This window comes from Neovison vison, chromosome 2 (genome assembly GCF_020171115.1).
Source record: "Neovison vison isolate M4711 chromosome 2, ASM_NN_V1, whole genome shotgun sequence".
Classification (NCBI taxonomy): Eukaryota; Metazoa; Chordata; class Mammalia; order Carnivora; family Mustelidae; genus Neogale; species Neogale vison.
Genome location: NC_058092.1, coordinates 78014259 through 78086347, shown reverse-complemented (window position 1 = coordinate 78086347; position 72089 = coordinate 78014259). Strand labels below are relative to the sequence as shown.

At 40.4% G+C, this 72089-nt stretch overlaps 1 protein-coding gene across 4 annotated transcripts; it reads right to left on the bottom strand.

The window, feature by feature from the left end:
• Positions 1-34394: 34394 nt before the first annotated feature.
• CDC7 (cell division cycle 7) lies at positions 34395-61460 on the bottom strand. 4 transcript variants are annotated; one of them, XM_044238670.1, is made up of 12 exons: positions 61361-61460; positions 60454-60648; positions 51878-51961; positions 49431-49566; positions 46036-46129; positions 45808-45950; positions 44679-44931; positions 43969-44064; positions 43014-43192; positions 42119-42201; positions 39092-39241; positions 34395-36154 (listed from the first exon to the last, which is right to left on the bottom strand). In XM_044238670.1, exons 2-12 carry the CDS (start codon positions 60566-60568, stop codon positions 35763-35765), a joined length of 1725 nt encoding a protein of 574 aa, XP_044094605.1. In that variant the 5' UTR covers positions 60569-60648; positions 61361-61460; the 3' UTR covers positions 34395-35762. The 4 variants fall into 4 exon arrangements, with proteins under 4 accessions (XP_044094605.1, XP_044094607.1, XP_044094606.1 ...); XM_044238672.1 differs by having other exon boundaries at positions 60454-60631; XM_044238671.1 differs by lacking the exon at positions 61361-61460 and adding an exon at positions 60995-61212.
• Positions 61461-72089: the final 10629 nt, after the last annotated feature.

Genomic DNA, 72089 nt, shown 5'->3' with positions numbered 1-72089 from the left:
AGAAAGAAATAAAAAGTGGGTTCACCAGCCTCCTTCAAGTATGACCGCACCACTGGTTATCTCTTAGAATCAATGTGAACTCATGAATTTAAACACATCTGATGCGTGTTAGTCTATTGCAGTTACTATTACTGTTCATTTTCAGACTGCCCCATTTTTGGTCTGTGGGACCCCCTTAAAGTTGGCTTTTTTTTTTTTTCTTTTTTAATTTGAACACAGTTGACACACAACGTTGCATGAGTTTCAGGTCTACGACATAGTGATTCAGCTTCTCTACCTGTTATCGCTGTGCTCACCACGAGCGTAGCTACCATTCATCACCAGACAACACTATTCCTTTTTTTTTTTTCTTGAAGATTTTATTTATTTATTTAATAGAGAGAGACACAGGGAGAGAGGGAACACAAGCAGGGAGAGTGGGAGAGGGAGAAGTAAGCTTCCCGCCGAGCAGGGAGCACGATGCGGGCCTCTATCCCAGGACCCTGGGATCATGACCTGAGCCAAAGGCAGATGCTTAACCCACTGAGCCACCCAGACACCCCAAGACAACACTATTCCAGTAACTCAGACTCTATTCCCTATGCTATGCCTTTTACTGCTGTGACTTCTTCTTTCCATAACTGGAAGCTTTTATGTCCCACTCCCCTTTACCCGTTTCGTCCATCCCACACGCCCTTCCCTCTGGCGACCGTCAGTTTTTCTCTGTATTTATGGATCAATTCTGGTTTTGTTTGTTTATTCATTTGTCTTGTTTTTTTTTTTAGATTCCACACGTGCATGAAATCATATGGTATCTGTCTTTCCCAGGCTGACTGACTTCATTTGGCTTAAGACCCTATAGATCTATCCATAAAGTATAATTTTTAGTTCCTTCATGCAATCCTAGTAGTTTTCGATAACTTTCTATCTGGAGTGACAAGATGTTCCAGGCATATTTTGTGCATTTCCTGCTTTAAATCCGAAATCACCTGTTTCTTCAAAGAGCCATATGCCTCTTAGTGGGAAATGGTGCTGCTGGAGCTCACTCTGGACATCAGGGTGCTCTGTGCTGACTGGTCACTCATTGCTTCCAGGCCTTTCTAGTAGAATGAACCAGGAAATATAGTCATTTCTTAAAATAAAAATATCATGAGTTCATACTGATACTTCCAATTTTTAAAATCAGGATCACAGGGATTCTGCTTAACATCTTCACTCGCACATCTCTTTCTCCTCAAGTTGAGAATCTTAGTTTTCAAAGACAATCCTTGTTTTCAAAAATCACGTAATTATGCTTTTGTTCTATCATACAACATACGACACACACACACGGGAGCACACACACACACGTGCACACACACACACCCATCAGAAAAATGACCAACATTGTCACCAATGATAGGATTCCTGAAAAGAGTTTAAGCGGGTTCTCTTCTTGCTCTTGTAGTTCTCACTGTTCCTAAAGCATGCCCCACCCCCCAGGGATCTGGAGCAAACTGAAGTTTTGGAAATCCCATGGAATAATTCCTCGGTGAGAGGTTATGCAAACCGTATTCACATTTAGGAATGTTTGTTTCATTTTCTTTTCCAGGATTACCATTTTAATAATGTAATTTAATAAAATATGTACATGGTTCCAAAGTCAAATCTATAAAACACATATTTAAAGTAGTCAAACTTTTATTCCCTATTTCCTTCACCCAGTTTTCTCCTATATCTTAAAGGCAATCATTTATTTTTAAAATTTTGTGATTTATTCCTCTATTTTTTTAAAGATTTAATTTATTTATTTGACAGACGGAGCTCACAAGTAGGCAGAGAGGCAGGCAGAAAGAGAGGAAGGGAGGCAGGTTCCCTGCTGAGCAGAGAGCCAGATGTGGGGCTTGATCCCAGGATCCTGGGATCATGACCTGAGCTGAATGCAGAAGCTTTAACACACTGAGCCACCCAGGCGCCCCTTATTATTCTATTATTTTTTGAGTGTTATGCATACACACACACACACCCAGATACACAGATCCTCAGATACAGACAGCTCTGCTTTTTTTGTTGACTGTAGCTCAAAGACCCCTCTATAGGGGCATATAGAGACGTTTCTCACTCCTTCCTTCTTTTAGTAATGGGTATTTGAGTTGTTTCATCTTCAGTGGCAAAACTAATAATAATCTTGTGCTCTTTCTTCTTTCTTTCACTTTCCTTCTGTATCTTCAACAGTATATCTTTGGAACAGATTCCTAAAAATGGGATTGCTGGATACAAAGTAGTTTAAACAAAGTTGTTTAACAATCTCAAACTTAAAGAAAATTTGCAAATAGAATACAAAGAACATTTTTTCACTGTACCATTTGAGGGTAAGTGACCCATTTCCCATTTGCCCACGTAACAATAATATAGTGATCAAAATCAGGAAATTGACATTAGCCTAATACTACCATCTAATCCTTGGAGCCATTCAATCTTTGGCTTTTTACACTTTTTTTAAAGTGCCAGGATCTAATGTGGAATCCCACATTGCATGCAGGTGTCCCATGTCTCTGTTTCTCATCTGGGGGCACTTCTCTCTTTCCTTACCTTTTGTGACCTCACTATGTTTGATGATGACAAGTCATTTATTCTGTTGTCTGTTTCCCCATTTGGGCTCATAGTATTGTGAGGTTTTTTAAAAAGATGTATTGAATTAACAATCTTGTTCTTAGGTAGCATCAGGACCTGGGGGAGATGGTAGAGAAAGATGAAGGGAGAGAAATATCTCTGGAATATCCCTTTGAAAATGTGCTTATCTCACTGTACACAAAGGATGAAGGCCTCTTTTAGCGAAGGGTGCGGGTAGGGGAAAAGGAACTGATTCCCCAGGAAGCTCTGCCAGATAAGAAATCTGTGACTCTGAACTCGTCTGCTTCTGTGTTTTTGTATTGTCCCTCCTTAGCTTCCTCCTTAGTTCCAGTAAAATTATTTGTGGGTGGAAAAAAAATCCCAGCTTTGTTTCCGCTGAACTAAGGGGGAAAAGGATCGGTTGAAAGAGCCGGTCAAGAAGGAGAGCTGGGGGCACCTGGGTGGCTCAGTGGGTTAAAGCCTCTGCCTCTGGCTTGGGTCATGATCCCAGGGTCCTGGGATCGAGCCCTGCATCGGGTTCTCTGCTCGGCAGGGAGCCTGCTTCCTCCTCTCTCTCTCTCTCTGCCTGCCTCTCTGCCTACTTGTGATCTCTAGCTGTCAAATAAAATAAATAAAATCTTTAAAAAAAAAAAAAGGAGAGCTGGATAGGATGGGTTTACTTTCTTCAGGAGTCAGACTCAGCAGCTGGCACTTAAATACAGATAGAATGAAATCATGTGTGAGAGTATGCCTGAACACAGGATGTGTTCAGAGGCCTGAAGCACAGGATGGAGAGCTACGAGGTAGACAGGAGCTCCTCCTTCCTTCTGCCTGGGCTCTGCTCATCCCTGCTCTATAGGCCCTACCCTGTTGGAACTGTCAGCGCTCCTTCTCCATGGGCCTGGAGATGCCTGTGATGCCTCCATGGGGCCTGTGAAGTCTTATCAGAGCTGAGCAAGGGGAAGGGCCAGTGCTGAATGGCATCCTATTAATGTGACTCTCGGCCGCTCAACCCGTTAGTAACCCTACTCAGGAGGGCTTCCTTCGGACAGCAGGAATCGTTCCCAGAAAGAAGCTGGGTAAGGGCACAAATTAATATGGGAGATGAAAGATGGATCAGGTAACCATCTACTTGATGATCCTTTTGGGTCCATCAGGCAGAGTAATTTCATTTAAATTGAACTTAAGATGAGAAGGAAGAGAGGGGAAATTGGAAGGTTAAAGAATTTGTGATTGGTTTCTTTTCATATCCAGGATGTGGGAACCGTCAGAAAGGGCCCAGGTTGGCTAATGCTCCCAGGTGCCCCTGCAGCTGGAATCCAGCTGGGCCCAGCCCTGAAACTCCAAAACCTGAGCCCTCCTGAGAGCAGGGCCAGGCAGGGAGCAACTTGCCATAGTAGCATATGTAAAGCCATGGGCATTTTTTTTGTTGTTGTTGTTGTTGTTGTTTTGTTTTGTTTTTCTTCAGGTAACAAACAAAAAAACTGAAAAAGGAAACAATAAAAGGGAAAACCTTAGTGCAGCCTAAGTGTTTGCCCTGCTTGCTGAAGTTAGAACAGACACAATTTCCCCTTCGGAGGGATGGTGTCTGTGTGAGCATTTAATCGGGTAGATTCCCCAAAATTGAATAGAGCCCCTCCAGCCTGAGTCCTTTTGTTACTTAAACTCCAACCCATTCATCAAGGGAAATCAAAGAACACCTTTAAACAGCTTTGAGATAAAGTCAGAGACTTAAAAGCCAATATCTGCTTATAGAGACTCTGTGTATATTCCACACATTTCATACATTGGTCTTTTAAAATTCCCTGTTTCTGATGAAGCATAGTTTGCGGATCACCGCTCCTCAGAAGGTCTCCATTTCCCTCTCCTCCCCCACTTTTTCTCGACGAAGCATTGTTTTTAAACTCTCTAGTGATTGGTATTTGGCAATAGTAGGAGTTCTCAGTAAGAGGAGTTTTGGCATGTTTTTGTCTCTGTGTATATCATTTTATGAATTGGGGAAAGACAGCACAAATTGACAGTGGAGCTTCTAGAGAGAAAAGATTTTGTTAAAACACTTGGAATTTGAAAGCTCTTTTTGCCTTGTAATGAGTCCTTTGAAATATAATCTCTTTGAGGCCCTATGGGGTTTCGGAGGAAACATGCAGCTTTGAGGGGAAATGCTCTCTCTCTCCCCCCCTTGGTCCCACAAGCACACATTTCTCAACCCAGCACTCTGGCTGGATTGCTCTGCTTCCTGATGCAGTAATCAGATATTTTGGTGAAGGAAATGTTAAAGCCTAAACATGCTGTAGTGAAGAAGGTGGGATTTCTTTCCTCGCATGTAACTCAAGGGCACATTTTTCTCAAAAACCAGGTATTACCTTTTGGCTTCTCACGAGATGTCCAACCCATAACTGTGAAAGAGCCCACAGTCTCTACCCTTGGGAGAGGTTACCATCCAGAGTGAAGGAGAGGCAGTCAGCCAAATAATTTACACATGTGGCAATTACAGTAAACTTTTATTACCGTTGTCAGTACATTCGACACATTTATTGCATTTGCTGAGCCCAGTGCCTGGGGACATAAAGGCAAATACTAAAATTTATCAAATCTATGCCATATAAATACAGTCACACCATTACTCTCCCCTATATGGGGACTCACCAAGAAAGAACAAAACACTGCCAATTGTAATATAAATGCATCTTGATTCCAGAGATGCTAAGAAGTTGAAAATCTACATTTCAGAATGAATGAGATGCAGGAATCCCTTCCAGATTCACTCAGTAGACAGCTTAGAAAACAATCTCAAGGCAAGGAAAGAAGTACCATCAGGTTGGAACAATTTGCTAAGTTAGTCCAGAGCCAGGAACTGAGAGGCAAGGTAGGTAGGCTTCACAGAGGAGGTGACATTTGAACAAAGTCTTAATGAAAGAGTAAGGATTTGCAAGTATAGAAGACAGGCCTGTTTAGACTGAGGAAACTGTGTGTGGATTGCAAATATATGTCTCAATTTAAGGCTCACAGGAGGGGCACCTGGGTGGCTCAGTGGGTTAAGCCGCTGCCTTCGGCTCAGGTCATGATCTCAGGGTCCTGGGATCGAGTCCCACGTCGGGTTCTCTGCTCAGCGTGGAGCCTGCTTCTCTCTCTCTCTCTCTCTCTGCCTGCCTCTCCACCTACTCGTGATCTCTCTCTGTCAAATAAATAAATAAAAATCTTTTAAAAAAAATAAGGCTCACAGGAATATGTTAGGTTTTATTGTTACTTTTATGGAGGTGGAAACAGACACAGGTTTAATAATTTGCCCATTTCTCAGCTGGTGATCAAGAAATGCGTTATTGCTCTTATTTTTTTGTTTATTTGACAGAGAGAGCAAGAAGGAGAGAGAAAGAGAGAGAGAGCACAAGCAGGGAGAGCAGCAGTCAGAGGGAGAGGTAGTCTCCCTGCTGAGCAAGGAATCTGATGTGGGGCTCAATCCCAGGACCCTGGGGCTATGACCTCAGCTGAGGGTAGACGTTTAACTGATTGAGCCACCCAGGTTCTGCACTAGCTGTTGCTCTTATTTTGTTCCAGTCATGTAGGGATAGCTGTGCTATCCAATATGGTAACAACTAGCCATATGGTCTATTGAACCACATGTGGTCACATGAATTGTGGCTGGTCCACATCGAGATGTACTATAAATATAAAATACATGCCAGATTTTAAAGACTTATATACCAAAAAAGATGTAAAATATCTCAGTAATATTTTTATATTAATTACATGTTAAAAATGACAACATTTGGGGATATTTGGTTAGTGAATATTAGTATCAACTGTTTTCACTTTTTTTTTTTTAAAGATTTTATTTATTTATTTGACAAAGAGAGATCACAAGTAGGCAGAGAGGCAGGCAGAGAGAGAGGGGGAAGCAGGCTCCCCACTGAGCAGAGAGCCTGACTGGGGCTCAATCCCAGGACCCTGAGATCATGATTTGAGCCAAAGGCAGAGGCTTAACCCACTGAACCACCCAGGCGCCCCATATTTTCACTTTCTTGAAATCAGCTTCTCAGAAAAAATTTTGAAATTCTATGTGTAGATCATATTACAGTTCTGTCAGTCAACACTGTTCTAGAGCAGTCTGCTCAAAGCGGTGTGGTGAGCAAAGGAACACAGCTGTGCCATGTTCATGACCCACCCACTGCCGGATTCTGCTCCCCATGCCTCACATACTGGTCAGGCAGCCGGTCCCGGGCTCCACAGCTGTAATGGCCGACCTGGGCTTTGAATCCAAACAGCTATACCCAGAGCCTGCTTTTGAGCTTCAGAAATGTGAGCTGTTGGTGACTTTGAATGCAAGGGGGTGGGGTGGGATTGTTACTGTGTGAGTGTGACTCTCTTGGGGGAGCAGGTACATGCGTGTTTCTAAAAGGCCTCTGAGGATCGGGAGGAATGCTGGGAATTTCTGGCACCAGCCACAGGGTCTCCAGGAAACAGCTTCAGGTCTCCAGGAAACAGGCCTGACCCAGGCTTCTGGAAGAGCTGGACACCTAGTAAGACCTGGGTCTTACCTGGAGGGCAACCAGGCTTTGGCCAGTACTTGCGAGCCTCCGCCTGAAGGCTAAGTCCTGAGCAAGGATCCCAGCTCCACACCTAGGACCCTCACATCTCCATAGCCGTGGCCCTGCTCGGCCATCTCCCGACCTGGCAATGGCAGCATCCTACTTGTCCTGTCCGCCAACCCCCTTCCTAGGGTCAAGACAGTGTTGCACACATGCTCAGTGCCTTCTTGGAATGGAACAGAATCAAATCACGTTCATCCAACAGAAGGAGACCGGTGACGACCTCCTCACAGTCCAACTCTCCTCTGCAGGTCCCCAGGGAGGCTGGTGGCTGCTTCTCTTGGCCTGTCTGTTAAAAGGCAGGACTACAAGAGGAAACAGGCAGCACTTACTGTTTAAACTCTGAAGTGATTGTTAAAGAAGCAAATCATGCAAGGAAAAAAACAACAACAACAAAAACCTCAGCAGCATGATTCAGTGACGGGGCCCATTCCAAGGGACACACACACACCGGTTTTACTCACAGGCTCTTAATCACTGAAACTCAATCCCTCTCCCTCACAGGTGTCGCAGGCTCTGATGTCCTGGGGTCGGAGGCCCCATTAGGGGACCATTTCTGTGACACTGGGAGGCTTCTCTGCTTTATTTCTCCACCTGATTCATTTGCTTCTTACAGTAGCCTCTTAGAGTGAAGCAAGTGTGGGGATATTTTCACTGGTCCTAAAGTCTTGTCTCATGAACTAACCATGTGTGACAACTTTTCCCACTTCAGCGTGGTTTGATGTTTTTCCTTCAGACCAACTACTGATGGTCAGTACTTTGGATTAGACCTTGTAGTCAGTTCTTGGGCCTCCCCTATGGCTGCCAGAAGCTGACAGCAATGGCCCAGTGCCAGGGGACACTTTAAGATGCAGTAGGGCCTGCCCCTGGCCCTGAAAAGGAGCCCTGAGTCAAGCCTGAGAGCTGGGGTGTGCTGCTGCATCTGTGGAATTGTCCAACGCCATTGTTCTTGCAACAGCCAAGTAATATTGACCCTTATTCCAAAAAGGAAAAATTTGACCCTCAGGACCCCAAGCACCCTGTCCACCCCAGGAGCCTAATCCCATCCATCACCTGAAAGATTGTTTTGCATTAGAATTTCAGTTCTTTTACTACAATGTCTGGCCAAGATTCAGCACCTTGAAGCCAGACAACTCAATGGGGGTGAATCTCTCCATTTTCTTCCTGATTGTAAAGTTGGGCACGAAATTCTGGAGTATGTGCCATTTCAAGAAGGGAGTCTGTCTTCTGCTCAAGAAAAGCAGGGGATCTGCCCGTGCCATCCGTGTGGAAGAGCTGCGTAGTAGAATGACTTGCTTCTCTGGTAGTGTTCTCTTTCCTCTCCTTCCTCCCCTCCTCTGGAGAAAATGTATCATAAGGTCAGGGAGGGTTCGGTGTCCTGCGGAGCTGCCGTGGCTCCTTCCTTCTGAGGGCAATAAGGCCCCCTGGAGACCCTCACCATGACCAATCTAAGAGATGTTGGGTAGCCCTGGATGCTGGACATGAGGAATGCCGAGGACCTTCTGTGTTGCAAACGTGGGCAAGGAAAATTTGCTAGACCTACAGTGGCGTGGTCTCTGGGGATGGAACGTTGACTGAAGTTTGGGGTCCGCAGGACTGGACAGGCTGATACAATCTAACACAGCCCTTTGTTTGACTGGATCTTTGAGGAAAGTTCCATAAAGGACTGAAGGTTGGCAGTTAAGAGCTGCGATTCTGGGAACTTATGCTAAGTTGAGCACGAGACAGAGAATCATCTTCCCCACTCTCTTCAGTGGCCCTTGTAAAGCCCTAGCCCAGCTTCACCTGAAGGCTCTGAGTGGGCATCTCATCATCTCACACAGGCAGGTGGCAGTGACCAAGAACCATCCCCCACTGGGCTGGAGCAGTCCGGCGGACCCTTCTGTTGGGATTCTGTGAGCCTTTGTGATTTTGGACAAGTCATGGGGTAGGAGACAGCCTCGAGACGGAGATGCTAGACTTTCTACTCATTCCACAGTCTGTTAAACCACGGGAATTTAAGCATCTTGCTTTGTATGAAAAACTAACCATGACAGTATTTGCCCCTGGGTTTGTAAGCAGTCCTCTGGTCTTCGCACGGAGGGTATATGTACTCATGAACAGAGTGGAAGCAAAGAGGCTTTCAGCCCCAGCTCCAGATTGAAAGGTGGTGAACAGGCTGACCCCAAGCTTCTGTCTTGATGGTTCTGAGACTCACTGAGTCAAATGCAAAAGGCAGAAGTCAGTTAATATATAGTTTGTGTTTATAATGAGAAGGGGAAATGATCAGTCTGGGGAAGATGGTGCTAAAACAAAACAAAATGAGAGCCCAAGTGCTGAGACAGGTTTGCCCGTAGTCATTCTGCATTTAGTAAAGATTGCCATCGTATCTATTCTTTGCCATGCCCTGTGCTAGGTACTAGAAAACAAAGTGATAAAGCAGCCATTGTCCTTGCCTTCTGGTGCAGAGGTGGAGAAATACAGTAATCCGATAATCAACTTAAATAAGTAGCAATAGTTAGCACTGCGGATGAATTATTGTCTATTTCCAGGCTGATTTATTTTCAGCTAAGAGATGGGATAGATGAAATTCTATATACACAGCTGGAGACTGGAAAGAGTTAAGCCCTACATGGGGCCTTGCTGAAGCTCTCCCAGGAGAAAAGAGGGCCCCATTTATCAGTCCTTGGGCAATGGGTTGGTTCTTCCTCTACTGTCATTTAAGAGAATGTGTGTTCCCTCCAGCATCCTGGCTGGCCTGGAAGGTCACTGCAGCCTCAGGGTGCCACAAATGCAGGATTGTTCACTCTCTTTGGCTGGGGAACTGGGCTGGGGACCAAACTGGCCTGCAAACTCAGGTTTTCCCATTTCATTTCAAGAGTGGCCAACTTCAGGGCCTTAAAAACAGGTTTATGGTAATACTAGGAGTGATGGTGAAGGGAGCCAAAGTCAAAGCCATCACCAGGCCATGATGCCTTCAGAATAATTTCCCAATTTTGAAACAACTAGAGTGATTGCCAGAGTAATTCAGACGGGAGGAGAGATGGAATGATTTTGGCTAGCGAGGTTGTATGTTGAAATAATATGAAATAGTAAAAAGAATTTTCTAAGGTCCCCTAAAACTACTCTATTTTTGAATAGTGTGGTTTTGGTTTCTTGTTATAATTCTTGAGCATACTGTGAATTAATTTTCTATTAATTAGGTAATCGATTCAACAAATATTCATTGTAGTTCATTCTTTCACTAGCTATGAGACCTTAGGTTACAATCTATCCATCCCTTCTTCCATCCAACCAACAAATATTTATTTAGTGCCTGTTGCAAGTCAGACTTCATGTTACCCTCAAAGAGGGGAACCTAACCTAACCTACCTCTTGGGAGAGGAGCTGGGTACAGTAGGGGAGACTTCGCTATAGCAAAGGTAATGTTCACAGTTCACAAATCTCACGCCATTCACCTCTCCCCAAGCACTCAGGAAAACTACACTTCCCAGACATCCTTAAGTAGTCCTTATTAGGTTAGGTCCATGTGACTAGATTCTACCTATTAAGAAAGAGTAGAAATGATGTATGCTGCTCTTGGCACAGTTCCTTGTACAACTGTCCAGGGTCTCACATTCCCTTCTGTGGTAAATCTAGATGGCATCTGTGTAAGATGCAAGGGGTGTGGAACCCTGAGTCACCACATGGAGGAGAGCCACAAAGGACTGTAGTGTGGAATTTATTTGTTATAACCCAGCCTCACCCTTCTTTTTCCTTTTTTTTTTTTTTTTAAGATTTTATTTTTATTTATGACCAAGATAGAGAGAGAGGGAGCACAAGCATGGGAGAGTTGGAGAGGGAGAAGCAGGCAGGCAGCTGGCTATGGGGCTTGATCTCAGGACGCCGGGATCATGACCTGAGCCAAAGGCAGACGCTGAACCAACTGAGCCACCCAGGAGCCCCCAGCCTCACTTTTCTTAACTTATGCCTACTCTCTAAGTGTAAGGATGTCTAAGTTCAACACTGAAAGAAAAGGAGAAAATATCTTGGCTATGTCAGGTAACGTGACCACTTTTAATCATCTTTTCTAGCTAGAAAAAAAGAACATTTAAAAAAGCCCACTTACCATATAAAATATCTTGATCTTCATAGCAAAGACTTTTTTTTGTTTGTTTTTTGTTTTTAAAGATTTTATTTATCAGAGAGAGAGAGGGAGAGCGAGCGAGCACAGGCAGACAGAATGGCAGGCAGAGGCAGAGGGAGAAGCAGGCTCCCCGCTGAGAAAGGAGCCCGATGCAGGACTCAATCCCAGGACGCCAGGATCATGACCTGAGCCGAAGGCAGCTGCTTAACCAACTGAGCCACCCAGGCATCCCATAGCAAAGTCTTGAATGAAGCCCAGGTTTCCTTTTTTTTTTTTTTTTTTTAATTTTTTATTTTTTATAAACATTTAATATATTTTTATCCCCAGGGGTACAGGTCTGTGAATCGCCAGGTTTACACACTTCACAGCACTCACCAAAGCACATACCCTCCCCAATGTCCATAACCCCACCCTGCTTTTCCCAACGAAGCCCAGATTTCTAATTGAAAAACTGGGTATAGTAGTTGCATTCATTAAGATTATAGAAATTTCCTGAAAAATTCTAATTCACTCTTAAAAGAGTTTTAATACAACTGAACAAGGTAACATGTTAGCTTGAAGAATCACTTCCTCATCATAAAAATGGATCATCGAGGTCTTGGCCATTTGGAGTTTACAATTTAATGAGGTAGAATGGAGGAGAGCAGAGAGAGAATACCAAGTTCATTTAAGTGCTAGAGGCTGAACCTGGATTTCTTTCCCCTTCCAGAAAGCCTGTTCTTGTCACTTGCTTCCTCCTGACAGCTTGATAGAAAGCAGTCACCCAGTTGTTCTCTACTGAATCCCCCATTCTAATTCTCTCTGTAGAGCTCCTTACCATCTGACAGTTTTCTTGTTTATGAATTTTGTCTATTATCGGCTGTCTCGGCTCATTAGAATGGGGAAAAAATACATTGTTCAATCTTATCTCCAGCATGGTAAACAATGATTAGCACATAGTAGGAGCTCCATACACATTTAATGAATAAGTGAACGACATGTGGCCAAACAGGAATAAACAAGCAAATGTTTTGTTTTAAAACAGATTTGCAAATGGACTCAATGGCCAAGTTTGGAACATGTCCCCAGTGAGAACCGTGAGGTGGCCTAATTTATCATTTTGTAGCAAAGAAAAGCCAATGTCAAGTGACATCAATATCTTATCCCTTTTGAAATTAAATCTTCTTAGAAGATGCTCAGGAACAACTCCATTCCTGAGAATTCCTTATTGACAAAGTCTCAGAGATGTAAATAGCTTTGAATTTAATGTTATTTCTATACATTAAACCTCTTTTTTGCAACATGTCTTAGATAATTCAATGCCTAAGACACAATCTTCTTTGCCGTAGATGCTGAAAGAAGTAAGAACTTGCTTTCAAAAGAGGCATGCATTCTTGAATGTGGGTCTCCTCTATCTGACCTAACTGCTTGGGACCCTGAGGTATGGGCATTTCAGATTTGAGTTATCAGGAAATCATAAGAACACGTAACAGATCTGTTCTATGACCTAATATTGTCTTCTGACAATCAACTAAAATCTGTTTTGAAAGTCATGTCCAATGAGTGTAAAGACTAAAAGGATGTGGTTGCAATCTTGAAGCTAGAAGCTATAGTCAGAAAATGGGTCAAGAAAAACAATTGCCCAACCAAACCTGCATGGAACTGGGCCTCCAAGGACTAGCTTCGCTGGTTCACCAAACAAGGTAGACTCCTCAGGAAGCCGCATAGGTGGGCTCATCTCAAACCAAGCTAACCAACCAAGCAGTAAAGAGGAGTCTGCATAGTAACAGCTTTAGTAACAGAACAACTAACTTTTACTGAGTGCTTACTGTGTGGCAGGCACTCCACAAGTGCTTTACCTACAGTATTCCATTTAATTCCTCATGATGTATGCCAGTGAGGGAGGGGTTAGTAATGTCTATTTATAGGCCCAGAAACAGATTAATTAACTTGTCCAAGTACAGACAGATTTTCCTGACTCTCAAATTCAAGATTTTACCAATAACCTCTCCAAATCTCCAACCTCAGCATTCACCGTAATTGTCATAAAAGATAGAACACTTCTATAGTGGCAGAAAACAAAAATGAAAACAAAAAGTTAGCAAGCAAACATGGGCTCTGAAAACATCTAGATATTTTCATTTCAGTCTTCTTGTAACAAAGAGGATCAAATGTGCAACTCAGGAGACAGTTTGTGGTGTGGTAGAAAGAGAAAAGTAGGTCAAAGCCTCTGTGTCCTGCCTCATTCCCATGTGAGCCATTGGTATGACTCCAGATCCCCACTATTCTGCTCTCTGTCTCTGTTTCCTAGTCTGTAAGACAGGACTAATCTGTACCCTGCATTTCCCAGTCCTGAGAAGCTTTCTGAGAGGCCTAACAAAGGGAAGGATTCTCATTTAGTTTGTCTAAACAGTTTCGATCTATTTTAGTCTCCAGAATTTTTTTTTCACTATCCACTAACTAGATGGGAAAAAAAAATGTCATCTTCACTACAGGGAACTTAATTCATTCTTTGTGGCCTATCCTATGCCTTTTCCCTTTAGAGGAACAGAAAAGGGAGGGTCTTTTGCTCTCCTGAGTAGGCAGCAGGAGGTAGCGTGTAAGAGGAGGTGGACACTGCTACTCACTTCAGAGCCATCTTGGGGAGGAAGCCAGCAGAGTGTGGCAGCCTGTGGAACACCAGCGGAGTGGGGATTGTGCCATATCCATTTACTTACATTCTTTCAACATTTTTATTATCTGCTGTGTAAATTAGGAAGCTTCAGGCAGATATTTCTTTGGCCTTTTCTCAGGCAGAAGTCTTGAACCAACTCCATATACACGATACTCAGACAAGATGGAAAGGACCTTGGTCTAGCTGTCCATCCTTAAGAGGCTGAGGTAAGGCCCGCTGGGGGGCTGGGGATGGGGAGAAGGATCTGTGAATGAGGGAGACTGCAATCCCTAGAGGTGCTGAGGGACCTCAGAGCTGAACCTGAGGGAGCTCTGTGGTTGAAGGGTAGAGCCCAACAGATGCTCAAAACAACATTTTCCTTCCCTCCCTGAATGTTGACTGTGTGATCCATGCCCAAGCACTGTCCTGAGCCTGGGAGAAACAGGGATGAGAGGACAGTCTTTTTTAGTCCAGGTTAAGCAACCAGACCTCTGAAGCAATCAGACTTGGGCTTGAATCTTGCCTGTGCCACTGATTAGCTGAGACTGTGGGGGTTCCTTGACTCTGAGCTCAGCTTCTTCAGCTAGAAACTGGGGACAACCTCACAGTTATGACTGTGAGAATTGTTAGATTATTGCAGTGAAGCATTTAGCCCAGTCCCTGACACACAGTAAGGGCATCCATGCAAGGCTGTGAGCCCCATGAGACAGGGATTGTGTCTGGGATTCATGCTGAAACCTCAGCACTTACCAAGGTTTTACAGAAGGTACTGAAAGAATTATCTGTTGAAGGTTTAAAGGTTAATGAGGGAGTCAGATTGGAGGCCAGGAAGCAAGCTAAGGTTCTAGAACAGGATTAAAAAGTCAAGAACTAGAAAAAACAGAAACACGATGTAGGAAGTGAACATTCATAGTAACTGGTTCCTGGGGGAGGCCTCTGCAGGAGGTAGTGGGTACATGGGTGGGCATGGAATAAAGGCTTGTGGGAGATCCTGGGATCCCCTCTCAGACCAGCCCCATAGGCTGTTAACAGTCTTCCTTGTTCCCTCAAACACACTCTGACTCTCTTCTAGCAACCATAGACGTGCTTTGAAGTAATTAGCTCCCCTTCAGGAGTTCCCACTTGCCTTTTCCACCAGACCCTTTCTTTGGGTTAAGGGGGTACAAAAAGAAAACCAACTATCAACCTAACGAACATACCTTGGTCTCCATGCAGGGGGAAGCATGGGGAGACCTGACAGTTCTGAGATTTGGGTGGGGGAGGGCTTGGGAGGCCAGTAGCTCTACCATGTCTGAGTAATCACTGGAGTTTTCCTTCAGGTGTCCTGGGTTTGGTCGTGAAGACTATGTGAGGCTTTGTGGGGGTTGGTCAGCATTCTCTGGGCAGGAAGGGAATGGGACACTATGCAGGATGGAGAAAAACAATCTCTGACTTTGGATGAAGAGGTACGATTTCAGATCCTTTTAAAGCCCTGACACGCGAAGGAAATCAAACATGTAGGGAAACTGCACTGGATGGCGTGAGAAGAGAGAGACTCGCAGGTAGAAGTGAAGTCCACACTGAGGTTTGCAGGAGATAATCCAGAGGGATTCGTGGAAATGGATGAAGGAGGCTGCTGAGTTGACGGACTCAGAGGTGGGGGTACAGAGCAGGGAGGAACAAGCTCTAGGAATAATCCCTCCAAAAAGCCATCAAGTTGGAAAGAAATATGTCAATCTGTCAAGGACCCACAGGGTACTCTTCTCTGTTAGTTCCGAGGGCGAGCCCTGGGGCAGCAACCAGCCCACATCCTGCCTTCCGTACTATGACGGTCCAAAGGCACACGGTGCCTGGGCTTTTGGAGACCTTCCCACGGGTGTCATTTTGATCACTCGTGCCCAGCAGTAAAATAACACCCGATTAATGAGCTGCCAACTGCAAACTGTTTCCACCAACTTCCTCCCTCCTCCCAATTCCCACCTATCCCGGAGTGGCTCAGTGCCTTGATTTTCCACACACTTCAGAGAGGGTTAAGTGAAAGGCACATCCAGGGCTTCTGGGGAGATAGGAAGGGCTGGGAAAGTGTTGCCTTGCAGCAAGGCAAAGCTGGATGAACAACTGAGTCTTTGCCTCGTTGACAAAGGAGAATGAGGGACTAGTGCCAGACTAGCTTGAACTGACTGAAGAAAAGTAACTTTTGTAATTCACGGCCCTCTGCGTGCTATGAAAACGCTGGCAAGCCGGTGAGACAGGCATGTAGTTTGTAGGCAGAAAGAGCATGAACCATGAGACAATTCTGCATTCCAGGGTCAAGGCTGGGGTTGCCCACGGGCATCAGGAGAGCCTCTGGGAGGCAGGGACTGCAGGGGGATGGGCTTGGCTACCCCTGCTGGCCTCAGGGTCAGTAGCTCCCAGCACCACCTGCTGGGCTGTAAAGGCGGCACCACCCACTGCTATGTTCATAGCATAGTGATCCAGGATGGCCATTGAAAGGTTCTGGGGGGAGTCAAGGAGAGTTGGAAGGTTGTTTTGGAGGGAGGGAAGGCACAAAGAACAAGTCAGGGGTAGTAGGAGGGGGAATCCAGTTAGTCTCTATTAGTCTCTCTATTGTTAGTCAATATGGCATTACTGGACTTAGCATGACAATAGGATTTTGCTCCCCTGCTTAACTAACTGATGAACTTTAAGGTATAGATGGTGAATAACTTAGCAGTGACAAAGTATATACTGAATACTTGCCCCCACAGCCACTACAAGAACCTCAAAGAGGAGGCTGGTGGCCAAAATTGAATTTCTCATCAGTTTTGGTGGTTGGATCTAAGCTAGAGATCATGGTTTAGAACAAACAAATGTAAAGTTTCTTACATCAAAGTGGTCTGGGGAAAATCCATACTGATTACACAGCACAAACTTGCTGTGAATTGGGTGGGCAGTTGAGTACACCTGTGGAGAGGTTAAGAGCTCCCCAGGGGCCAGTGCCACCAGGACAACTTTTGTGGAAGAGGGAGAAAGAACTGGAGTTAAGTGCTGATGGAGAGGCAGGCTGTGGACAGACAGAGGAAAGTGGGAAGGCATTCCAGGAGGGAGGGGAGCAAAACCGAAGACCAGGAGATAAACATGGTGAGTTTATGGTGCTTTAGAGGGATTAGGCTGTTTGGATTTAGCAGGTGTTCTCAAGAGCATGAGAGAGAAGAAAGTGCAGGCAGTTGGAGTTTAGAGAGCTCATTGCAGGACCTCACAGTGACTAGAATGGTCTCAGCTGTTAGGGCCTTCTCCTAAGGCTCATCCTTAGCTCCTTTCGGGGTTTTGGGGATCTTTCATCAGAATTCCAAGCACTTCAGTTGATTTTTAATTCCCTTTTGCTGAACCCCATGGAAGAGGGCCAAGAAAGCAGGTGCTACACAGAGGTACTAAAACTGGTGCTGAGAGGAAACTTTGAGAGAGAAATAGGAGTGTTTTGTGAGTTTCAAAGTCTTTTAGGCATGGAGCCAATAAGGCAGGAGGAGATGCTGAGGGGACACCCTAAGAAAGCAGAAAAGCTTTGGGCACAGGACTGGTTGTGAGGCAGAAATCTGGACTTTAATATAAGGGGGCAGGGGTTGAGGAGAAGAGAAATGACAAGAGTCTCAGGCAACTACTAGAAAGTTGCTGTACTGAGATGCTGGGTATCTGCAGTACCTCCTCGTTTTTTGGAAGAGCCATCGGGGAGTCCCTTCAAAAAGAGATCATCCAGGATCTGTAAAAAGGGCAGGACAGAAAAAGGCAAGAATGATTGTGGTCACTACTTCAAGTCAACTTTAAGCAAGAGATCCTAGTCAGTACAACTGAGCAAGAAAAAGACATTAAGAACTGTACATACAGATTGGAGAAGAAGAAGTAAAACTGTTCTTACTTGCAGGTGACATGCTTTTGTATGTAGAAAGGCTTAAAGAATCTACAAAGTCTACTAGAACTAATAAGCAAGTTTAATAGAATTGCAGGATACACTATTGACAAATGACCAAATGATGAAAATTTTAAAATTCCATTCACAATAGAATACAGAGAAAAAAGTATTTAGCAACAACTTTAATAAAAGCATAAGATCTATACACTAAGAACCTCAAAATATTGCAGAAAGTAAAGAAGACTGAGGCAAATGTAGAGATATACTATGTTCATGAATTGAAAGATTCAATGTTGTTCAGATATCGTCCCCAAAACTGTTCCAGACATGATGTATAGTTTCAACACAGTCCCATATCAAAATCTTAGCAGCTTTTTTTTCCCTGTAGATTTTGACAAGCTGATCCTAAAATTTATATGAAAATGCAGAGGATTTAGAGAAATCAAAATAATGTTGAAAAAGAAGGACAAAGTTGGAGGTTTATTTTAAATCAAGACAGTGTAGTATTGACCTAAAGATAGGCGTATAATCAATGGGACAGAATAGAGTTCAGAAGAAAACCCTTACATTTATGGTCAGGTGATTTTGATCTAAAGAAGTCAAGGCAATTCAATAGTTTTTTCAATAAGTGATGCTGAAACAATTAGATATTCATAACAAGAACTTAAATCTTTGCCCCACACCATATGCAAAAATTAACTCAAAATAAATCATAAAGCTGAATGTAAAACTCTAAAACCTGTAGCAGAAAACATAAGAGAAAGCCTTTGTGAACATGGATTAGGGGTTAGATGATCCTTAAAGGAAAAATATGGATGAATTAGACTTCATCAAAATTAAAAACTTCAGCTTTTCAGGAGATACCATTGAAAAAAATGAAAAGACAAGTCAGACAATAGGAGAAAACATTTGCAAAACATGTATCTGATAAAGGACTTTTGTGCAAAACACAGAAATAATGCTTACAATAAGAAGATAAATAGATTTTTTTTTTAATGTGCAAAAGATTTGAACAGGCACTTCACCAAAGCAGATTTACAAATGGTCAATAAACATATGAAAACATGCTCAATGAAATAAGTCAATCAGAGAAAGACAATTATCATATGATTTCCCTGATATAAGGAAGTTGAGAGGCAAAGTGGGATGTGTGGGGGTTTGGGAAGGAAAAAATGAAACAAGATGGGATCAGGAAGGAGACAAACCATAAGAGACTCCTAATCTCACAAAAAAACAGGGTTGGGGGGGTGACTAGGGAGAGGGTAGTTGGGTTATGGACATTGGGGAGGGTATGTGCTATGGTGAATGCTGTGAAGTGTGTAAACCTGGCGATTCACAGACCTGTACCCCTGGGGCTAATAATTAGCTAATAACATATAATACATTATATGTTAATTAAAAAAAAAAAACATGCTCAACATCAGTCACAAAGAAATGCAAATTGAAAGTGCAATAAGGCTCTTACCTGCACTAGAATGGCTAAGGTATCAGATAGACAGTATCAGTTAAATTGACAAGGATGTGGAGAAACTGGAACTCTCATACATGGCTTTGGAAGCATAAAATAGTACAGCTAATTTGGATAACAGTTTCTAAAATGTTTCTATGTTTCTAAACATTTCTAAAATGTTTCTAAAATGTTAAATTTTCTAAATTGTTTCTAAGTTGTTTCTAAAATGTTAAATATGTTTCCCAGATAACCCAGCCATTCCACTCCTAAGTATCTACCCAAGAGAAATGAAGACATATATCCACACAAACACATGAAAAAATATCATAGCTACATCATAACAACCCCTGAAGGATAGCAGAATATGCCACCCCAAAATATACTTCTTTAGCATAAGGATTATTTTAAGAAACATCAGACACAGAAAAAGCTCTAAAAGCAGAAAATTTACCCTTTTGTAAGGGAGATTTACATTTTTGAAAGAAATCTCCATTTGTAAGGATGTCTCCTCTTCTTTACAGGAAGGGAAGGATGATCATAAATCATAAGAGAACCTTATCAAAAAAGAAGGCACTGACCTAAAAATGCATAATAAACCTTACCCTGTTCCACCATGCTTTTTCTAATAACCTCCCCTAACTGGCCTCCACCCTCACACTCTTTCCCCACACACAATTTTCCTCTTACTTTAACCAAAAAAATGGTATTCCAGCTGGAGGTTTAGCCCACCTCCAGGAATTACCCATTATTCCCTGGGTGTCTCCCATGTATACTTGAGGTATACATGTTAAATAAATTTGTTTGTTTTTTTCATTTTTTAAAAGATTTTATTTATTTATTTGACAGAGAGAGAGAGAGCATGAGTATGTAGAGCAGCAGGCAGAGGGAGAGGGAGAAGCAGACTCCCCCCTGAGCAGAGAGCCCTGAGGTGGACTCAATCCCAGGACCCTGGGGTCATGACCTGAGCCAAAGGCAGATGCTCAGTCAACTGAGCCAACCAGGTGCCCTCTTTGGCTTTTTTCTTGTTAATCTGTTTTTTATTACAGGGGTCTTGGCCAAGTAGTCAGAAAAGAAGAGGGAAAATGGTTTTTCCTTTCTTACAATCCAAACTGGAAATAATCAAATGTCCATCGACTAGTATGTAAATAAACAAAACCTGGTTTATCCATATGAGGGGATAAATAAAAAGGAATGAACTATTGATGCATGCAAAACCTGGATGAACTACAAAGACATGCATAGTAGAAAAAGTCACTCAGAAGCCTACATTTTTGTATGATTTTGTTTATGTGGAATTTTTAGAAAGGGAAAATGTGAGTAGAGTCAGAGATGACAATGAACTGGTGGGATGGAAGCATTCTAAAACTGGGTTATTATGATCACACAACTGTTTAAATTTACTTAAATAATCAAGCTGTATGCATGTGATGGGTGATTTTTAGAGTATGTAAATTATACTTCATTAAAGCTGTTAAAACAGGGGCACCTGGGTGGCTCAGTTGATTAAGCCACCGACTCTTGATTTTGGCTTAGGTTGTGATTTCAGCGTCGTGAGATTGGGGGTCATGAACCCCACATTGGGCTCCACACTCAGTAGGGAGTCTGCTTGAGTTACTCTCTCCCTATGTGTGTGTGTGTGTGTGTGTGTGCGTGCACACACACACATTTTCTCTCTCTCTCTCACACACACACACAAAATAAATAAATCTTTTTAAAAAATCCCACACTTAGGCAAATTCTTCTGCACCTTGTTTTTGTACCTATTAAATTGAGTGGGGGGGAGGGGGAGTTGTTAAACCAAAGGACAGGGAGGCTCCTAGAGAGGTCTTTGGGAAGGGTGTGTGTGTGTGTGTGTGTGTGTGTGTGTGTGTGTTAGTTACAGGAAAAAAGCAAACACCTATGGGAGGTAGTTATGCAGTGAAGTGCAGTGGAAAACACAGGCTCTGGAACCTGACTGCTGGGTCTGAATCTGGCATCTACCACTCACTACCTGGACGGACTTGAGCCAAATTTTGTAACCTGTGAGCTTCCGTGAAGAGGGGCTAATAGTAAATACTAAGGTAGTTGTGAGCATTGAAGGCAATGGTTGTAAAGTGCTTAGGCCAGAGTCTGATGACATAGTAGGTACTCACTGAGAGAAATTTCTTTCTTTCTTTCTTTCTTTTCTGAGAGAAATTTCAAAACCAATTAGTTCTACAGAAAATTCAGGGCTTTGTTGGAACTGTGAAATTATGGGCTCTCCGGGCACATTATAGCAGAATTACAAGCCTCTCACTGACCTGATTTAGCAGCCTTATTAATGGAGAAGCCTGGGACCTGGGCCCAAAAGCCTTGGTTTCCAGTACTGTTTCAACCACAATCACACCATATAACTATAAGGGGGTTTCTTAAACTCTCTAAGTTCCTAAGACATGCTCACTTACCAAAGAGGGTTGCTAGGATGCTCCGAAGTCAGAGCTTACTGCCAGCATTGAAGGTATTCTGTGTAAAGTAATGATAGCACAGAGCACAGAGTTGGGGCCGGGGCTGGAGATCAGTGCGAAAGGAACACAGTCTGGCCAAGGTCACTGTGCCTGTGCACTGGGATATGTGAACATCAGCCTAGCAGGAGGCCATGGAAATTTTCACAAACCAAAATTGGCATTTGGAGCTGAACTGAAAAGCTGTGAACACAGGATGTTGCTGAAAATGGTGCTGGGCAGGGCCGCTACCTGAGGTTTTGGCAGGCTTCACCCCCTGCCAGTTGATTGCAGAAGGATGTTGGACCATCAGGAAATAGGGCTTTGAAATGATCCCACAGGAAGTGTGAATAACAACACAAGCAACAAACAAAGTCAGCTAGGCCAGGTCTGAGGGGGTGGGGGGTATTGGGTTGGGAGACAAGTGAGGTCTCACTTTCTTCAATACCGGAGGAACTTTTAAGGAGGAGCCCATCTGGAATTCAAAGATGGCTTTGTGACAGATTCCTTCACTCCCTGTCCCCTCCTTCATTCACTCTAAGTGAATGCGACAGATTCCTCCACTCCCTCTCCCTTCCTCCATTCACTCTGCTCTGGAGGAGCAGAGGGAAATGTAGCCGCTTGAGGGGGCAACTCATTTCTGGCTCAGGATCCTGGAGGTCCTCCATGTAACAGTTTGTAAAGGACACCTGCTGTATTTTTGGATGCCCAGCACTCACTCCTATTCTTTTTTGGTAAGATCATGTGGGTTCTTTTTTGGGGAATTTCCTCTCCCTATTATGTACAATCTTGGCGGAACTATCAATACAGGTATGCTGCCCTCCTCTGGCCATTTAAAGTCTCCCTTGTGGATTCTAAATTAAGCTGAGTTAGGATAAGAAGGGAACCAAGTCTGTTGGAGAGGATCTGACTTCGGGCTCTTACTCAACTTTTATTTATACCTGCCTCTGCCCCGGTTTGTTAATTTTTCTCCCATTTTGTGAGCCCCTGAGATCATCCCAATAAATTCTGTTTTGCTTAGCTGTGGTCTATTTCCATTTCTGAGAATAGACATAGAGCATTGTGGTGGCTCTTGCTTGGGGCATTCTTCATGGAGGACATGCCCAGGAAAAGAAAGAGCCCACTCCTGGTCATCTGCCATTAGCCATCCCAATCCAACTCTAACCATGTGGCCACAGGCAAGCTACTAAATCCATCTGAACCTTAGCTTCTTCTGTAGAATGGAAGTACTATTACTTTGTAGAACTATTAGGATTAAATGTAAATGCATTCATTCATTTAGTATTTATTTATAGCCGCCATTTTCCTTACGCTCTGTGAGTATCCAGAATAGAGAAGTGAACAAGACAGACATAATACAGTCCTCATCTTCAGGGAACACACACTTCTAATGGGAAGAGAGACAGTGAACTTGGGTTTACAAGTCTGATAATAATATATATGGTACAAGGCACTACTGAAGTGGTTGATAAGGGGATTCAAAGAATCCAGTAGAGGCCACATATGGAAGGGCCTTAGTAAATGTGACTTCCTTTCCCCTTTCTCTCTCCCGTTTTCTTCTTCATCACCATAACTTCACCACTGAGTGATCTTCACCATGTTCTCACAGTGGAATTAGGACACTCCAGAGAAGTCATGATTGGATTCTGCCTGTAGACACTTCCGTGTCTGTAGCAGAAGCTGGAAGCCACTCAACCCAAAAGATGGGCTTACCCAGGCATAAATGGAGGCTGAGGTTAGAAAAATGGGGAGGTGGGCACCTGGGTGGCTCAGTGGGTTAAACCTCTGCCTTCAGCTCAGGTCATGATCTCAGGGTCCTGGGATGGAGCCCCGCATCGGGCTCTCTGCTCAGCAGTGAGCCTGCTTCCCTCCCTCTTTCTCTCTCTGCCTGCCTCTCTGCCTACTTGTGATCTCTTTCTGTCAAAAAAATAAATTAAAAAATCCTAAAAAAAAAAAAAAAAAAAAAAAAGAAAAGAAAAATGGGGGAGGGAATCGGAAGGCACTTACTTACATCATTAGGATTGACTGTTTGAGGCCAACAAGATCTGGTAGGAGTCAAGGTGGAAGAGACCTGTGCCTAATGGTGACACGGACAAGACAAGAGCAGGCAACTGCCCTGTTGTACTAGGTACCTACTTTCCAGAATCACAAAGTCTCAAATTCATACATTTGTTAGAAATGATTCATGAAATATTAGCATGAGGAAAGACCTTAAGGAATATCTAGAAAAGCCCTTCTTTGTCAAATGAGGAAGCCGGTGCTCACAGATATTTAATCTGTTATCTCTGTCCGGAGTGTGTAACCTTGTGACACCTTTGCTAAGCAGGGAAACATACTGGCTCCGTGTTCATGCAGACAAGTCTGGCGGATGTAACTTCTGACAAATAGTCTAGGTTAACCTCCCAAAGGGCAGGGGCCAAGGGAACGAGGTCCTGGGCTATGGGTTGGGGAAGCACAAAGACAATTAAGACACACGTCCATGAAGGTTCTTCTGACATAGCTGGGGAGTTGAGATACCCACAGTGTCAAATAATCACACAAAGCAACAATACATGGGGACTGCCTGCTGGCTATAGTCACACGGATGTTCTGGAACCATTCTCCTCTCGACATCTGTGAAACCCTTCTCAACATTTCTCCCCATTTTTCTCCCACGTCTCCTACTGAGATTGCCTTCTCCTCAGACACCCGTATCTATTAATAGTGATACTATCCTCCAATCACAAAGGCTTGAAATACTGGAGTTAGCTTTTCCTCCTTCTTTCTCCTCCTCCCAACATCCGGTAAGTCACCAGGTTCTGTTGATCTGATCCTTAAATTCTACCTCGTCCTGTCCAAAGACATCAAAATAGTATTTCTAATAACTATGCCCCAGCTCAAAGTCCTTTAGAGTGCTGCAGAAGAATTTGTAGAATGAAACCCAACCTCCTTCGCTTATAATGTCTGTGGTGCCTCATGATCGAGTCCCACCTCCCATTTCCTCTCTCAAATCTCCTATAGGGAGGTACCAGCCATGGCTTTTTGCTTTTGGGGTGTTTTTTGTATTGTGATTCTTTGACTTCTGGGCCTTGCTGACCCTGGAGGGACTGCCCCTCCTAGGGCTAGCCAATTCCTAGAGATAGGAAGCAACTAGCCCCAGAGGGCACCTTTCAAAGTCCAGCGAGGGGCACCTGGCTGGCTCAGTTGGTGGAGCGTGAGACTCTTGATGTTCGAATCCCACACTGGGTGTAGCGGTTACTTCAAAATAAAGAAAAACAAAGCAGGGTACTTGGCTGGCTCAGTCACTAGAGCATGCAATGCTAGATTTTGGGTCCTGAGTTCAAGCTCCACATCAGGCATAGAACTTACTTAAAAAAATAAATAAATAAAATAAAGGCGAACAACCAATCCAGAGCCCACACCCCAACTAGCTCCTCTCTCTGTCTGTCACCCTCAAGGCCACTATTCCCCAACCTGAAACACCCCGGGGCCAGCCCCTAGACCCCTGAGCCTATTAAAATGATTCCAACTAGCCCGCTCTAAACTTGCTCACCCTGTCTTGCACATTCCTTCCCAAGGAAACCACAGTAAAGGCTCTAGCCCACGTTTTGGCCCTCTCCTCCTGCTTGCTGACCGACCTCGGCCTCGAGGGGTCCCCACATGGCCCCCTGTGGTGTGGTGTGCCCTAGCTCCTGGGATTGTGAGTTTAACTATCTTTTCAAAGGCAGTCTTCTCCTAATTTTAGGTTGTCCTTGCCATATCTAAATAATAATAATAATAAAAAACTTATACTTTAACACAAGGATTCTGAAACTCCAGGGGAGCTCTCTGCTTCCCAAACAGACTCCTCCTGCTTTCCTACCTACCCGTGTTTGCCTGTACTAGTTGTCGCTCTCAGAATGAGAACTACTGAGACTCTCGCCAGCTCACCTGGCGGTGAAGGGCAGCTATTCCTGCTCCTGCCATTCCTCTGCCATTCCTGCAGCTTACAGCTCCCTCCATACTTGAGTGTGTTCTCCCCAGCGGTGGCCTGATCACTGGGGAGATAAAGCTGAAGGTGTGACTTGTTCTATAACACACAGCAAGTAGAAGACAGTGGCAGGCCTCAGAGCCCAGCAGGCTTTCTCTGTGCCCTTTTCCATCACTGCATTGGCTCAGGTCCTTTGAATATGTGTCACAGGAACTAACCGCGGCCTACACGTGCACAAAAGGGACTTCCTGGAAGGATGCTGGGGCAGCTTGTATAACAGAAGGAGCTGAAGGACCAGATGCCAGATGAAGTGTGGACACGAGTGGTCCTGGGGATAGAAGTCTGAATCTTCTCGCAAGATCCCAGTCCTCAGTAGGACTTAGCTCAATCCCTTACAGTTTCAAATGTTTGGAAGTAAAAACTTGAGGGACCCTACATGGTCAGGTATAAACCCTGGATTCAATGTGGGGTGTTTGGGAGGGGGTGGGGTAACAACACTGATATGATCACTGGGGAACCACTCCTACGTATTGGAGAGTTCCCCAAAGGAAAAGGGAGCTGTTGAGATTTGAGCATATACCCCAACCTGAGTCTCTTACAGCCATTTTTCTAGTATTTTAAACGCGAAGTCTCTCAAATCAGAGTGGGTAATGGAAAACTTGGATGAAAACAGCTCCAAATCCAGTTCACAGTCCTCACCTGCTCAGTGTAAAGCACTATGTGAGACCCTGCTAGGCAGGGGAAGGATGAGGTTGGCTGTAAAAATCAGTAAGATGTGGCTCAAGGATAAGATTGGCATATAAATCAGGACAATGCCAAGCAGGATAAAGCCGTGACAATACCAGGCTCTAAAAGAGGGAGAAAGTCCTGGAAGATTTTACAATATGGAGAGATTCCCTAAAATTTATATCCAGAGGAAAGCCAGAAAACTCAAGTTCAGATTTTCCTTCCTATTGCAACTTTATCACCTGCTGGAGAAACTGTACATGACTCCACGTGGAAAGAAACAGTGTTCTTATTTCCCCCTACTTCAGTCCAGCCGCCAATCCAAACATCTGCCACCCCTGAGACGGGCACTTGGGGAAGGGTCAGGTTCGGGGGGCTCATGTGCCTCTGCCAAGCCTCGCTCTGATGGCCTGGATAAACATGGTGTCTGGGAAGGAGAAGGGATCGCCAGAGAAGTCCTGCCTAGACTCCTAGGAGGATTTCAGATGTTTGTTCCATCAGGGAGACACCTCAGAAAACCTGTGGGCACAGATAGGGAGAAAGCCCTCTAGCATTCTTACTGCTAAGGTTCAGGACAGAGTCCTCTGATGGTAACATCTCTGTACAAGGAGACTTTGCCACAACACTTCATAACTCAAGACCCACGGGCCTAAGGCCACGCTGTTGCAACATATTTGGATCCCTCGCACGTTATGGTGGTGAGAGAGTGAGAAGAATGTAAACATCTTGGTCCCATCGGGTTCATCCAAACAACCTGGCTTTATTGAGAGCACCAGGTGCCCCTCATCACTCCCCGGGGTCAGGGGAAATCAGTTGAGGACCTGCTGCGGGGTGGGGAGCGCCCTGGCTTCCTGGCTCACTCCCAGGCCGTTGGCTTGTCTTCAGTCGGTGGCTGTAGGAGGAGGCCGGGCCGTGGGGACGCCCAGGAAGGGAAGGCCCGAGAAGCAGGTGAATGGGGAGCCCGAGGCGGAAGAGGGGTGCCTGTTTGGGGGCAGGGGGCATTGTTTAGTGCACCTATCATGCTGATGCTGATGTGGGGGAGAGGAGGCGAAACAGAATGGGTAAGGTGAGCTGGGGAGTGTCTTGGGGTGTCTGCAGGCACCGCTGCATTTTCTTCCACTTGGGGACTGACTTAGGGACAGAGAAGCCTCCAGCACTGGTCCTTGGGAGACTTACAGAAATATATCCGACATCTCCTCACCCTTAATCCACACATAAGCTTCATCTCTCCAACATGGCTTTCTTTCAGCCAGGTGTTCGGTCTCCCCCGCCTCCCCAGGGGTCAGAGGCCTTAGAACACCCCTTTGTTCAGAGGCTGACAATAAACATACAGAGGACCTCCTGGGGGGAAAAAGTCTCATATAAATAGTAGCCCAGCTATCATGTCTCCTCGGCTTCACGAAGTTCCTCAAAAAACAATTTGCTTCACTGTAGCATACTGGGTACATATGTGTATATTGAAGTTATGTACGCTCATTTTCCAAAAAACACTGATTGAGGCCTCACTAGATGTAGGCACTGAAGATACAGTGGTGCATAAAATCGGCAGTTCTTGTCACGAAGTTTATAATCTAGTAGATAACACAAGAGATTGATGATCTATGCTGTAAGTGCCACAAAGAAATGACCAGAGGCTACGGGTGCTGTGGGAGAAGTCATTCCTTACCATAGGTGGGTTTTGTTTTTGTTTTTGTTTTTAGCACTTTTGAAAACTTAATATATAGTGTGTGTGTGTGTATATATATATATTTCGAAGGTAGAAATATGTGACTCATCAGTTGCATATAACACCCAGTGCTCGTAGCCATCACCCAGTTACCCCATCCCCCCACCACCCTCACCTCCAGCAACCCTGTTCGTTTCCTATGATTCAGAGTCTCTTAAGGTTTGTCTTCTGCTCTGGTTTTGTCTTTTAGTTTTTCCTCTCTTCCCCGATGACCCTGTTTTGTTTCTTAAATTCCACACGTGAGTGAGTACCATACCGTTTTGACAGTCTCCTTGTCCAAAGCACTACTGTAGAGGAAGAAATGATAAGTAAATTGGGAGGCCTGTTCGAGGAGGCAATATTGGAACAGGATACAAACGATGAGGAGGGTCAGAGGATCAAGGAGGAAGGGTTGGAGGCACTGAACTCAAAAAGAGAGGTCAAGGCTTCCTAAAGGTAGTGATGTCTGAGCTGAGCCCTAAAGGATGAACAGGAGATACTCAGGTGACCAAGGCCAGGGTTTAGTGAAGTAGTCCAAACAAAGGAAGGAGGGTATGAAAAAGCCCAGGAGAGAAAGAGTACAACATATGAGAAATTTGTGCCTGGAAAAGGTGAGGGTATGGTAGGTGATTACTAGCCAACCATCCCCCATCCCCTCAACCTCATTCCCCTTTGCCTGGCAGAATTTTTTTATTATTATTATATAAGGGCCATTATTTTTGTGTATGTTCTTTTCTGTTTTAATAGCCTTACTGATACACAAGTCCAAACATGTCTGGACAGCTGTTAGAACATGCCAAACAAACTCCTGCCATCTGGTGGATAGAACATCATTACGTACAGAAAATAGGTTTTACTGGTGTCAGGCTTACAGCATTCCAGATTATGACAATTTTCCACTCAGTGGTTTAAAAGTCCTAACAGGAGATTTAAAAAAATGGTTGAGGAAGAAATACTTAAAAATATTCTTAGGCCAGAGCCCCATGTGGTGTGGCAAATGTAAGAGGAAGGAGGGAAGGGAAACCACTATGTACTGTGTCAACATTACACTTAGAGAGCATGCTCTCACTTACTCCATCAAATGATGAGGTAGGTATATAAACCCCATTTTATAGCTAAGCAAACCAAGGCTCAAAGTACAGGGAAGAGCCAGCCTTGGCTGACTCCTTTGTTATGCTGTCTCTAGACATGGTATTTCTTTTTTTTTTTTTTAATTTTTAACTGGTAACAGGTGAGTAAAGGGGCTTTGGTTCCCAGTTGTTACATCTATGCTTCTAACCTCAATGAAAATAGTTAAGGCCCTATTTGGTGTTTAAAAGATGTTGGAAGATGGTCCATTTTACTCAGTAATATATTCATCAGTTGGTTCACAAAGCAGAAAAGAGGCTCAAATGCCATGTTAATGCAGACATGTTTTTAAAGCTAAAAAACCAGAATGCATGTCTAACATTTTCACATTATTCTAGTTGAGAGACATTCTTAAAAATGCAATTTAGATGCAGAAATTTTGGAATTCACAGAACACATTCAAGGACTGACGTTTTTGGACCTGAAGTGGTCTTGGGAAAATCTGAGATGAACAGGGTCCTACAAGTATGAAAACGAATCACTTTAGCAAAGTATAATCAAGTGCATATATAATGCTTTTACATAGTACTTGATGCATACTTACAAGTCCTTAAAACAAATTGATTTGATTGTTACAGCACCTGGTACATTGTAGGAGTAAAAACACAACTGTAATAATTATGAAATTTTTCTCACTTTCCTCTTATACAAGGATGTGAAAGGTTATTATAGACAGAATGTCCACCAGCTGTTCTGTCTCCACTGAGGTCAAAGCAATGGGAATGGAACATCAGCAAAGTGGAGTGGAGGGAAATTAGAATTGATACAGCTAGGACAGGGTGGGAAGTTGGGAAATCAGTACAATCTTGTAGATGTTTAAAAATAAAAGGGCTGGGGCACCTGGGTGGCTCAGTGGGTTAAGTCTCTGCCTTCAGCTCAGGTCATGATCTCAGGGTCCTGGGATCAAGCCCCACATCGGGTGCTCTGCTCAGCAGGGAGCCTGCTTCTCCCTCTCCCACTACCTGCCTCTCTGCCTACTTGTGATCTGTCAAATAAGGTCTTAAAAATAAAAAAAATAAAGATTAGAAAAAATAAATAAGAATAAAAATAAAAGGGCTGGGTGCCCATGTGGCTCAGTCAGTTAAGCATCTGACTCTTAATTTTGGCTCAGGTCATGATCTTGGGGTCCTGGGATTCCAGCCCTGTATGGGGCTCAGCAGGGTATCTCTTTCCCCCCTTTCTTCTCCCCCTGCTAATGCTCTCTCTGTGTCTCCCTCAAATAAATAAGAAAAATCTTTTTTTTTGTTTTTAAAGATTTTATTATTTATTTGACAGAGACACAGAGAGAGGGTACACAAGCAGGGGGAGTGGGAGAGGGAGAAGCAGGCTTCCCACTGAGCAGGGAGCCTGATGTGGGGCCCAATCCCACGACCCAGGGATCATGACCTGAGCCAAAGGTAGACCCTTAATGGCTGAGCCACCCAGGTGCCCCTAAGTAAGTAAAATCTTTTAAAAAGAACAAAAGGGGCTGTCCTTAGGCTGGGACTGGTGGGTTTGGAAATACCTCCTGGTGTCAGGTTCCTAGTCGACTCAAAAGTTTTGCCGGTGTACTTGATTCCTTAATGTGTTAAGAAATGTGGGAGAGGACATAAAGCAGTCTACCTTCCAGAAATTTGTCATCTGGGTATAGGAAGTCAAGGAAATGATCATTTGGATTGCTCAGGAGAGGTTTTGTAGAGGGAGGAATGTAACTTCAGACAGCCTACTAAGAATGCATTTGGGATACACAGAGAGGAGGGAGAGGCATTGCACATTATGGCAACTAAAAATTCAAAGACCCCTTGAGGGCCCTTTGGAACCTAAAACCTGACATCAAAATATTGCTTTCATTCAAATTACATATTTGTTGGGGTTGGGCACAGTCTACTGAAAAGAGATTATGTAAAAAGGAATGAGGCATTTCATTTTTATATAATTCCCTATCAAATAAATTGTACCAAATTTAGGAAAATAGGCACCTGTATTAAGAGAGGTTTTTGGCTTCCTATCTTGCCAGAAAAGCAAATTAAATATAACTTGAATATATTCAATTAACAAATATTTATTGAACACTTGCTCAATAAATGCCAGGCCTGGTTGTCACACTGGACGGGGACAAATAAGAAATACTTCCTGAAAACACACAACTTAGAGATGTAAGATGTTGGTGTTTACACATAAAAGTGATGAGTTTTGATTTCATATTGATTCAACATCACCTTATAAAAGCTATGGACACACATTTCATAGGGCCATTTATCTGTGGAGTTTCAAAATAAGAAATTAAAATGAGAGGACACTCACAGAACACCATTTCACAATTTTACCTTGGGGCAAAAGTGTAAAGGAGCATTGCTAATACTTGTCCAAAGATAGTCGTGTGTATACACACACACACACACACACACACAGGGGTTGGTTTTGTTTTTAATCAGAATAGGATGTAGGAAGACCAGCAACATGCCAGAAGAAATAAACTTCTACTGGGTAAAAAAGTAATAAAGCATCCAGAAAAACTTGGAGGTGGCTAGATTCCTCACCCCCCCTGCTCCTTTTGCTTATGGACAGAGCTAAAATAACAAAGTGAGGCTACACAGCCATACATCTGCTTCTGATTTACTGTCTTAATCTTGTCTGAGTTGGAGTCATTTCTAATCTTCAGAGATGTTACAAAAGGAATTTATATAAACGATGAATACATAATTCAATAAACACCTATAAAAACACATCATCAGTAGAATGTAGGTAAGGAATATATGCAAAAATTCTGATGAGAAAGAAATTACCAGGTGCTGGGTCGCCTGGGTGGCTCAGACAGTTGAGCGACCAACTTCTATTTTGACTTAGGTCATGATCTAAGGGTAGTGAGATGGAGCCCCTCCTTCCCCCAATCTAACTCTATGCTCAGCATGGAGTCTGCTTGGGTTTCTTTGTCTCTGCCCACCACCCCCCAGTCCCAGCTCATGCATGGTCTCCAAATCTTAAATCAAATAGCTCTTCCATTTTTTAATGTTTGCCACTTACTCCCAGCCAATAGGTTATTACTGATTTCAGGATCTCAAAAGTCCATCATCCCTTGGTTCATCTTGGTTTCCTACTAGAGGGAGTGACACTTGCCTTCTCTAAATCTAGAATTAGAGATGAATCTAGAAGTTATTCTCTATTTTCCTTCATAAGATAGTATTAAATTTCCTAGTGCCTAACCATTACTTTCCTTGAATTGCTTTGGTAAGGTCCAAGATGGAAGCCACTTAAGAGCTGGGATGGTGTGTTAAATTTAAAAGGGCATTTTGAACATGGTGCATGCTTTAATCAGAATTATAAACCATTGACAACTGTTTTCTAGTCATCTTCCTTGCCTTGTAAAAGCTATGTACACACACCAATAAGATTTTCACTTAGCCTTTTTAATTCTTTATCAAAACTTATTTTTTAAGTTTTGTCAGACATTTTACCTTTTTAAAAGCCACTCAAAATCATAGTCAAGGCAATTTATTCTTTTAATTCATTTTCTTCTATTGAGAAAAAAAAATTTAGGTTATATTAAACTTGAACTATTTTGCCATCACTTTTCTGACTTCATTTTTATAATTTTCTCTCCCAACCTGCAATTGCTTTCCTAAGATCAGAGCTTTTTCATTTCAGATATCTAAAATGTCATTATCTAGTAAATACTTGGCTTAGCACTGAACTTTGTGGTTACTTTGTTGAAAATCTTGCTGTAATTTGACACAGCATTAACTACTTCTGATTACTTATCTACTATATGGGTGATAATATCCACCTTTCAAGAAAGGAAGACAGCTCAAACAAAATTTGACAAGACTAGGAAATGGCAACCTCAGTTCTAAGAACAGAGGAAAAAATCTGAATGGGGAGTTGACATTTCTGCTTAGTGTTAGGTAGTGTTCTTTAAAGGCCACAGACAGCATGCACGACACAGGGCAGAAACAATACATCTGCAGACCCTGGCAGACAGCATTACCCGCCAAATTTGGCCAGTTTCTCAAGATAAATAACTTTTCAGTGACGTGCAGGGCTGAAATTACATAAACAGCAGAAATAACTAAGACCTAAGCCTACATGTCTTGTGGGTTTCAAGATTTTACGCAATCAATATTCTGACATCTCTAACACTATTTTATTCCTAAAATGCTGATGCCAGAAACATGAGATTAACATCACTTGATGACTTTTGTTCAGATTTTGAAACAAACTAAGTTTAATTCTTTGGAATAATCATTCTTGAACCACGTTTTTATTTAGGTCATTAAGACAACCATAATCATTTCCATATAAGGAAAAGTTTCATTAAAAATGCTACAGAGCTGCAGCCTGTTTCGAAAACCAATACTTGTAGCTTGTTATATTAATAGTCCTAAATGTCTAAGGCTTATTAAATGAAAACACCCTTAACAGTTTTATCTCAAGAGTCTGAGCAGTAAGAATTTTAAAAAGCTGACAATAAAAAATAGCTGAATATTCTGGGAACTTCCATCATAATCGGAAATGGCATTAACTAGTTACCTTCTTAATTGTTCCCTAAAAATGACTATTTTGACGAATTAAAATCTTTTAGGCTGATATATGCCATTTTTAAATGCTGTTCAGAAGGCTGAAAAGCTTGAATATGCGTATGGAAACTCCTTTCTATCTATATAGCTCCCAACATTCTCTAGTGAGATTGAAATTGCTTGAGAACTAATTGACAACACTGGATGGCTTTTAAAACACTGGCTCCCTTTACCTCCCACTTCCCTTTGCATATCAGCCAAGTTCTCTTCTAATAGAATATTGGTATTAATAAAAAGTTGAACCACCCTGAGTATTAAACTTTCTTAGAAAACATCTCCTGCCCTGCACTTTTAGCAGTTCAATTTTTCTTCCTGTTAATTTTCTTAGAATATATGTTAACTTGTTTGTGAAATCACCCAAAGAAAAAAACCCCTTTTTTGGTTAAGACTTCATTATGATTACTCAGATGACTTACTGCTTTACAATGTTACAAATTTCCTACAAATGAGGTGAATGAACACCTTTTCTATAACAAAAATCTACTTCCATCTTTCACGTATTAGTTGAGCCAGGTCAATTTTTGTTAATCTACTGCCCATTTGCTGGAGAAAGCATTCATCAATCTCAGAAGGAAAATATTTCCTTTCCTAATTTTTTTTTTTTAAAGGGTAGTCCTCCTTTTTTTTTTTTTAAAGAGGATTTTTCAAATGAGTAGTCAGACATAAAAAATATAAAAGAATAACTTTATTAAACATACAAATTCAAGAATATTCAAATTTTGTTTTTAAAGATACAGTATGAGAAGACCGAGCACATCAGCAGTAATGGTTTATGTATATACTATACTTACCAAATAGGGTAGGTAGACATTACTGACTTGAATGCATAAAATAACAAAATGTATGTTCTAGATCCCTAGAACATTTCTATACTCTGTATCTCTACTAAATGGGAAACTTCTCAGCAGATCCATACCCCCAGACCTACTTCCCACAGAAAGAATTTGATATATTGTCAATGATATCTATCATTTTGGAATGTAGTAATACATAAGCCTCCATCTCTGGCCCTCTTCTATTACGCCCAGTTAATTCTCTTCCCAACACACTCAAGATTCTAGTAACCAGAATCTGAGTTCTCTGGGCCAGGACCAATTTAGTTGTATAGGAAGCAGAGATCCTGATGACACTACGCAGAGGAAAAAATCTCCAATAATATTCTCAAGGCTGTATTTACTTTTCCTTTTAATAGTTACCTAGTTACACCTAAGACGGTGAGAAAAAGAAAAGCATTTTGGACTATCAGTATTCACTTTGGCTCTGCAGCTTCCCTTTAAACAACCACTGTGCGCAGTGAGTTCCCAACTGTAAACATGTGCAATATTTAACAGAGCACCCAGAAACTTTGTGGAAAGCACCATGTTATTTCCAAGGAGAACGTGTTAGGTAAGAAAGAGAAGGTGGAAAAATCAAGAGAAACCATTAAGAAAAAACATGTCAATTCGCACACAAAAAAATGCTTTAACAAAGTACTTTGAAAAATGGATAAATTAAATTCAGTTTTAACTGATACAACCCCAACATTTTTTCATTGTTTAGTGTTTATAAGTGTAACATATGCCTTTAGAAGAGGGAATGATCTCCTTTACCTACAGAATGGTTAGAGCACCAGCACCAGGTTGAGTTTTCTAAAAGTACACAAAGCTCACAGTTTAAAGAAACCAATAGTCTTTTGACTCCTTTAGTCCTGATCACATACTTTAATTTTAAGACTTACACCTCAAACTACTATGTACTAGGATAAAACAGCTTCTTTTTCTGTATATAGCAGTGACAGGTAATTAGGGAAGCTAAAGATCTGATTCTACTTGGGTAGATCTAAGTCAAAGATCATATGGTTAGCCTGAAGAACTACCCCATGCAGTTTAGGTAATCTTAATCCATATTTTAGAGTCTGCCAAAGAGCAAATACTAAGATTTTAAAATATTCATCCTGCCCTGGTCTCTAATCAAGAAGTTATAGCTGTTACAAAGAACTCTTTTTCACCCTGTCTCATAATACACAACAGCAAACATTACAAGAAGAATGAGAATCACAAACTCATATCTTTAAAAAAAGGGTGCAACAAGGCCTCTTCTGCTGTTATTCTTGAAGCTGGATTTAGATCGAGTAGTTTATCAAGCAGGTCGTAAGCTTCATCAGGTACCTCATTCCAGCCTTGTAAATTGGTATCTGTATTCAGACTACCCCCACAGCCATTACTGTCCCCTTTATACAACAAATTTTCTGAGTGTTGTGCTTGAGGTGTTTGTGTAAGTTGAGAAGCTTTATGGTCAGTTGTCTCTGAAAAAGCTGGGTCACGAGAAACAGGCCCTTGTATATCACTTGTTAATCTGGGAGTGTTAGAATCGATACCTCTGAGCTTCTCACAGAGTTTTCTCAAGTCTTGTGCTGGGACTTCCTTGCTACACAGTATTAATTTACCTAAAAAAGAAAAAAAAATATGTATTTTATATTAGTTGAACATATCAGAAGTCTCTCTCATAAGAATCATGCAAGCTCCATAATGCACTTTGTGGATATATTCACACTGTGTGTCAGAGCACCACATGCTAATATTTAAGCTGTGTTTAGTACAGCATAGTTGAAGGTCAAATCATAAAGTAGGACATAACAAGCAGAAAGCAGTGACTTACTAAGCTATGGAAGGACTCACCTGACTGCCCATTTCTTGAGCTTTACCACATCCTCCTCTCATTTGTCATCAGCTGTAGCTCCCATTCCCTCTCCTCCTTCCAAACTTCTAGATGCCTCTGGCTACATGGTTCCTATCTTTGCCTGGGATTCCCTGCACTCCCCCATGTGCTTAGGATGCTCCAGCTTTTTTTTTTTATCATCATTCAGCTTAAGAATTACCTCTGTGAGGCCTGATACTCAGAGCTGAACATTCTAAACTTGTTATACCTGTGAAAATTTCTACTTTTACTTTCACTGGCCTGTATTATAACGGTAGGTGTGTTTCACCTACTAAACTATAAGCTCTCTGAAGATAGGGATTATTTAATTTACCTTTGAATCCCCAAAGCCTAGACAGTGTCTGGTACATAGGAAGATCTCAATTAATGTCTGCTGGACTAGACAAAAAAGCATTACTCAGCCTCTCGTCATTGTTCAGATATCACAACCTTACAGATGTTGTCCTTGACCAATCTCTGAAATAGCTGAGCCCTCTTCTCTTCCTTTCCTTTTTTATTTTTCTCAATACTGCTCATTTGACAGATTCGTCTCTCCCACTAGAATTTAAGCTCTAGATTCAATGACAGTACTTGGGCCACATAAAGTCCTGATACATGTTTTTGAAATAAGCAAACCAGATCTCAGTTTTTAAAAATGTGAATATTTTTCAAACAATTTCCTGACAGATTTATCAGACATGGGCAAAAACAAGCACACAAATAGGCAGGAGTGTATTATCTTGGCCTTATATTTCCTTATTAATGTGAGGGCGCCTGGTGGCTCTGACTTCAGCTCAGGTCATGATCTTAGGGTCCCGGGATTAAGCCCTGTGTGGGGTTCCCTGTTCAACTGGGAGTCTGTCTGAAATTCTCTCCCTCTGCCCCTCCCCCCACTCTCTCTCAAATCTTTAAGAAATATATTTTGTTATAGACTATGTGTCAGGCATTTATTTTAGCTCAAGGTTTTTCTTCTGAATTTCTTTCACAGATCTCAACAAGTCCTTGATGACAATCCACAATGGGGCCACCTCTTGGAGCTGAAGACAGTGAGGTAGTTTATGCATAACAGAAGCAAAAGTACTCCCACTGCTAATCCCAAGCAAGTCATTTCTTTGGGTGCTAAAGGCTAATTGTGACTACTGAAGTTTTGAGTCCTTCTGTATTCAGCCTAAAGCTATGGTAAGTTATGACTGAAAAAGCTGCGGCAGTCCTACCAATAAAACTGAGACAAGTACTACATGGCATTATTGTTTTTCTAACATGAGGACAAGCATTACAATGATAAATCTTTAAAAGCCCTTGCCTGGTATCCTGACACTTACCCTGGAATGTTTTTGTATCACACGTTGTGCTTACGTTATTGATCTTGACTACAGAGACTACTGTTATTCAACAGTAGATGAAAATTTTTCTCAATAAGTTGACAATAAACATGTGTAAGAATGTGTAAGAATATAATTTCCATGGTCTCAATTTTGCCTTCCATTTATGGTCACTCTCCCTTTATATGTGTGTAGTATTTCACACTATTACCTCAGATAAAATTTTCTTATAGTAGGTGCAAGAAAGCTACAGGTTGTAGATTGACTTTGCTGCAGAAACACTTTTTCATAAGCCTCTACCATGAAGCTTTCTTCACAACCACCACCAAGTTTTTCTGATGGGATCAGACCACAGCAATGGTGTCTAAGTAAGGGGCAATCATCTTAGAAGTTGTTCTTGGTCAAAATCGCTTGTTTTTTCAGACAAGCCTGGACCTTCCTATGTATCATATTTTCTGAATCTTATTTTCCAGGAAGGAGTGGGGTAAATATTAGGCATAATATAGGCATAAATATTTTTTTAAGTTTCTCAGATAATTCTGATCTGGACCCTTGATGGAAGACCTGCTGATCCTGGGGCTGGGCACAAAGCAGCCCAGCTACTTTTGAAGTGAGCTGCCTAAAATTTTGTATATATAGAAGATATATCTTGTGGTAGCATGTTGACTCAATCACAGCCACCCACTTTGGAAAACATTAACTGTCCTTGTACATGGAGAATAAATATAAGGTGAGCATTTGAGTTCAAGCCACAGAACAAGGTTGAGATAATTCTCAGGTGTCCTCTGAAGTACACTGCATATCCCTGTCTTTGGAAGTGTAAGAACTTGGATAGCTAAGGAGATGACTTCCCATGTCTAGTATAGGCTTACAATAATAACTCCATAATAACTGCTCATTTTTCTTTATTGTTACCCTAACCCTAAGGAACCTAACAACTAACTCATCTTATTATCTTCTCTACTATGGTTCTTATTAAATTTCCTTGTTAGTATAGACTAAGATCACTTAAGTCAGGCCCAAGAACACCCGATGCTTAATAAATATATAATAAACAAATTAAAACATACTACTAAAAATATGTATATAATAAAGTCAAACCATAACCACAGGGAGTTATTCCATACTGTTTTAAGATTATAAAGTTGAATTTTAAATATTTAAGTAGCACTTTGTGCTTGTAAGATTAAATGGTTATATAGAAGAAAAGTGATGAATTATTTTTTTACACAACGCAATTATTTTAAAGCAACAGAGAAATTTTGTGCAAACAGAGTATGTTTATTTGTAAAGAGAATTTCATAATTTGATTTATAGGAGATAATAAAGGCATCTGTTTTGTTCTAGAATATAAAACTGCTTACCAAAAGTTTTAGCAGCTTGGATAGTTTCCCTGGATCCACGAATTGTCATAATTTGAGCCAAAGCAGTTAAATCATCACTTGCTTTATAAAACGGATATCGCCCACTAAGCAAAGAAAGGAATATGACACCTGCAGACCACATGTCAATTGCTGTAACAGAAAACAAACTTTAAAAAAAAAAAATCCCAAATCTGTAATTTTATCACCAGTAGTCAGTTTATATCAATGTTACATCCTTAGTTCTCAACTTTTGCTGTGCAAATTATCTTGAGCCTTACAAAAATTCTGATTCCCTGGCCCACTCAGAAACTCTGATTTAATTGTTCTGGAGTAGGGCTCAGGCATCAGTATTTTTTAAGTGCTTCAGATGCTATAGTGTGCTACCAGGACTGAGAAACCCTGGTCCAATTTCCTTAATACAAAATATAATGTATTCTCTCTTGAGCAACATGTTAATAAGTTTAAATGATATTTCATCATTAGAAAACAATAAGTAGATATGTATTTTATAAGATCAAACGAAACCCAAAATAGCTATGTAGGAAAAATCTGGATGCTCCTCAAGAATTACATACTTTAATCTTTAGAATTCTGGCAGTTAATATTATGACCAGCCCAGGCTCATGTTGGGAAACTGTTTCTTTTAGGGACATCTTCTCTCCTAATTGTTGACCTTCTAGTATCACCAAGTTATTTGTTCTCTATTCCCTTGGCTGCTTTGGCTGTTTGATCACCTGCCTTTCTTTGTTTCTTCTCCACCTCCGCCTCCTCCTCCAGCTTTCTCTCCAGGCCTTAAGGCTGAGGTTCCCCAGAGTTCCAATTTCTTCTTCCCCTGTATTCTCTCCCTGACTGGCTCTATCTGCCTCATGGCTTTAACCGTCTTTTCTGTACTGATGACACTCAACTGTCCTAGAATTCCATGAGCTTGACTTTTATTCTGTTGGACATTTCTATCTGAGTCTCACAAATATCTGAAGCCAATTATGCCCCAATCCACCTTATCTTTCCTTGTAAACCGTTACTTATTTATTCTTCACCTTTGTTATTGATACCCATTCAAGTCCCCTAAGCTACAAATCTGATAAACATCCTGGGTGTTTTCCTTCACCACCCCAAACCCAAATCCCACATCCAATTATCTACCAAGTTCTACCTTTCCAATCCTTGACCTTTCTTTTCATTCCTATTAATGATGCTCTCATTCAGGCTTTCAGTATCTCTTACTTGAACCACTGTTAAGCCACCACTCTCCAAAACCTATCCTCTCTGTACACTTGCCTGAATGATCCAGTTAAAATATAATTAATACCATGTCTTTCCCTTAAATAATTTCCCAACACTTATAGTCCAAGCTGTTTAACATGTGTGATTTGACTTGTCCCCCTAATAATAGGGGGACAAGTCGTTATTATTTCTCACCATTCTTTCACTTCTATCTTACATTCTAGCAACACTAAACTTACTGTTTCCTATATGACTAGACCTGTTTCTTGAGATCCTCTGCTCATATATCATTGCTAACCACCCATTCCAATTTACATCTCTTCTCAGAGGTTCCCTCTTCTATAAAATTTCCTTCCATATTCCCTTCAGATAGGAATAGTTAGGTATCCCTCAAATACCTTGTATAATTTATAACTGTCCTCTACAAGTTATTATTGAGAGTAAGCAGCTACTTCAGTCCTTCTTTTTGTATCAGTAGCCAAGTGTAGAATACACACAATAGTTGAACATATTTCTTTAAAGTCCATGAGCTAAGCCAGTGACAGCATTCATTTACTCAAGATTTTTCCTGGGTTTTGTCTCAATGGTAACTTTTGTAGATTACAAACCTTTTCCTTTTTCAAAACTTTAAGGCTACTGTACTACTTTTGCAATAACAAAAAAATAATTTTAATAATTAATAATTTTAATTAAATAACACACAATCAAGTGCATCACAGAAGACTTTTGGGGTATTGGGACAAACAGATAAAATGCAGCCAAGTCTCAAGTTAGCAAAGACTACTAAACACAATTTTTCTCCAAAACAAAATTCCTGGCAAAAATCATCTTGTAGAACCTAGATGTCCATCAAAAGATGAATGGATAAAGAAAATGTGGTACACACACACACACACACACACACACAATGGAATACTATGCAGCCATCAAAAGAAATGAAATCTTGCCATTTGTGACAACATGGATGGAGATAGAGGATATTATGCTTAGCGAAATAAGTCAGTCGGAGAAAGACAATTATTACATGATCTCCCTGATAGGAGGAAGTGGAGATGCAACATGGGGGGTTTGGGGGGTAGGGAAAGAATAAATGAAACAAGATGGGATCGGGAGGGAGACAAACCAGAAGAGTTTTTTTTTTTTTAAAGACTTTTATCCATTTATTTGATAGAGAGAGATCACAAGTAGGCAGAGAGGCAGACACAGAGAGAGGGGGAAGCAGGCTCCCCGCTGAGCAGAGAGCCCGATGTGGGGCTTGATCCCAGGACCGAGACCATGACCCGAGCCGAAGGCAGAGGCTTAAACCACTGAGCCACCCAGGTACCCCGCCAGAAGAGATTCTTAATCTCAAAAAACAAACTGAGGGATGCTGGGGGGAGGGGAGGAGGGAGAAGGTGGTGGGGTTATGGACATTGGGGAGGGTATGTGCTATGGTGAGTGCTGTGAAGTGTGTCAATCTGGCGATTCGCAGACCTGTACCCCTGGGGCTAATAATACATTATAAGTTTATAAAAATTTTTTTTTTAATTATTAAAAAAAAATCATCTTGTAAACAGACAAGCAAGATGTAATCTATAGTAAAAAATGTTATCAAAAAAAAAAGAAAAAAGAAAAAAACCAAAACACTAGGAGTAGAAATTTTCATTAACAGCATGATCTCAAAAATGGGACTACCACACTGTTAGAACCACTTATATAACTTATTAAAAGCAGGAAAATATTAGTATTAGTAAAACAAAGATCATAAAATATACCTGGGATAACCAATTCTTAATGAGGTTCTTCATTTCTAGTGCAACATACCTGTAGTTTGGTTGGGGCACTTTGTCAAAACCTCTGGTGCTCTGAATCCTGGTGTTCCTGCCCTAGGGGCAACCTGTTGCCGCCTTATGATAATGAAAGATTTTTCTAGTTATATTACAAGTTTAATTACTTAAGACCAAAAAGTAACATTTATTTATGTTACAGTAAATTCTGCCTTGATATCTATGCAAATAAAAGTTACTTATAAAGCAAATAATAATTCAGTGTGATGAAAATCCTAGGTTTTATTTCTACCTCTCCCCTCTACCCCACAAATTATCAGGCCTTATTCCAAAAAAATTTTAAGGTAACTTCCAGGTATAAAAATAGGTAGTAGATGATAAGGACCATAACAGGAAAACATAATACAACAGAATTAAATACAACAAAATTCAGAGGTATAAAAATTCATTTGGAGTGATATCAGAAAATCTAAGTTTCTGATATACTTACTCTCTTATATACTTGGGTTAGGAGAGGTTCATGACAGCTCATGAAAACTTTGAAAGGAAGGGAGGAATTTATGGGGTTAAGAGTAGGAAGTGGGAGTGAGAGAGACACTCTATTTAGTTCTGTTATTTCTACATGGGAATAAGGAAAGAAAACAAAAGATTAAATCAGCAAGCAAAATGTGTGACTCTAAGGTTCCAAAAAACTACCCCTGCCCCCACCAAAATTATTTGCCTATAAGAGCAAATGTGTTTTTCAAAGAGCATATAAATGTCAAATGAACAATACGTGAAAATCGTTATCATTTGCTCTTCAAGGTACCTCTTCTGATCAGTGTCTGTGTTGTTCCTTTCCTCACACTAAATCAATTGCCCACCAAAATCAATGCGATTTCTACTCCTATCTGATAGCATGCTGATTTGATAGCACCATCAAAACACATTACCTTGAAAGGCAAATACTGCAAACTTTATCTGTTGCATAACAGTCACAGGTCAGGTTAGCTGGGCAAGAACTGGCAGTTTTCCTGATCACACCACTATTCATAATTTTTGTAGATACAGCCTTCTTTTTTGTTGCTAACTTTCTAGATAGTACATCCGCAGTCTTTGACTGCTTCATAAGCTGTAAAAGAAAAGTTGTATTTCCTATTTTCATGATACTTAACATGATACCTTCAAATGCCAGTATAATAAAACATAACAGTAGAAACATAACTTTCAGAACTGCCAAATGGGCTGTTGGATTTTAAGTTAACAGTTATCTATTAAAGTATTTAAGACCTTTTTAGGTTTTCCTGTTGAATAAACACATTAAAATTTACTAAACAGTCCTCAATTGATAATTACTTGACTTATACTTTATCCAACTTTTCCTGATGTTACAAAAGTATAACACAGTTAGGTTCTAGTGTCTAACTCCATTTCAGAACTATAAACTGCACAATTACATTGGCTAAAATCAGAGTTTTAATTTGTTGCTCATGCTATCTATCTGTTACAGGATATCTTAAGTCAATTTAAAACCATTTAACATTGATTACAATTTAGTAAACTTTACAAACGTTTTTATGCTATTAACTGTGTGTCAGAAAAGTGTTATTTATTAGGAGCTCACGTTCTAGCCAATGAGAGAAAAGGCCTAATATTCTAAATTTTCCTTTAGAAAAGAGTAACAACAGCCAGCTAACCAAAAATGATAAAAAATTTCACCAGAAAAGTTCAGGAAAAAAAATGGAGAAAATAAAAGTGTTGACAAGATGCTCAAAGCAGTAATACTGTCTGCCACAGCAAAACTCTATTTTTAAAAACTTAGTGATAATAAATACTAATCTACTAATCCCTAAATTCTCTTTAGTGTACGACTGACTGATGATTGCACTATTAAGCTACATTACTTACTTTCACTGCAGGGCTCTCATGTGAAATGGAGCTGTGTATATTGAAATTTCTTTCTCCAAAAACAGAGCGCTGGACAGAAAGGCCTACAGATCCCTCCTACAATACCAACAAAAACAAGGAAAATAAGGATTATATCTGTAACACTTTCTGCCAGCTGTACTCTGCCAGTTTTGAAAGAGTTAAGTGACATGAAACAAAAACAGCTGCATCCAAGTCATTCTCAGGCACCAAAACACTTCTGTGAAAGGAGAAAATAGTCTAGACAGAATTTTTAACACCCATACAATGTTATCATAATCCACAAATATAAGAACTAAAAAATTTAAAAACCACCTGCATGGATGTTACATTTTTGCTGTGCAGCTAAAATGGAGATAGACACTTCAGAATTTTTCCCCTATAACTAATGTTTTCTTTTAAAAAGGATAATTAATCTGAACTTTATAACATGCAGGGAGAATTTGTTATTTTCCATATTTGTTACATAACGTAATGACAGAGACATTATAAATCTACCAAGTAATTTCAGTTTTGAAATGGTAAAACAATCCATTATAAATCTGAGTGGAATCTAATCAATTTAATATGTAACAAATGTAAAAATAATTTTTTTGATTGCAAGTATTGTCTTGGTATTATATCTCCCTCTGTTGGATGAAGAAGACATTTCTAAAACCTTATTAGTATTTGAGAAATAAAAGAGGCAGAACCTTTCCATCTTTTCCTTGTTTAATCTGACTTTGTGCATTTGTGTAGGGCCTTTTAACAGAAGTTTTCATGGTGGGCTGCTGATTCAACTCCTTAGATGCTGCTGGGCCACTCAATGAAATCTTGTTTCCTGTGATTATATGGCATTTATTTTGTGAACAACTTTCCTGCTGAGCTTCAGACTGGACAAATTTAAGAAGCTCTATTTTCGTATCATGGGTTCCTTGAGCCAAACCAAAGTCTACCAACGCGTACCTAAGACAAAAGTAAGCATTTTTACTTTTTTGTAACAATCAAAGCTTAATAACATCATAATACACTCAATTTATATTCATACAAAAAGTTAATTCTTTACAGGATCAATTAAGAATTTATAACAATTTTGAAAAAAAAAAACAAGAAAAATGAGTTTATCAATAAGGTAATGATTTAGCAGTTAACTAGGCTTGAAAATTAAGGAATGATATATCCCATATACCCAAAAAAATCTCTCCTCTTTTTCCAATGGCCTATGCTAACAAGGCAGATAAGGACTACAGGACAAAAGCCCAATCCTTTGTTTCCTTACCATGGCAGAGATGACATCACAGTAGATAATGTTTAATTAAATAAACTTAAAAAAATGAATTAAAATCTTGGATTTAAAATTTGATTTAATTAAAGAAAGTTAAAGAGAAAACTCAGAAGTATAAAATTCAAGAAAAGAAGTTCTATTTCTATACTTCCTACCATACTCAGTATGACCCACTGTATACTGAACAGTATTAAAGTTAGGTCTTCAGCTTATAATGCCTCTATCAGTGTAAAAACACATACATACACACACACACACACACACACACAAACAACTTTAGTATTGAAACAGGAAATTAGCTATCATTGGGCAATCTTTCTAAGTTTCTTTTTGTTAAGTGCTATTTCTACTGAACCATGCTGTATCTAATATACACTGCTTTACCAATACAATTTTATTTTTTCTTTCACTATATTTCCATTCCCCAACCACAATGAAAAATTGAAACAAACAAACAAAAAAATCTGTGCATGCAGTATATTCTGTACCTCCAAGATGAACCGCATAGCACAAATTCATTCAAGCGTAATTATTTTCTGGTAACTTTTCATACTTACTTTTTCAGGCGCCTATTATATAAAAAATTGCTGGGTTTAACATCACGGTGAACAATACCAAACTGATGAATCCGTTTCAAAGCTCTAAAGAGATTAAACATATATTCCCGTACTTCTTGAAAGGAAAGAGAATTCAAAATGTCCTAAGATAAAGTTATGAATAAGGTCATAAAATTGTTTTCAATTCAATACTCAGCCAATAAAAATTCAGTTAGTATTAAAACCTACCAAAAAGGACTCATGCTCCAGATATGGCATAGCAATAACCACATGATCATTTTTCCTAAAGCAGTATTTAACTCCCATGACATTGTCTTGCCCCCTAGTGGAAAGATGCATAATGAACTTTAGAGGAAAGGTCAAATGAAATGAAACTTTACATCAGTTTCCTTAAAAATGAAATTTTAGCAATGCATAAATAATGCTAGAAAACTACTTAAAACAAACAACTTGTAAGATGGTATACATGTTTAACTGACTAATACAAGATAAAAAAAAAAAAAGCACTAGTTATGAAGTTATTATAATCCAGCGGATAAGTATAGTTTTAACTGGGGAAGTGATACAATGAGGACAACATGAATAACAAGAATGCATTAACAAGCCTTAGTAGCCAATAAAATGATAATTGTAATAAGTTAATTAAAATATAGCTAGTATTTATTGAGCATTCACTATATGTCAAGCATTGATCTAAGTAAGCACTTCACATTTATTAACTAATTCACTTAATCCTCACAACAGCTCTATCAGGACAATGCTATTACTTCCTCCGCCTTTTGTACAGATAACGAAATTGAGGGATAGGGAGGTTCAGGAACTTCCAAAGGACACTAAACTAGGAAGCCATAGAGACAGGATTTGAATCTGGACAGTCTGCTCTAGATCTATGCTCTTAACTGCTATGCTATATTGTATCATAAAAGATGAGGAAAATAGGGTAAAGTTGACTTCCATGGTTCTGAGCCCTAAGAGTGAGACAACATGGATACCAAGAGAATATATGGAGAAATCAGGAAAAGAAGCATTGAAAAACAAGACATCATTTTGATAAAAATTTCTAGATACGAAATCACATCTTTTTTGAGAATTGCGAGGTCAGTGACAGTACTTGTGGAGAAGTGATACCTAAAGCTCTGAAAATAATCTGAGAGAAGAGAAAATTTGAGTCTTGGAAAAGTCTCAAGTTGAAGGGTAAACCAAGGAAGGGGCAGAAAGCCCACAAAGGAATGTCATCCAGATGAGGAGTTTTAAATGAAGTAGTAATCAGTATGAAGGTCATGAAAATAAGGACTGAGGAAAGTCTTTTAGTTTGGTAGAAGAGGAATTAACTGGTAATTTTTCAGAGAGCAATTTAAGTGGAAGGGAAGAGGCCAAACAGGACTTATGAGAAAATAGGATACAATGGATGCAGAACATAAAATTTGCCTGAAATATGTGGCAAAGAAAAGAAGAAAAACCAGTGTGGGAGCTAGAAAGGAAGCAAGATCAGATAAAGATTTTTTTTTTAGCATGCATTTTTTTGAAGTACATGGAAAGGAAAAATGGTAGAGAAAATATTTAAAATATGGAAAAAGGAACACTTATTCAAGTAGCTAGAACGGATGTAATTATGCTTTAGAGAGGCCATCTCATCCTCCTATTTTCTCTAATAAAGGGAGGGGTGAAACAAAGAAATTGGCTTGTCCATTCATCCAAAAAATATTTAGTGGGCACAGTCATTTGGCAGACGCTACGTCAGATATTAGGAATGGGAAGCTGAATTAAAATGAACATTTCTGCCCTCATGGAGTTTATTATCTAATGAACAGTAACATAATAAAATAACATAAGACAGATTACAAGGTTTTTGAAAGAGATCAAAAGATGCTGTGACAATAAAATATACGTGAATCTGATTTAATTCAGAAGACATCTTGGTTTTTCTGTTTAAGTAGGCTGCAGGCCTAGCGTGGACTCAATGCAAGGCCTGAACTCAGGACCCTGAGATCAAGACCTGAGGAGAAATCAAGAGTCAGACGCTTAATTGAGCCACTTGGGTGCCCCTCAGAAGACATCTCTGAAGTGGTGCCACTCTTGCTCAGATCAGAAAGAAGAGAGGTCAGCACGCAAAGACTGGGAGAGGTCTTACTGGGGGACAGTATGGACAGTGACACTAAGAGAAGAAAGCTTGAGACAAATTTGAGGAAGTCAAGAAACTAGAGCATAGAGAGAGAGGTGGGAAAGTGGCATGTGATAAGGCTGAATTTTTGTTTTTGGTTTTTCTTTTTTTTTTTTTAAGGAAAACCACTGAAGGATTTTAAGTGATAGAACTAATAGTATATGGTTTATATACATAATATAAATTTTTATATTTAAAGATCACTCTGCTGTTTTCTAACAATGGGATTCAGAGGGAAAGAGAAGAAGCAGGCTATTTTAGCAATCTAGGCTTGGTCTGAGATAGTGGTTCAGAGGACAGGAAAGTATGGATGGGTTTTTATTTTGGAGGTAAAATGGCCAAGACCAATTGATGGATTTGGAGATGAGCTGATGAAAACAGACTGTTGCAACAGGGGTTTTGGGGTAGCCAAAGGAATATTAAAATTTAGTTTACAGAATATTAGGTTTGAGGTATTTATTAGGTACTCAAGTGGATATGTCAAATCAGGTGGGTATATATACAAAACTGCAGGTAAGAGGTCTGAGGCAAGATATATACTTATGTGAATCATTACCATACTCTTAAAGCCACATGGAAATACAAACTACCTAGAGAAGGGTCCAGAGCAAGAAAGCCCAAGAGCAGGCACTCCAATATTTAGATGTCAGGTAGAGAGGAAGAACTGGCAAAAGGATATTGAAAATGAAAAGCCAAATAAAGCAGGAAGAAAAACAAGGAGCATGTGGCAGTACAGAAGTCAAAAGACAATAATTCAAATAAAATATGTTAAACATTGCCTACATTCATGTCAACAGAAAAAGAAATTGCCAAAAAGGAAGTCATGGTTGACTCTATCTAAAGTAACTTCAGTTTAGCACAGAGGACAGCAGACACTGTGAGTAGTGAAGGTAGGGTGTGAAAGTGAAAACAGTGTATGTAGTCATTTTTGGGAAGTCTGGCTGAGGGGGGGGAAGCAAAGACATGACGGAAGCAGCTGGAAGAGGGATGGCAGTACAGGGGCATAGGAGATAACAGATCATGTACCTTTGTTGATAGGAATAACCTAGAAGAGAGTGATCAATGAGAAAGACATGCCAGATGTTTCTGTTCAAAATAAAAGTATGAAATGAGGCTTTAAATATAAAAATTTATATTATGTATATAAATCGAATACAGAGGAGATATGAAATATGAATTCCCTATATTTTAAAAAATATCTAGACCATGGTTTATGATTTGGCAGGAAGATTAGAAAAAGTAATAGAATAGGAAATCAAGCTGAGCCTCAATGGTAATCCACTCTAAAAATACAATTTAATTAACCATCCCAACGTTAGAGGAAAAATGCTACCAAACTGGAAACACTTGATTGAAAGATGTTTAACTCATGGGTAATCTCATCATCTCTGCTAGATATCCCTTTAAAAATCTTAAAAATTATATACAGCCAGTTCAATTAAAATATCTTTAAGTTACATACCCAGCCACTGTGAGGCACTGAAGTTCAGCTGCAATTCTTATAGGATGACTTGTTGGAATTAAGTGTTTTAGAGCAATTTTCTCTTCAGGTCCTATTTGTAACTGTGCTGTAGCCAAATAAACAGAGCTAAAAGTGCCTGTAAAACAATTTATTAAATTTTTCAATATCTGGTTTTGATGCTAATAGATTTTAAAAACTGTTTGGAACCCAGAAAACTATCCTAATCTATTCATTAATATTTAATGATATTAAACATTTAGAGTAAAAACATTTATAAATACAACTAACTTTCAATTTTTAATGAATTCTTAACTATGCTCAGTTCTTTATAGGGTATATTAATTTACCAAAGATCTATAGTAAATCTGTTTGCCTGGGTCTAAAAAAAAATATTCTCATGGTCACAATCCAAGGTAACGAGTATTTTTCTATAATACTGTCACTTGAAATTATTTTCTTACAACAGGTCTGTTAGAAGCAGAAATGTTAAGTCTTCGGGGGAAAAACCCTACAACACCTAGGCTTTTAAATTCAGCATTAAACTAAGCAGAAAACATAAAAGAGTTGGTGGCCAGTTAAATTTGAGAAATACTGAGTTAAAACAAACTGATATATTTGTTTACTACAAAAATTTCCAGAGCTGCTTTTTTTTTTTTTTTTTTAAAGATTTTATTTGTTTATTTGGCAGACAGAGATCACAAGTAGGCAAAGAAGCAGGCAGGGTGGGTTGGGAAGCAGGCTCCCTGCTGAGCAAAGAGCCAGATGCGGGTTTAGATCCCAGAACCCCGAGATCATGACCCGAGCCGAAGGCAGAGGCTTTAACCCACTGAGCCACCCAGGCGCCCCCAGAGCTTTAAATGTGTTTTAAATACATCATGAATAACCAAAAGGGAGCTTATATATACATTTTCCAAACTTATTTAGCCTTGGAACACCCTCCTTCCCTTTCCCCTCCAAGAATAGCTATCAGTTTGTTAAAAGGACACCAGCGGATTCCAGAACAGAGTTTTTTGTTTTTAAAGATTCTACTTATTTGAGAAAGAAAAAGCATAAGCAGGGGGAGCAGCTGGCAGAGAGAGGGAGAAGAAGGTTCTCCACTGAGCCCAATGCAGGGCTCCATCTTGGGACTCTGGGATCATGACCTGAGCTGAAGACAGATGCATAACCAACTGAGCCACCCAGGCAACCCTGGAACAGTTTTTTGAACACTAAGTCAGAACACACTGGGATTCAGTACCAGATGAGGCTCCATTCCCTTCTCATTGGGGAGTCTGCTTCTCCCTCTTCCTCTGCCCCTCCCCTCTGCTCATGCTCTTTCTCTCTCAAATAAAATATATATTTTTTTAATTTCTAAAAAAAAAAAGAGTAAGGAAAAGATGTAAAGATCTGCTTCTTACATCACAAATTATCTCCTCTTCTAATTCTTCTGCCCCCAGTGACCCAGCCCTTTCTTGTCTGACACTTTGCATTGTGAAAAGCAAACAAGTAAACGGAAGGTTTTTTAACTATTTAAGTATTTCTCAATATAGCCACCAAAACCTTCTATTATCTTTTACTTTCTCATTCACTTCACAGCTGATAAATTCACCCTTCATTCAGTCAACAGGACTACAAGTCTCCCAAGGACATTTATGTTAATACTGACCTTTTTTTTTTTCTTTATTTGGTAGGGGGAGGGGAGGAAAAGAGAATTTCAAGCAGACTCCCCACTGAATGTGGAGCCCAACACAGGGCTCAATCCCTCAACCCTGAGATCATCATGACCTGAGCCAAAACCAAGAGTTGGACACTTAACAAACTAAGCCACTGAGGCACCCCATACTGATTATTGTATAAATATCATACTACTTTATTTTCATCTATTTTGCCACCTTAGGTTTCATACATGTTTCAATGTAGAGTTCAACCTAACTATAATGGAGAAAGGAAAAGGAGCTGACTTCCCTTGATCGAATTCCTCCATATGAATTTATAATTTCTCATTTTTAATAATTATTGATATATTAGTATATTGATACTTTTAATGGTATAACAGCATAAAGATTAAAATAGGACTGTTCATTTTAGTGTAAATACTTACTCTTTCACACTTTCTAGGGAAAAAGAAACCTGATGTCATAATTAGTAATATGACCATGGTCTTAAAAGTTTAAAAAGCATATATTTTTCAGGGGTGCCTGGGTGACTCAGTGGGTTAAGCCTCTGCCTTCAGCTCGGGTCATGATCTCAGGGTCCTGAGATTGAGGCCTGCATCAGGCTCTCTGCTCAGGAGGAAGCCTGCTTCGCCCCCACCCCCCGCCTACTTGTGATTTCTCTATCAAATAAATAAAATCTTTGGGGGGAAAAAACATATACTTTTCAATAGGAAATACTAATGAAAAATCAAGATTATGCAAAGGAAAATGTAAGGAAAAGAAACTTATAAATAAAGTAGATCTCTATATTACCTTCTCCAATTTTGTCCTTAATCTTAAACAGATTACCAAGCTGTGGTACAGCTTCATAAAGCTTCTCAATATCTTTTTTAACACCTATCACGGAAGAAGAATTTGTAATTATAATTAATGAGAGTATATTTTATACTTTTAAGTCAAAATAAACTCAATGAAATAAATTCTAAAACAAAATTAAATTACAAATTAAAAAGCTACGATAAATCTCAAAATCATGATAAAAATATTTAAAACCCTGTTAGATTACTATCACACACACACACCTCTTGAACAAATAGATAAAACTGATAAGTCCCAGAATCACACACACCAAATTTGTATTAGTCTTGAATTACACACTAGCAGGTACATTGTCACTGCACAGAGTACAACACAATAAAGAAGCTAAATTAAAAAAATAAACAATCTGTCCTGCGATCACTAGATGGCATGACAAAGACACAATGCAATCTTCTTGAAAACTATTTCTCTCCCCCAAAGACACAAAATGTTACACACTTGGGAAAGTTTTATATATTGAATATTCACAGTGTATCTTCAGAGAGAAATATCCACTAAAGCTCTCAGGAATGTTAGAAATATTTTTAAAGAACTATCCCAATATCAATAGTATCCTCTATCCTTGAGAGCAAATACAATACATGGCTACTTTTAAATAAAAGCTCTTTACAAAAACATACATGGTTAAAATAAGGACAGGCAGTAATACCAGTTGTGATAAACTATGGGATATAAAAGAAAACATACTTAAGAGTCATTGGATTTTATTACAGTATCTAAGCCAACCATCAGCTACCTTTTCAGTTATAATAATAATCTGAATAGTGTACATAATAGTTTAAGACATTTTCAAACCATTTTCACATATATTATCTTTTTAGATCTTCAAAATAGCACTGAGAACAGGAATTATCCTGATTTTCAGATAAGAAAACCCAACTCAGGGAAGTGAAATCATCTGGCCATATAACAAACACTATAAAAATGCTCAGCGATGTGTAGTTAAAAAAAATTTGGTGCAACCCTCTTCACTAGAAGCTCAGTCTACTGGAAAGAACAGATTTTAAAAGCTCACTCTGAATATAAGACAGTAATTGTAATAATAGAGGAATGCAATATATTATTAGTTAGAAGGAAGGGGAGGGGAACGAACGCATCTGAAGGTACCAGGAAGCTCCATGTGATAGTTAAGCTATGTTTTGAAGCACTCACCAAGTGAAAAAAGTGGATGAGGCATTTTAGGACCATGTATGCAAGGAACTGTTTATGTAAAGATATGGATTATTTTGAGGGGAGAGGTGGATAAGGCAAGTAATGACATTCAGTGTGGCTACAGAAGGGAAAAACAGAGAATGCAAGTGGAACCATGGAAAATTTTTAAGCAGGAAGATGGTAAGTAGAGGACAAATTTGAGGGGGAGGAAGAACAACACTAAGAGCTTTTAGAAACTAGGGGTACCTGGATGGCTCAGTTAAGTGGCTGCATTTGGCTTAGGTCATGATCCAGGTTCCTGGGATCAAGTCCCAGCTGGGGCTCCCTGCTCAGTGGGGATTCTGCTTCTCCCTTTCCCAGCGCCACTCTTTTGTGTGAGTACGTGTATGACATGCACAAACTCTCTCTCTCAAAAGAATTTTTAAAAAATACAGCTGGAACTATTTAACAGGCCAAGAAGATTTAGTCTAGTATTCTTTCCACTATATCAATCCATATAAGAATTATTTCCCATCTACTTCATAGGTGAAGTGGAGAAGCTTCATGGGTTTCCAATATAAGAGGCAAGAATGTACCCATAATTACATGTATCCGTTTTGGAGATGGGAGGCCTAAATTAAAATCCTGGCTCCAATATTTAACAGGCAATATGACCTTCCTTGAGCATACAGCTGACCACTTTGAGCCTTAGTCTCCCTATCTACAGAAAAGGGGTAATAACTGTACCCATGCTAATGAGATACTGTGAGGATCAGATGAAATAATATAAATGAGAAACTTTTAACATGATGCCTGGCACCCAGTATATATTAAATAAAAGACAGTGGTAATCTTATTGTTGTAATTATTGTTTTTTTTGTTTTTTTTTTTAAGATTTTTATTTACTTATTTGACAGACAGAGATCACAAGTAGGCAGAGAGGCAGGCAGAGAGAGGAGGAAGCAGGCTCCCTGCTGAACAGAGAGCCCTATGCGGGACCCGATCCCAAAACCCTGGGATCATGACCTGAGCCGAAGGCAGAGGCTTTAACCCACTGAGCCACCCAGGCGTCCCTCTAATTATTGTTATTAACATTATTTCTTTAGCACTTTTTTAAAAAAGATTTTATTTATTTGACAGATCACAAGTAGGCAGAGATCTTTAGCACTTTTGCTTTTATTATTCCCTCTACTTGAAATCTCCCCATATAATTTCATGTGACTGGCTCAATGGTCAGTCTTCTCTGACATCCTATTTAAAATAACATTCCTCTTATTACTCACATTACCCGGCTTATTGTCTTTAGAGTACTTATCCAGTATAAAATCACCCTGTTTGCTAGAATATAACAAGAATATAAGCTCCATCAGTAGCTCCCTGTTTGTGTAATTTACCATAGTACATTCATCTCCTAGTTACAAGTGCCTGGGATGTTTGTTCAATGAATGAATTATTACTATCATTATGGGCATTCAGAGATAACTGTAGGGGGAAAAAAAAAAACCAGTACCGAAAGTTGGGAGGTTACAAAAGAGTGAAGCCAAAGACAGTAGCAGCTACTTCACTATCAGCTGCAACACTACTTCACTCTAAAAACCAAAACCAAGGCCTGGGGGGGAAAAGACAGCTTTCTAGCAGTCATAGTTGCCACAGTCAATTACAATCTTTCCTAATGAGTGTCAATTCCAACCAGCTTCAAATTCCAGTGTTAGAGGAAAGGTACCATGAAAGATACTAAAATGATATGTTCAATTTTATATATTTCCTTGATTTCGAAACACAATTTTTAAAACTGAAAAAATCAGGATGCAACCTACAGTTGTCAGCCAGCATCAACAGAACAGGTATCAATACCTTAAAGAAAATCCAAGAAATCACAAAGGAGCATTCACATTTAACCCTTAAGCACAAATGGTCATGGGGAGAAGTGGTAAAGGTGGTGAAGTAGAAAGCAAACGTAGGCCAACTCCACATAAGTGGGCTCTTACGAGTCCATTAACAATGGTTTTTTAAAAAAGTAAACCCTTCAAAGAAATTCTGCAACACTAATGTACAGAGGACAATATTGTGAGGGGGGAAAATAGGACGTCAGTGAGTCTGAGTACTAAAATTGATTCAGAAGAGAAAGATATGAAATGTTTCCCTTTTTAATTATGTACCAGAGATATACAGTTATTTGTCTCATTAGATCTAAAAGAACTCTTTCAAAAAGTATAAAATAAAAAATTCTAGGTGATAAGAAAAGCATTGTGTCAGTATAACCAGCAGCATTTCTAAGCAGTATATTAAAAGGTATATCTGACAATCAATGATATTTATATATTATGAAATATGTTAAGAAGCCTATTTGTAGGGGTGCCTGGGTGACTCAGTCAGTTGGGCATCTGCCTTTGGCTTGGGTCATGATCCCAGGCTCCTAGGTTCGAGCCCCACAATGGACTCCCTGCTCATTTTGGGGGTTGCTTCTCCCTCTCCTTCTCTCTCTGCTCCTCCCCCTGCTCTCTCTCTCTCTCTCAAATAAATAAAATCTTAAAAAAAAAGAGGCCTGTTTCTAATCTTCTTATTACTAAGCATATTAAAGTGTGTGCATGTTTTGTTGTTTGTGTATATATGATTGGTAACACCAAAACCTTTGAAGTAGTATGATACAGAGTTGTGCTGTCTACTAGTTTCATGTGACTATTTAAATTTAAGCTAAAATTTTAAAAATTAAAAATTTCCTCACTCTAGCCACAGGTGACAACAGGCATTTCCATTATCACAAAAGATACTACTGGAGTGCTGATATAGAAGAAAGCCTAAATTCAACTCTTATTACTAAACCACATTAATGTCCAGTTTCTGAACCTACAAATCAAAGAGGTCAGATTAGACAAACTTTACTTCCAAGTCTATGAGTTCCATATTTTGGAACTTCCTTCTGTTGCAGCTTGAGTTGGCACTCAGTAGTAGAGATGCTAGTTCACTATTAGAAATCAACAGAGAGGGGAGCCTGAGTGGCTCAGTTGTTAAGCATCTGCCTTCGGCTCAGGTCATGATCCTAGAGTCATGGGCATGATCCCAGGGTACTGAGATTGAGCACAGCATTGGGCTCCCTGCTTGGTGGGAAGCCTGCGTCTCCCTCTCCCACCCTCCCTGCTTGTGTTCTCTTTCTCTCTCTGTGTCAAATATATAAATTTTAAAAATCTTAAAAAAAATAATCAGAGAGGGGTGCCTGGGTGGCTCAGTGCGTTAAAGCCTCTGCCTTCAACTCAGGTCATGATCCCAGGGTCCTGGGATCAAGCCCCATGTCGGGCTCTCTGCTCAGTGGGGAGCCTGCTTCCTCCTCTCTCTGCCTGCCTCTCTGCCTACTTGTAATCTCTGCCTGTCAAATAAATAAATAAATAAAATCTTTAAAAAAAAATCATCAGAGAAAAATACAAGGAACTACTGTAATGCACAAGCCACTCACTTGCATATCACTTCCATACCACTCACTACTAATTAGCTGTGTACTCACCTATCGTTACAAAATTCAAAATATACTTAGTTTCCTGTCACTACACAACAGTAAAACTTTCTGACAACCAAACAGAATGCAAAATTCTCAATTCTAAAGTGGACTTGAGGGTAAACAGCAGAAGAGAGCATTAGTGATAAACAGTGAAAAATACTACTAAAGGCAGAGATGAATGAATACATACTTTGTGGGGCTCGATGCCATGACCCTGAGATCATGACCTGAGCCGAAGGCAGAGGCTTTAACCCACTGAGCCACCCAGGCGCCCAAATTTCTTTAAGATTTTATTTATTTGACACAGAGAGATCACAAGTAGGCAGAGCAATAGGCAGAGAGGGGGGAAGCAGACTCTCTCCTGAGCAGAGCGCCCGATGCAGGGCTTGATCCCAGGATTCTGAGATCATGACCTGAGCTGAAGGCAGAGGCCCAACCCACTGAGCCAACCCAGGTGCCCCCTGTTTTAGAAATTTTAGTAAAATTTTTTTTCCCTGCTATTTAATATATCCAAGTTGCTTTAATACAGCCACTATACTCACTGTTTTCATCATTGCTGGCCTGTATTATCTATTTGTAACAGAGTGATCCTGTGAGAGCTAAGTCACCATGTCACTATTTTGCTCAAACTCACTAATAGCTTCATAACTTGCTTCATATAAAAGCCAAGGAATATCTCCTCTTCTCATACCTCTCTGTCATCACCTCCACTATCCTCCAGCTTCCAGTCACAAGGACCTCCTTGCTCCTCCTAAATGCTAGACACACTCCCATCTCAGGGCCTTCTCTCTTGCTGTCTCCTCTGCCAGGAATGCTCTCCCCCAGGTATCTACATAGCTCATTTTTTTTTTTTTTTTTAACCACCTTTAAGTCTTAGTTCAAATGTCTTCTCTGACCAATTGCACTTATTAAAATCACAATCTCCAACTCCAACATTCCCTATCTCCACTTCCTTTCTTATTTTCTTTACAATGTTAACCACTTTTGAATATTTCTTTTATTGTCTATCTTTCCCCTAGACTGAGGGCATTGATTTTTGTTATGCATTGATTTATCCTCGCACCTTAGAAAGTAATTGCACGTAATAAACATTTAATATTCCTCATATAAATGAAATGTTTTTAATTACTTACCAAGGAGTAAAACTGACACACTAGGAATATATGTGATGCCTATTCCGGAGCTTCAGGTAATCCCTGACTTACATCTCTTAAACTAGAAAGATCATTTTAGGAACTAGGAAGATCAATTTAATCCAAACTGAGGCAGTCTTGAGAGTGAAAGGGCCACTAATAATAATGACAGTGTGACAACAGGCATAAACTGGATCTGTCCCAGGCAAATCAGATGGCAACTACAACCTAATTTAGTAGTATGAGCTAAGAGCATCCACATAACACACCAAATGCATGCCTTATGGTACAGCTCCACAATACAGAGGAAAATAAACATTTGATACAATGTTATGCCCAGTACTTTTTTCATTGCAGCATTTTTCTTAATAGGTAAAAATGGAAAACAATCCAAAACTTCTACTAAAAGGGTAATTAAATCATAGCATACTACACAATGAAACATCAGGCAGTCAATTTAAATCAAGCTATAGATTTAATAACGTAAGAAATGTTCAAGTTACATATTCCTAAGTAAAAAAATAAAGATTAGAAATAAGTTGGTTACATTCTTAATTTATTTTTTTCTTAAATATATCTCCGTATGCACAGAAAGACTAAAGGATTGTAATAAAATGTCTACAGTGGCAATATCTGTACAGTGGGATATGATTTCCTTATTTTGGCCTTCTCTACTTTCTAAATTTTCTTCAATAAGCTATAAAATATTTTATCAAAAAAAAAATAAAAAGCTATAAAAAGCTGACAAATATCCCAAAACAACGGATCATGTTAATTCATCCATTACACTATGTATTTTGCTTTATATCCTTGCATTAAGCCATTCACTGGGGGCACATGGGTGGCTCTGGGGCACCTGGGCACCTTTCTTCAGCTCAAGTCAGGATCTAGGGTCCTGGGATAGAACCACGAGTCTGGCTCCCTGCTCAGTGGGGAGTCTGCTTTTCACTCTGTCCCTCCCCTGCTTGTGCCCTCTCTTTCAGATGAATAAATAAAATCTTTAAAAGAAAATAAACCACTTATTCAAGTATTTTCAAGGACCTACTATGTGCTAGACACTATTAGGTTCTGGGACTACAAAGATACATAAAAAGTTCCCACTTTTGCAAAAGTTATTCCATCAAGGGAAAGTAAATCATATTAGATCATGAGACAGTTATGGGCCTGGATCTCATCAGCTTTACTCCTGACTGAAGTTGTTTTTGATATAACCTTAGCTTTTACTGAGTCATTAGAAAAAAGGTATGACTAAAATTTCAGCATGTCTTGTGAATTATCAAAGGTACTGCTTATAAGGTTCAATGTTCTGATACATAAAAGCCACAAAACTTTAGAAATGTAGAATAAAATTCATCTTTCTTTATTTCCCAGATTTTCAGAGTATTAGAACAGTAGCTTTCACTTGAACATAATACTAGAACCAAGTCGGATTCATCTGTTCACACACTCTGTCTAATGTACAACATATACCAGGAGCTGCTTAAGATACTGCCTTCGAGGAGCTTACAGTATAACTAAAAAGAAAAAACACAGAATGCTAAAAAAATACAAAAATTATAATACAATGACTCCGTATTGCATTATATGTCCAATGACAAGAGAGGAAAGCTGAATTGTGAAGAACAGGAAAAATGGAAGAGAGCATTCATGAAAGTGGATGAAGTGGCATTTTAAGATTATTCTAGTAGCAGTGTACCAGATGAACTGGAGAATGGAAAAGAAGTGAAAGCAGGCAATTTAGATAAGAAACTTCACTGCAATTCAGGAGCAAAGTATAAGGGAACGAATCACTGTGGTGGATGTGGGAATGGAAAGAAGCAATGTCATATATATTAAAAGAAGATAAAGCTGGGTAACCGGATATGGGGAGCAAATACAAATCACACAGGTAACTGGAGTAATAGTGGCTTTCATCACCAAAAATAGGGACATCAGAAAAGGTACTCATTTTGACACCAAAGAAGAGTTTAGTTTCAGTCAAAAAGCAAAAGCAACTGATGTCATTTCTTCTAGGGTATTGTTAAGGTCTATTTTGTAGTGGGTAAGTATATATCATGAATAAAGTCAAAGCTAGTATCTTTGGGACAAGCATTAAATATGCTTAAAACAAAGATGGAAAAGAAGATTTCACTATCTTTAAGGAAAAAGAAAAATAGTCACCTGGAACTCCCCTATTTAACAAGTATTTATTAAATGCCTATTATGTGCCAGGCACTACTAAAGCAGGAATGAAGGTGCATATTTTAGTGTACAAAATCAAGTATTGTTTGTTCCCCTCCTCCTCACTTCAGGGTTTGGATTAGGGTCAGACAACACTTCATAATGTACACAGAGAAACAGTGCTTTACTATTGCTAAACCATTTATTTTTGTCAGTGAATTCTCCTTTTCAATCCTTTAACTGAAAAATCCCTCCAATGTTGACTTCTAAATCCAAGTTTAATGCAATATGGTGAGTAGAGATAAGAACACATGCCTAGGAGAAAAAAAATTCTAGTTTGGGGATCAACAAACTGTGTTCTTGGATGATCACCAATATTCAGACCATAGCAACTTCATCTGTAAAATGACAAAGATGGTCTATAATCCTAAACAGCAATCCGGTCCTAAATCTAGATCTTAGGATGTTTTACTGATTTATAAAATGCTCCCCTATAAATATACAACTCACTTTACCATTCAGGAAGTTCTCTTTCAAAAAATAATCGAAATCACAGAACTGTTGCCTGCACATCCTTGGAATTAAACACATACCTGGTAGTTTAAAATTCTGCTCATGTTTTTTTAATGAGCCATCAGCCTGAACCTGGTCACGCTGGAGAGAAAAAGCCATTGGTTCATCCATCTCAATCCCCAAAGACGCCTCCATCACAAAACAACTGGGATGCAAAATGCCAGCTAAGGGGTCATGTCCACAGAGGGAACAAAGCAGCTGTGAAAATTAGAATACTGGAGAAGATAAGAAGTTTAAATCACACACTGAACCAAGCACTAGAAAATGCCACTGTCCCAAAGGGGCAAACATTTAAAAGTGCACCATATGTTTAAATACCCAAAGGTGGGAAACCTGTGGGCCACTTCTCAGGATTCCATTTGCTTCACTTTCACCTTCCAGAAACACGAGCAGAGGGAACAAGGGGGAAACGTCCGAGTCAGGGGAGCCGCCTCGGCGGCCCGGGGTGGAGGAAAGGGTGCTGGTGGGAACTGGGGCGGCTGCCAGTCCCGGCACAAGCCAGACGGAGAATGGGGGAGCGGGGACGCGTTGGGCTAGGCCTTGTGGGGAGAGCGGTTTGACCTGAGGGAGGAAATCGTTGGACAACTCAAAGGGAGCGCCAGGCGGCTCGTCCAAGGCCCCTCGCAAGCTGATGGAGAACTGGTCCGATACAGGCCACGAGCGCCGGGCAAAGAAAAAGAAAAGGGAATGAATGGGATCCTTGTAGGAGCACCGGCCGCGAGCTCAGCGGGGAAGGACCTTCCTCCCTCAGACTCGAGAGCGAACGGGATGCTTAGCGCGCAGGCGCAGGACTTTCCCGCCGCGGGTCAGCAGGATCCGAAAGGGGTGGGGGCTTTACTGCGCTACTACAAAACCGAAGTCACAACCCAGAATTCGTTTCTAATCCCTCACAATCCCGCGCCATGGAACAAATCATCGGAAACTCACAGTTTAAGGGAATACGACTTCTGTGGCTCCCCAGGTGCCTGGGTCGCCTCCTCCAAGAGCTCCCCACCTAGCGAGTCTGCCAAACGCGCCTGCGCAACACTTCCCGCCAGGCCGCCTCTGGTTGCTCATGCGCACTGTAAAATCCTCGGAGTCGCGGAATCTGCTCCTGGGCGCTTGCGCAAGAGGGCTAGGTATCTTCCCCCTAGGCGGTGGTTGGCTAAAAGAGCGTTACAGAAGTAAAGCCCGGGAATAATTCTTTGCTTAAAAAAAAAAAAATAGTGAACCGTAAGGTTAAGGATCCAGCACTATCTTCAGGAAAGATAATTCAGAGACAGAAGGGTCTCAGGTTCTAGAAGTTCTAGCGTATCCTGACGTACCGTGGCATCTCAAGACACTGGGCACTCTATGGATAAAAGATGGTCACTTTCCTGACCCCCTGCTTTCCCCTTCTTTTTGCTGAGTGCCCCACTAAATTAAAACAAACAAAAAAATGCAACTGCTGGTTGTTTATGATTTTGTTGCTGAAATGAGCCCAGCGACATTCAAACATACATTCATATTGAGCCCATGGCTGTGAGGCAGGTTTCTAGAGGCTGGGGTTACACCTGTGAACACCACAGAAAAACATCAACCCTGTATGAAGCAAAATTCCAGTAAGGAGAGGACAATAAAGAAACGAACAAATGAACACATTTCTTCCAGATATTGATTAGTGCTTTGAAGGAAATAAAGTGGAAGGATGTGTGAGTGACTAGAAAAGAAGGACCATGATGGGAGCCAATAGGGAAAGGGACTGCCAGGTAAGGGATAGAGCTAGTGCAGGGATAGGAATGAACATAGTATGTTGGAGGAGGTGGTAAGGGAGGGGGGTGTAAATTCACAGAAAATCAACATCTGACAAAGCCACTCTATGACCATGATAAATCAAGACAAAAATTAAAGTTATTTTTGTAATTATATCTGTAACTATATCTGAACGTAGGCAAAATATAAACATTGTCTGAGCCACAAAAATGAGCAAACATTTTCCTATCCTGGCTAATATGAATGAATGCTCCTGCTTTACCAATTATACTTACAGCCTCAGCCCAGTAGATAATACTCAATCCTTCTAGATAATACTTATTAAAATATCCAATTATAAAATTAGTCTTGCCTCCTACAGCTTCCAATCCAGAGCAAAGTCCTTCTTCCTTAAACCCTTCCCTAAATCACCTAAGAAGTCCAAATTTATAACACCCTCTTACTAAGATGCCCAAGGTTCTCCATGGTGTGTATTCTCACCTACTTAAAACAATAAACCCAGCTTGTTCAATTACAGTTTTATTCCCAATTGTCTTTGGTCAGTAGACACAATAATCAAGTTTGAGAGGCATATTAGATATACAAATGATAGCATCAAGTAAACAGATGGATATATTGGTCTGAGTCTAGGCTAGAGACATATAATTGGTAGTTAAGAGTTTATACATGAAACCAAAAACCATGGGACTACTTGAGATTATCTAGGCAGACTATAGAGAGGGAAGAGAGCTACGAGAACCTCCAACATTTCAAAGCTGGGCAGAGGAAGAAGCTAGCTAGAGACTGAGAAGGAACAACCTGGGAGGTAAGAAGTTGATGTCAAAGAAGTCAAGAGAAGGAAGTTTTACAGTTGAAAGGAAGTGGTCAACTATAGCAAATGCTTTATAGAAGTCATGCATGAGGATACAAAAATGACCGATGAATTTGGCAACATAGCAATCATTAGAGTCTCTGTCAAGAATAGTTTCAGGGTGGGAGGCAGAAAGACTGAAGTATACTGAAGAGCAAAAGATAAACAAGTATGGACAAGTCTTAAGGTTTTGTTTCTTTGACTGGTTTCTTGGAGTTTTTTTTTTTGGTGGGGCAGAGGTGGAGGGTTAAAGATCAGAGAAATAGGATGGTGGCTACAGTGGGTTAAATAGAACGAGGAAAGTTTTTTGTTAATGTTGTGTTGGCAGATAAATGCTTATATTATGGTATGTATATTATGGTAGTATGGAGAGAAATTGTTGATGTTGGAGAAAAAGGGAATACTTAAAGGAATGAAATTATAGGGGAGAATGAAAGAATGGATCCAAAGCATATGTGTACCTTTGAAAAGAACGTAGAGAAAAAAAAAAAAAAAAGAACCTAGATTCCCATCCTGTTAACGGGAGGGAAAAACAGAAGATGAATTCAGATGCAGATGGTTTGTGTATGGGTGGGAAGATAGTGTAGTTCCTACCAGATCACATGCATTTTCTTAATAAAATAAGATGAAGTCTTCAGCTGAGGGTGAGGCAAAAAGGGGATAAGAGGATGGAGGGGCAAGAAGACCAGAGATTATTTTGAGAGGGAGAAGGTGAACTGTGTAAAGACTGTGATATTGCCAGCTGGACTGAATGCCTATTTTCAATTTAAACTGAGTCCAGATGGCATAGTGGTATGATTTTCCCAATTAATCTTCAGTCAAGACATGGAAAAGAATGGTTAGATTTAGCTGAGGATGAATATCACACAGAGGAGCAAGTGAGAATATTTGTAAGGAAGTGATTGTAATGATGAATCGTGGAATCTTTGGGAGGCAAGAAGGAAGAAAAGGTTATAGGAAGGTGATAGATACTGTTATGTAGATTGACAGATTGATACATAGATAAAAAGTACTGGGAACCATGGGTTGGCACTCTCTCTGTAATCTAAGAATTGGTGTAATTGAAATATAAGCTTGAACTAAGGGATAGAGCTAGTAGATGGTGCACAGAATAGTGAAATAACAGCATTGGAGAGAACAGAGATAACAGCATTGGAGAGGGTAGTTAATTTTGCTGGAGAAAAAGATCTATTTTGGTGGAAAAGGATTGTATTATCCTGAGTCCAAAAACCCATGCTCAGGCCAGGGATATATCAGTTATTCTGCCTAATCCACTTTCTCCCCAAGCAGTAAGAAATATCCTCTCCTCTGGGTTCCATTAGTATTTTATGCATGTTGCCATTTCAGCACACAGACATAGGAAAGACATGAAGAATCTGGGCCCTACAACAGACCTAAAGAATCAGAATCTTCATTAAAACAGGCTCCCCAGGTTATTTGTATGATCTCTAAAGCCTCAGAAGCGCTGTTCTAGAACACTGGTTCCCAACATTGCGAGCACATTAGAATCACGGGAGAAGCTGTTAAAATTCTGAAGCCCAGACTATACCTCAGATCAATTACATCAGAATTTCTGGGGGTGGGATCCAAACATCAAATTTCTTTAAAGTTCCCCCATTTGACTCCAATGTGCAACAGGGTGAAAACCACTGATTTATATTGGTCACCTTAGTCTGTAAAGCTTGTTATCATAATCCCTGCCAAAGTTATTTCCCCTCATTTTATTTTTAAAAAATTTTTTAAAATTTTATTTATTTATTTGACAGAGATCACAAGTAGGCAGAGAGGCAGGCAGAGAGAGGGAGAGAGGGAAGCAGGCTCCTCGCTGAGCAGAGAGCCCGACGCTGGACTCGATTCCAGGACCCTGAGACCATGACCTGAGCTGAAAGCAGAGGCCTAACCCACTGAGCCGCCCAGGCGCCCCTCCCCTCATTTTAATCATACAGTTACCTCTGTGGTCTTTAACCTCTCCTTTGTATCTTTTACACTGTACACAGGAATTACTTATTTGCAAGATGGTTATCTTGTGTCTCAAATTGTTTACAAGCTTTATGTTAGGTGTGTAGCCTGCATGAGTTCGTCAATATCTGAGTGAGAGACACTCAATCTCTATTTAGAAAATGTAAAAAGGACAACACGCTTGCTTGATTTGCTGGAGGGAATAAGTTAGAGTGAGATAAGACATGTAAAGCATCTAGCCAAGTAAACCCATGTTAGCTCATTTAATTTATATTTGGTATTTTTTCCTCTTCCTCTATGTCCTATCCCCAGTGCTGTCCAAAAAGTAGAGACACAATAAACAGCTATGGAATTAATGAACAATTAGAATTTAGGTTTTATTTTTTAATTTTTTGCTTTTTTTAGAGAGGGAGAGAGAAAGAGAATGGAGAGGGAGGGGCAGAGGCAGAGGGAGAGAGGGAATCTTAAGCAGGCTCCATACTCAGCACAGAGCCCAGTGCAGGGCTTGATCTCACAACTCTGGGATCATGACCTGAGCCAAAATCAAGAACTGGACACTTGACTGAGACACCCAGGTGCACCTAGAGTTTAGATTTTAAATGGCTGGTTGCATTTTTATCTCCAGGAGAAAACAGAATGATTTGATGATTTAATGATTATTGAATTTTAGTTATAAAATTCGGTTTAATAATACAAATGGGCAGGCATATAATTGACAATTAATTATTAAGTAAAAATTTAATAATTGTTGACTTGTGGTTTGAATTAATAGTTGTTACTTATGGATGTAGATAACTATGTAACACAAAGTTTTCTTTCGGGTTAGACCAATACCTTCACTATTTTTCCTTCACAGTGTGTTTATTCAGCCTGCATAGGTGTGTGTGTGCGTGTGTCTGTCTTATTTTTATCTTTTGTGTGTGTATCTCTGCATCCTCTAAAGTTTGAAGATTCCATTTCTTCATATATCCCAGCTCAGGATCTGTCCCTTGCCTAATTCATGGTTAACTCCTTATGGACCACCTACAAGTAAACTATTGCTGTTTGGTTTTCTAATTAACTGTTGAACAATTTAGTTCCTTATTAAATATACTTTCATGTTCTCTGAAGTACACTGCTCTTCTGTGCATTTCATGTTCCAACTTGACTGCAGTCTTGTGGAGAAGGACCTTGTCTTCTAAGGATCTCCTTTATTCTTCACAGCACTTAATTCCATACTCGCCACATGGTAAGTGTTTTACTAATGTTTTCTGCAGTCATCATATGTGTACTGAGTTTTTAAAGTTTTTATTTTAATTCCAGTTAACATACAGTGTTATATTAGTTTACGGTGTATAATATATGTACTGAGTTTTTGATCCTTTGTAAAAGAACGCCTATTCTGAGGAAGGGAGCTTGTTTATCCAGTAGTAATGAAGGATAGTCAGAAGAAAGGCAGGGACTAGCCCCTCTCTGCACCCCCCTCTGCCCCCACCCTTCTGTAAGAAGAAACAACCCTTAAAGGGATTTTACACCCCTCTAGCTGGAACCACCCCACACACCTTTTCCCACAGGATAGGTAAATGATAACAACTTGGTTGAGTGATAGGCACATGGAGCGTTCGTTCATCAGATTAAAACAGCCCATCAATAAGCCCATAAAAACCCCTAGAAACTACGGGACAACCCTCTTGTGTCCCCTCCCTCTTCAGGAGCTTTGTACTGTCGCCTGATACTATTGCTCATTAAACTCTGCTTTGCTGCCCACCACTCTTCATCTGGTTTACCTCTTCATTCTTTGAAGCAGCGTGATCAAGAATTGTGAGCACTGTTGGGAGAAGGGGGGTGAGGTTATGGACATTGGGGAGGGTATGTGCTATGGTGAGTGCTGTAAAGTGTGTAAACCTGGAGATTCACAGACCTGTACCCCTGGGGATAAAAATATATTATATGTTTATAAAAAATAAAAAAATTTAAAAATTTTTTTAAAAAGTATCGTGAGCACTAAAGGAAAAGAAATCCTGTAACAGTAGATTGTTCTCTTTCCTCCACTTCTACAGGAGACAGTTAAGAATTACCAAGAAGGGGAAACAGGGGGTTGGTGACTGAGACTGAAAAGAAGCAGAAGCAGAAAACATTGGAATAGGAATCTGAAAGTAGTTTTATTTCAAAGGCATGAGAAAGCTCTGCAACGATTTTAGACAACTGATAACAGAAGAGGATTTTTTTTTAAGACCTTTTTGATGGGGGGTGGGGGGTGGGGGTGGGGAACACAAGCAGGGGAGTGGGAGAGGGAGAAGCAGACTTCCCACCAAGCAGGGAGCCCAATGCTGGGCCAGATCCCACCCTAGGACCATGACCTGAGCTTAAGGCAGACACGCAACGATTGAGCCACCTAGGCGCCCTGCAACAGGGCTTTTTACATAGATCCTTCTATCGTTCTAAACTGTATCACAGAAAAGACAATGACTATGTAAAATAACTTCTGAATTCTTCATCTTCAAAGATAAGAGCTAGGGAATGCAAATGGGAAGTAAGAAAGAATGTGGATTGAAAAGGGAATTAACCTATGAAACTACAGACTACTGTGCCGGATTTAATCTTATTATTCTAGATGTCCTGTAAAAAAGGGAAAAAGTAAATGGGGAAGGGGTCCTTCAGAGGGTCCTTCAGAGGGGAACAACCGTGTTGGTAGGTTCTATCCACTGGAAGGAGAGGTGGAAGACTTGAGTGGAGAAATGACTGAGCACTGTTTGTAGGAAGACAGCTTCCCAGGCCTGGCAAGATGCCCATCCCTGTTAACAGGAGCAGGGAGGGACCAGGTGGGCTGTACAATGGGACAATGGGTACCTCATCACTAAGAGGTGGTCTCCCTAGTGCTTTGGTACTCCATAAGATACCCCCCTGGGATCTTTGCATAATTCCTACCAGGGTTAGAGGGGGATGCAAAGAATGAATTTCCTACCATCTCAGCAGAATGATGTCTCAGAGGCAAATTAAATTGGATTCAGATAAATAAATGCAAGTTTTTGAACGGCTGAGTTGGAAGTCAAACTTGCTTCATAAGTTCACACAATAGCAGGTAAGCCAGGACTTAGAATTCTGCTCTTCATGTCCCAAAGCTTGTGCATTTTCCATTGGAGGAATGAGCAACTTAGAGGGACAATTAAGCCATTGTCTACCTGGGCAGTAGCATGGGGTAACATGTGGCCCCAAGTCCTGTTATGTTTATCCAGTTGTGTTAAAAAATCTTTCCCTGTCAGCAGACCTCTTCTCATCCTCTACCCCTTAACACAGCTCCCTCTCAAAACCTTTTATTCCCGAGTGCTAAGTAAAGCAGAAGTTTTTATTTGACAAATAAGGAATCATTCAGAGCTGTCGTCCAAGGTGGCTAAGAGTGAATTCTATGGTGTCAGAGTTACAGAGTCTGAAAAAAGGAATAAACTTATTGGGAAAAGTTATTAGCTAATGGTGAGCAAGAGAAGCTACAGGCCTCTTGCTACTAGTGAGATTGTGGGTCTGTGCTGCTGCAAAGGTTATCCTGACTTCTTATTGTTTACATTTCTCATAGGGAACACATGGGGACAAACTTAGTGGGATTCAGACTACTTGGGCATCAGGCAATCTGTGTGTACACAGATGCTAAGTGATTACAGACAACTTATCTGGGAAAACCTGTACCCAGCAGGTGGACATTTTGAGGCTGGTGAAAATTTGAGTTGGGTGCAACCTCTCCCTCTAGGAAAAGTAGGGAGTCCCTCTCAGTTGTGTGGTCAAGTCAGAGTAAGTTCCCAGCACAACATACAACATTCATAGAACTCTGTTCATCTTTCTTTCTCCTCATGGAGGCACCTACTGACAGGAAAAGTTATTGGAAGTGTTATCCCCTTCCCATTTTATTTATTTGCTTGCTTGCTTGCTTGCTTGTTTGTTTGTTTATTTTTTACCTCTACTATTAAGTGGAGGCACTCAGGAAGTCCTCAAAGATAGATAACCTAGGATAAAGATAAAACAAATACACAGCTTTTGAATATGAACAGAAATTTTCTTTCAGTGTGATAGCTATAGATTTAATGTTTCTGGAAGATCCCCTTTCACATGTTGATTTTGAAACATAATCCCTATTGTGATGGTATAAAGAGGTGGTGCCTTTGAGAGGTGATTAGATCCTGAGAGTGAGAGCTACCGGTGGAATTATTGTTCTTCTATAAAGACCCCACAGAGCTCCCTCCTCCCTTCTGCCAGGTGAGGGCACAACAAAACCAGGAAAATGTTCTCATCTGTCTGCTCCTTGATCTTGGACTTGCCAGCCTCTGGAAATGTGAGAAATAAATGTCTGCTGTTCAAGCCACCAATCCTCAGTACCTTTGTTATAGCAGCCTCAATGGACTAAGACAAATAGGTACATAAAATAAACCTCCATATTATAAAATTCTACACATTCACTGTAAAATATACGTTGGATAAACCACTTAGCATTTCATGGGGAAATACTATTTCAAAAATAAAACTATTGGGCCCCTGGGTGGCTCAGTCAGTTGAGCATCTGCCTTCGGCTCAGGTCACAATCCTAGGGTTCTGGGACCAACCCTTGCATGGGGCTCCCTCCTTAGTGGGGAGTCTGCTTCTGCCTGTGTGCCTCCCCTCTGCTTATGTTCTCTCTCTGGCTCTCTCTCAAATCAATAAATAAAATCTTAAAAAAATATAAAACTATAAATGATTTAAAAGTTAAAGAACTGTCTGTGAGTCAAGCCTGAAACTGGAGTGGAACAGCAAGGATTTTTGAAATATTTAAATGAATGAACTGAATTTCAGTTTCTCTAGTAATGAGAGAGGGGAAAATGACTGCCTTGCAGGAATTAACACCACAGATTAAATAATGCATTTAAAGCTCTTGGTAGAGCTCGTAGAAGACACCTAAACTTTTAGCTAATTTATTAATTCAGTAAATACCTTCTTATACTTGTTGTACTTAGGCAATAGAATAGGTCCTGCCATATAGAGAGACTAAGAAGAGTACTCCTCTGATAAGGGGCTTGAAGTCTATCTAGGGGCTGAAGGGGGCAGTTTTCATATTCATCCTTCATGGCCTGACTTTAAGCTCCTCTTTCTCAAAGAAACCTCACCAGATGAACAGGTTAGTTCTCTAGGTGTATGTTTCCATAGCATCCTATGCTCTTTCTTTTATCAATTTGTTACAGTTACTTGTTAATGTTGCTCTTCCTCATTGGACTTGTTATCTCTCATAATAGGCCTGTTTTGAACATGTGCTCTGAAGCTGGGCTGTCAGGGAGACCATGGGCAACTGAACTTCTCTGGAATTCAGTTGCTTCGTTTATACAACGGTGGTAGTAAGAGTACCTACTTCACAAAGTTGTTGCTCAGATAAATAAATGAACAAATGTATGTTGTTTAGAACAGTGTCTGGCAGATGGTCAACTGTATGTGGGTATTAGCCAGGGAGACAGAGGTGATAATAAGATTCCCTAGCATAGTACTTGACATGTGTTAAGTAGGTCAGTAAATATTTGCCGAATGTTACTGAATTTTGTCAAATGAATGAATGAGCAAAATGGAGTAAGTGCACAGAAGAATGAGTTATTAACTCTGATTCAGAGAACTTTTTCTGGGAAAATTGAAGCCCAAGCTGAGTTTTAAAAAATTAATGAGTTTACTACCAAGTGAATAGGGAGAAGGAAGAGGCATTTTCTTAGCCATTGAAAGAGAACTGAAACAGACAAATGTGTTCAGGGAACTATAAGTTGTTTAGTGTTATTTCAGCACAAATAGAAAAAGATTAGAGGGAGATGAGCTAGAGAGTAGAAATGGACCTCATCACCAACCTTCTTGGGTGCTACTCTCAAAATGGGTAATAGCAAGATAATAAAGGTGTTAAACAAGGTAAGAAAAATATAAACTGAGTTTTATTAAGATCACTTTGGGGAGAGTGTAGAAAATAAACTATAGGAGAAAGAGGCTATAATTGGGGGACCTATTCAATAAATGTTTAGAGTCAGCAGGAGCAAGAACTTGAAATAGATCTGAAATGGTCTCATTTTGGAAAAGCTTCATTTTTTGTGTGTCTCCTCCTTCATGAGGCTTTATGCTGCGTTCAAGTCATTTATATTTTGTTTGTGTTTATATCTCCTTGAGGGATGTTGAAAGGAGAGCAAGCCTCTAGTTTGTTTATGAACTAAAATGTGTACAAGAAAGCAAAAGTAGCAACCCTGTTCTCATCATTGCTGACTTGACCGCAAGAAGGTTGTTTCTAGTGTTGCCAATGTCTCCTTTGCAGGAGAAAACTGTTGAAGCAATATTAACTAAGTCAACTATTCTAATGAGTGAATATAGGAACGAATTAGCCAATGAAAAATACTTCCCTTCTTTCTGTGCAGCCATTTTTGGAGGAGATAGAACAGTGAGCGCTGGGTCCTTTTGGGAGTAGGGGTAGGGAAGGGGACAGCCTGAGCCTGGATACAGAAGATGCTTCCTGTGTGTGTCCTGCTTTGTCTGGGTGATGGATTGAGCCTTGATTCTGCCTTTTGGGCTGCCCCACTGAAGATGAGAGTTAGTAGCAGTCAAAGTCATTGATCCAAGAAGTCACTGACAAGGCACTTGCCTCCAGACATACCTCTCCTTTGAGAAAATAGCCCAAACAAGAGAATATGCTGCTCTGGAGTCAATGGTTATGAGAATTCGGGGCAGATATGCCCTGTATATACAAGGTGTGGGGTCCCATGAGTCTGACAGCTGGAGGTACTACTTCCTTTATGGCCTGCTTCTCCTCTAATTAGTAGGCCTATTTGTTTTGTTTTGTTTTTTAATGGAGGAGGAAGAAATTCACTGTTAAAGAAAGATTGATTGATTGATTGATTGATTGATTTTAGAGAGAAAGTGAGAAAGAGCCTGGGCAGGGAGGGACAGAGGGAGAGGAAGAGAAAATCTTACAGAGACTGTGTGCTGAGTGTGGAGGTGGCATCCCACGTGGGGCTCGATCTCCTAACCCTGACATCAAGACTTGAGCTGAAACCAACAGTCAGAGGTTTAAAACCCACTGTACCACCCAGGGACCTCTAGGCCTATTTGTTTTTAAGAACCTGGTGCTGGATCAGGGAAATACAAATCAAAACCACAATG

What these genes read in the sequence shown, in the direction of transcription:
- CDC7 (XM_044238670.1), bottom strand. Translation starts at nt 60,568, where the DNA reads ATGGAGGCGTCTTTGGGGATTGAGATGGATGAACCAATGGCTTTTTCT. An exon ending in GCAGAATTTTAAACTACCAG is followed by an intron (nt 51,962 to 60,453) that starts GTATGTGTTTAA and finishes CTTCCGTGATAG; the next exon opens with GTGTTAAAAAAGATATTGAG. An exon ending in TATAATAGGCGCCTGAAAAA is followed by an intron (nt 44,932 to 45,807) that starts GTAAGTATGAAA and finishes CTTTTGTCTTAG; the next exon opens with GTACGCGTTGGTAGACTTTG.